The 63,992-nt window shown below is 35.5% G+C and overlaps 6 protein-coding genes across 11 annotated transcripts; all 6 read left to right on the top strand.

Annotated features, from left to right (window-relative positions):
• The first annotated feature begins 266 nt into the window (after positions 1–266).
• LOC115982776 (probable root meristem growth factor 8) lies at positions 267–2,624 on the top strand. The gene is made up of 4 exons (XM_031105488.1): positions 267–547; positions 630–697; positions 800–854; positions 2,040–2,624. The coding sequence occupies exons 1-4, from the start codon at positions 448–450 to the stop codon at positions 2,216–2,218; spliced, it is 402 nt and encodes a 133-aa protein (XP_030961348.1). The 5' UTR covers positions 267–447; the 3' UTR covers positions 2,219–2,624.
• Positions 2,625–9,699: 7,075 nt separating this feature from the next.
• Positions 9,700–13,728, top strand: LOC115979040. Its single transcript, XM_031100989.1, has 6 exons — positions 9,700–10,346; positions 10,429–10,532; positions 11,336–11,433; positions 11,673–11,875; positions 13,041–13,090; positions 13,322–13,728. The coding sequence occupies exons 1-6, from the start codon at positions 9,965–9,967 to the stop codon at positions 13,370–13,372; spliced, it is 888 nt and encodes a 295-aa protein (XP_030956849.1). The 5' UTR covers positions 9,700–9,964; the 3' UTR covers positions 13,373–13,728.
• A 3,502-nt stretch (positions 13,729–17,230) lies between these two features.
• LOC115979039 (protease 2) lies at positions 17,231–25,420 on the top strand. Of its 4 annotated transcripts, none has more exons than XM_031100985.1 (12): positions 17,231–17,726; positions 18,363–18,526; positions 19,023–19,245; positions 19,325–19,469; positions 19,567–19,773; positions 20,252–20,386; positions 21,545–21,673; positions 22,553–22,953; positions 23,536–23,752; positions 24,074–24,267; positions 24,397–24,773; positions 25,050–25,420. In XM_031100985.1, exons 1-11 carry the CDS (start codon positions 17,347–17,349, stop codon positions 24,593–24,595), a joined length of 2,394 nt encoding a protein of 797 aa, XP_030956845.1. In that variant the 5' UTR covers positions 17,231–17,346; the 3' UTR covers positions 24,596–24,773; positions 25,050–25,420. The 4 variants fall into 4 exon arrangements, with proteins under 4 accessions (XP_030956845.1, XP_030956844.1, XP_030956846.1 ...); XM_031100984.1 differs by having other exon boundaries at positions 24,881–25,420; XM_031100986.1 differs by lacking the exon at positions 24,074–24,267 and having other exon boundaries at positions 24,881–25,420.
• Positions 25,421–28,112: 2,692 nt separating this feature from the next.
• LOC115979275 (rhamnogalacturonan I rhamnosyltransferase 1-like) lies at positions 28,113–32,464 on the top strand. The gene is made up of 8 exons (XM_031101258.1): positions 28,113–28,750; positions 29,674–29,741; positions 29,835–29,923; positions 30,061–30,226; positions 30,543–30,832; positions 30,944–31,148; positions 31,636–31,793; positions 31,961–32,464. The coding sequence occupies exons 1-8, from the start codon at positions 28,378–28,380 to the stop codon at positions 32,193–32,195; spliced, it is 1,584 nt and encodes a 527-aa protein (XP_030957118.1). The 5' UTR covers positions 28,113–28,377; the 3' UTR covers positions 32,196–32,464.
• Positions 32,465–42,619: 10,155 nt separating this feature from the next.
• On the top strand, positions 42,620–46,301 carry LOC115979421 (rhamnogalacturonan I rhamnosyltransferase 1-like). Of its 3 annotated transcripts, none has more exons than XM_031101452.1 (9): positions 42,620–42,847; positions 42,971–43,370; positions 43,817–43,884; positions 44,035–44,123; positions 44,435–44,600; positions 44,694–44,983; positions 45,103–45,307; positions 45,624–45,781; positions 45,910–46,301. In XM_031101452.1, exons 1-9 carry the CDS (start codon positions 42,824–42,826, stop codon positions 46,154–46,156), a joined length of 1,647 nt encoding a protein of 548 aa, XP_030957312.1. In that variant the 5' UTR covers positions 42,620–42,823; the 3' UTR covers positions 46,157–46,301. The 3 variants fall into 3 exon arrangements, with proteins under 3 accessions (XP_030957312.1, XP_030957314.1, XP_030957315.1); XM_031101454.1 differs by having other exon boundaries at positions 42,930–43,370; XM_031101455.1 differs by lacking the exon at positions 42,620–42,847 and having other exon boundaries at positions 43,267–43,370; positions 43,804–43,884.
• Positions 46,302–56,738: 10,437 nt separating this feature from the next.
• Positions 56,739–60,671, top strand: LOC115979034 (multiple organellar RNA editing factor 9, chloroplastic-like). Its single transcript, XM_031100981.1, has 5 exons — positions 56,739–57,254; positions 59,265–59,362; positions 59,457–59,522; positions 59,946–60,119; positions 60,340–60,671. Exons 1-4 carry the CDS (start codon positions 56,902–56,904, stop codon positions 60,116–60,118), a joined length of 690 nt encoding a protein of 229 aa, XP_030956841.1. The 5' UTR covers positions 56,739–56,901; the 3' UTR covers position 60,119; positions 60,340–60,671.
• The last annotated feature ends 3,321 nt before the right edge of the window (positions 60,672–63,992 follow it).

Genomic DNA, 63,992 nt, shown 5'->3' with positions numbered 1-63,992 from the left:
CATAAGTGACTATTAAAATAATTCAAGGACACATGAGGTGGCCTAGTCCCTTTTAGATAAGAAAAAGTAGAGGCCAGGAAGATTATTTTGAAGCACATCACCATGGAATTATCAAATATTTTCTTTCACCATTTGGGCAAAGAAAAATTGAGCTGTTGTTCGTCCTTCACATAAATTAGCATGATAGAAACTGAGGGCCCTACAAGATTAGGTGATAAAACCAACCCCAAAGGCGTGAAGCCTTCTAAAAAGGGATGAGATTTCCATGTACTTGTTTTGGAACTCTCTATTTTGTGTTTTGTGTATGCCCCCCCTCTCTGTCTCTCTCGTGGCTGTCCTCCCTTGATGAGTTGGTGGATATAAATCAAACCCATTTCCTCCCCTGTTTGATATAGAATCAATCCCATATAAGTTTTTCATGCAAGCCCCCTAGCTAGCTAGTAAGTAATGGAGCTGATAGTTATGACTACGCTGTGTTTTGTCCTCTTGGCTTTGCTAACACCATCTGCTTCTTTACAAATTCAGGTGCAACCATCACATGAAAGGGGTACAATCTCTCTCTCTCTCCACTAATACTCTTCCTCTCTTTTAAGGTTTACGATCTCATTACTTTGCATTACTGCTGGCAGCCAATGAACTCCAGCATTATTCTCTCCCTGCACTACCAAGAAAGCTCAGACTCTTTGAGGAAGTAACGGTAAGAACCCATTTGAGAGAATCGAAAAATCTTGTTATTTGATTATTAGACATCTCTATATGTTTCTTAACTTAATTCCTCTCTTACTTCGCTGAGAAACAGGTTAAAGAATATGGAGGTCAAGATTCCACATCATACAATGAGGAATATGTTGCAGGTGATCACCTACTTAATTTATATCACAAAATAAAATTCCCTATATATAAAAGTTACATAGCTTTGTCATCATAGAGGGAAAGCGTTGGAAAACAAAGCTATGGCAATATGGGATATATATATATATATATATATATGTAATGTAAGAAACAGTGACCCTAGGCTTCTATTTAATAGCATCCAAGTAGTAACCTTTTCTCAGGTGCACAAAAAATTTACAGTAAGATTTTTTCGTAGCCTTGACATGAATATTATTGCAATATTAGATTTGCAAATAGCATTTCTTGGCCTTTCTATTATGAGTATATAAGAGGGCCTTATTCTGATATGGTGCACCTTGTACAGGGCTCTGTAATTCACAAATGAAATTGTTGAATATTTCCTCCTACTCGAGCAACCTCTTTTATTTTCTCCCTTATTTTTTTCTCTATTGACCAAATGCTTCGTTCCCGAAGACATATATTATTAGCTAGTTATTTTAGAAGCAGAACAGATGCAGTTTTTGTAGCTAGCTTGCAAATTAGTTCTTCAGTATTAATTTGGAGGATTAGCAGTAGTATTACGTTTCTGGTTTCTTATTAATTAGTTATTTTAGAAGCAGAACAGATGCAGTTTTTGTAGCTAGCTTGCAACTTTTTTTTAGGCTATTTGATGAAAGAAAATAAAATTAACTTAAGCTAGTACTTTCGGTTTCAGCTTCTAAACAATACTTTTCAAATAACTAACTTCTTCCAAAAACTTAACACCTTTTTATGGGTTAGGTAAAAAGAAATTAATACACCAATAACAAAATGTTAAGAAGATAGTATAAAAGTTGGGTCACATTAACTATTCATTTTGAAAAAGTTTTTAATGAGAAATTGAAAAAATTGTTAAAACAATGAATTATTTTTTTGTTTTTCTATAAAATGTTTTCTAAAATGGATTACTAATATATGTTTTAAGGGTACACATTAATATATAGTGAGACTCTTACGCATATGTGACTAAACTATCACACTGGTTGATATACATTACTTCCATAATCTTACGCACACTGTCTACATTTTTTTATTGATATTGACGTTTAAGATGAGTAAAATGTAGAAAAGTGCCAATTCTCACGTAACAATATCTAATTAATTATGTGCTAAACATGGTTCAGCGACATGTTTTAATTACTAATTATTTGATGGGACATGTCCAGGTAAGCAGGCAAAGCATAATAACAAGGAGCAAGTTAATAATGTGGTGCATGGAAACAAAGGGACATGGAGAGAATGGGTGGAGAGAGGTGCAGATGAGTCAGATTTTTATACAATGGATTATTCCAGTGTTAGAAGAAGACCTCCCATACATAACAAGTCCATGCCGGTTACTCCATGAAACATGGGATCAAGCTGAGTCAAGGGTATCGGATTTCATTCCCAGAGTACAAGTACAGATCAACAAGCTACTTAAGTCACTTTTTGGATACAGTTTTGGCAAAAGTAATTAGGGAATTGAGGAATGTGTCTTCTTCTATTGTGTATTGTGGCCGACATTACGGAGCAAAATTCTAAGATTTTGTTTTAAAACCCCACAAAAGGACCCTACGTACCCCTACCGGTGCGTACAAGTTAATTCTATATTTGTCTTATCGATCAACTTTTTTTTTTCTAAATACTAGTCAAATATTGGGCTCACAAACCCGAACCCCACAGTCTCACGAGTTACAAACACGTTTGTATTAGTTGGAAACCAACAGTACGTGCTTGATTATAGTAAACAAGTTTAATTTGTATTGTATTGATCGATGGGAAGTGGAAGTGGGAGACGTTCAAGTTTCAACCTCGGTATTAAACCCTACGTTACGTTGTCACGCCATACATTTTGGCACATGTGATGTACTTTTGGACTTTGTTGTTACCATCGAGAGGGAACACCTTTCTATGGCATGATAGTAGTACGAATGTTTGACCCTCTAATAGATTTGAGCATTCCAATTATTTAATCATGGACTCCTGCTCACCCATTCTAATTACCAGACAATCGTGTATGCATGTTCTCTAGCTAGTTTAATTTGCATATTTTATTGTGTGAATATGGGGCATGAGACTTAGGATTACCCATTCCTATGAGCATTAGCATCAATCTTTTTAAAAGTTTTTGTCTATTTTATATTAAGAATTCAATTTTTTTTTTCTATTTTACACAACCACTTCGAAAAAATATTCACATCAATTTACCTATTATACACTTTTATCTTATTTATATAATCGGTATTGTTCTCTTTTTATTAGTATTTTCATTTAATATATCTCTCCCTCCTCTCACATCTAAAAGTAAAAACACAGTAACTTTCAGATCTAATCTCTCTCACACGGTCTCACCTCTCACCCCTCTTTTATACAAACCCACAATCTATTTCTTCTCTCTTCGCCGCCGCCACCATTTCTTCTTCTTCTTTGCTCAGATCACCTCTCCCTCACGGTTAGATTGCCTCTCCCTTTGTTCAAATCCCAAGCCGCCACAAGCATCCATCTCCATAAGCAGTGTCAAGCACAGAAACTCATTCCAGTCGACCCATAAACTCCAACCTCCTTCACAAGCACCGAGACATGTTCCAATTGACCCCCAAGCACTGACCCACAACCACAAGTTCACGACAGTGCTCTCTCTCTCTCTCTCTCTCTCTCTCTCTCTCTCTCTCTCTCTCTATATATATATATATATATATATATATTTGTGTGTTTGTGTGTGGGTGTGTTTGATTTTTTGTTGATTTTGAGGTCGGATTATTATGTATTGTAATGTTGTGGTGGTGGTGGTTGTTGGGTGGTGTTGGGTTGTGTAAGTGAGTGGATGGATTGATCGGTTGTAGAGAGAGAGTGAGATGGAAAAGAAGAGATGTAGTAGAAGAGTGAAGAGAAAGAGCGTGGAGGTATAATGGTGAGAGAAAAAACTAATAAAATATTAAAATACAAAGTCATAGTAACCATGTAAATATACATGTAACATTTTTGTTTATGAATAGTATTATAGATCTGTAAGTAGTTTTTTTAACAAAAATGTATAAAACTCACAACTTTTTTTATTTTACATTGACTAATGGGATTGCTCTAACCCAATTTATAAGTCCACCTCACTCACTATTCACTAACACTAATACTATAAGAATCACTTGAAGAATATTGGGACTGAAATCTTTCACCCAGCTATATGACTCATGCTGCAACTATATAGGTGACTTGTTTATTTCATAAACTTAAATCCATTCATAACTTTAAGATTCACTAAATTTGCTAGTGCAACCCCAATAAAGATTACGAATCAAAGCTATAAGAGTTCTCGAAGAAAATTTCAGGTTATAATTTTCTATGTTTGACATAAAGTATCGATGACTCACAATGTGAATTTAGATTGATTAGCCTAAAAAAAAGAAATCAAGTAGTATCTCTTTTTCTTAAACATGAATAAGGCATTGGGTTCAAATATTTGAAAGGAAAGAAACTAATTCTTTGCATATATGATATTGTTAGAATATAGATTCCACTTATAAATTTCCCACCCATGAGGTATTCAAAACTTTAAGAGAAGCTTCTCCCTATTAACCTACCCGTATCTCCTATATACACTATAAATATATACATACAACACTCAGCAGATTATGTGAGTGACAAATTTATCAAATCTAGTGCAGTTGAATTTGGTATTAGAGCCTATCATTCTTATGGCTTCCCAACTCTTCTTCTCCTTCATCTTCTTCCACTTTTCACCTAACTGACACGTCTCAACAAATTTCCTATGTTCCTTACCTGTTTGGACAAATAATTAATTTATAAATTGAACATATGGCATGATAAGAAAGAGCTAGCCCTGTGGAAAAGAAATGCCAACAAGACTGTCATGTCATTGGTAAATTAACATTAGACTGAAGCCCAAAGAAGATAGAGATGACATTAATCTATTGGATACTAAAGTATAGCAGTTACTTCGAGCGGTTTTCCTTAAGTGAGAACAGTGAGAAGCATGTGAAAGATCGATAGTAGATACCTCAAGACAGTTATTACAAGTTACAAGAAGATTTCTAGCCAAAGTTAATGAAAAAGGCGCAGTAAGAACTTGACGCGTGCTATCCTAAATTATCATCTATTAAGTGTAGCAGTGGTTCCATCTCTCTCTCTCTTTTTTATATATATATATATATATATATATATCCCTAAATAGTATTATCTTTTCAAAAAATGTAGTAATTTTATAAGAAAATCTAAAACATACACATAATTTTAACAATTATCTCACAAAAAAATGAGACAAAAAAGAAAAAAATTTACAAAAAAGGAGACAAAAAAGGGTTTCAAATTTCCCTCTTCCTCAATCAAAAATAACTTCTCTGGCTTACTTTTGCTTTAATCATGAAAGTAGATTGTATTGCTGTGCACACTTCCTCTTGATCCTCAAAAAACTGCACCATAATTGCTGTGTTTTTTCTTTCTTCTTTAGTTCTTTGCTTCAGTTTGTTTGTTTTGTTTGGCTCGTTTTTAGTGCTAAGTGGTAAAGGCTTTTACTCTCCAATTTCAAGAGGAACACGTGTGTGGTTAACAAACTCTTTTTTATTTTATTCTTTATTCTTATTCTTTTATTAAATTATAGGGTAAATTTCACTAATTTCCCTTGAGATTTAAGTTCATGCCAACTAGGTCCAAAACAATTCAAAACTAACCATTTTAGTCCTTTAAGTCCAAACGGACTATAACACTATTAACTCACCTCTCATCCCTCTCTCTAACTCTCTCTCTCTCTTTTGTTTCTCTGACTTGGATTAAAAAAAATCTCTATATGAAGAACAAGAGTTTTCTCAATAAACAAACAAGAAAAAAAAATGCTTGAATAAAACCAACAATCAAAACTCACTTTCATTGAATGAGGAGGAAAACACAACAAATTTAAACCCAAACCACAGAACATGCAATCAAGAATCAAGAATCGTGACAAAAAATCAGCCTCTCAACTCAAAATCCTAATCTAAAACCAAAACCCAATCAATCAAAACATCCTCTTAACCGAGCCCCCAAATTCACAGATCTCAGCAAGAAAAAACATTTGCTCCTTTTTATGGCTTTGTGACTATCCACCACCAACCACCCCCACAACAAACCCACCATCACCGATCGAAACCTAACCACCCCTAACCCACACCACAACATTGCCACAAACACCACGGGAGAGAAAACCTAACCCCTCAAAAGCCTCTAAACTCAAAATCCTAATCCTAATCCAAAACCAAAACTCAATCAATCAAGACATCCTCTTAAGAAAACCCCCAAATTGATAGGCTTCAGCAAGAAAAAAATTTTGCTCCTCTATATGGCTTTGTGACCTTCCACCACCAACCACCCCCACAGAAAACCCACCACCACTAATCAAAACCTAACCATCCCTAATCTACACCATTGCACCGCCATAAACACCACGAGAGAGAAAACCCAAACCATCTAATGCTGATCCACACCAAAACCCATGAATCACCACTTACCCACACCATGGCGTCGCCACAAAGACCACGAGAGAGAGAAGGGAGAGACTCCAACACTAATCCACACCAAAACCCACAAACCACCACTTACCCACACCAAAATCCAGGAATCACCACTTACTAGGGGTGTTAAATAGATGGGTTTGGGGTGGGCATAATTGGGTTGGTTATATAAAACTCATTTACCCATTAAAATCCATTTAACTAATTGCTTTTAACCCAAATCCAACCCAACCCAATTATTATGGGTAAATCCCAACTCACCCAATTACTCAATTATCAAAATTACCAAAATGCAATTAAAGTGAAAACCTCAACACTTTCTTGGATTCCCTTTTTCACTTTCTCTAAAAAAATTCCACATAAGGACATCCACATCAGCATTTATATTAAAAATCTAAATAAAAAAAATTTTCTTTTCTTTTCTATTTTCTCTCACTTTCTTGGCAACCAAACAGTGTAACAAATACCCATACTGAGCTCACCAACTACGGCTTCCCAGTCGGACTCTTACCCTCCTCAGTCCATGGCTACTCCATAAACAAGACCAAAGTTCAATGCAATCTTCTGAAGCTTTTTCTTCCACCAGCGCGCTCAGTCTCTCAATGTTCCTCACCAAAACCACCACTTGGATCCTGACTACGATGATGAGCTACACGACCGGAGAGATGTCAGACCGGAGGATGGTGGTGAGGCACAAGGACTTGAAGGAGATCGTGGAGGTGATCAAGGAGTATTTCGATAAAGAAGTCGTTGCCGGAGACTAGGTCTCCAAGATGCTCGAGGTCGACCGAGCTCAACTCGATTGGAGTTCCAGACAGCTCAAAAGTGAGTCACTAAGTTCCTTCATTTTTTGCTTTCCACTTGAAAAAACTTGTTTGGTTATTGAGAAAATGTTGGAAAATGTTTTTAAATTAAAATTTTTAAATAATTATTTTTATTGCAAAGACTGTGTATCATTCAAATAGTGTGTTGAGTAACTTAAGCTTAAGTGATCGGAAACGTCTGAGGGCTAGGTTTCTTTTCTTTTTTTCTTTTTTTTTTTGGAAGGGCTTGGTTGAATTTGGGTATACTTCTTTTAGGTTAAATGAGGTTTAATGGGTTTTTAGTTAAAACTCAATAATTATTGGGTTTAATTAGGTTGATGCCCATTTAACCCAACTAATAATTGGGTGGGTTTGAGTTTAATTAGAGTGGGTGGGTTTGGGTGAGCAAATGGGTTTGGGCTTACTTTGCCACCCCTACCACTTACCCACACCACCTTGCAGCCATAAAGACCACTAGAGAGAGAAGAAAGGGACGAGAGAGTAAGAGAGAAGAGAGTGGGATGAGAGAGGAAGAGAGGTTTGAGAGTGAGAGGGATTAGAGAGTCAAAGAGTGAAGATTGAAAATTGAGGAACAAGAGAGAAGAAAGGTATGAGAGAGAGAGAGAGACTAAAATAAATAATGGCATTAACACGGTTTAAGTTTAAGGACTGAAATGGTTAGTTTTGAATCGTTTTGGATTTGGTTGACATTAGCCCAAAATCCCAAAACTTAGGAGTAGTTAGTAAAATTTACCCTAAATTATATATATATATATATATATATATATATATCTAATGTGGGGTCATGGGCCTAGATCATACAATTGAGTTTTGGACTTAAGGCCCAAGCCGAGGATAAGGGGCTGTCCAAGGATGGGTAAGTATAGCCAAGGAAACCCATGCTAGTGGATAAGGAAGACAATATTGAACATAATGGCCTAGGAGTTTGTGCCGAGGATGAATTTGTCCTCGGCTAGCCAAGGCCGAGGTCCGTAAAGGATCCCTGCCATCTAGAGGTGCGATCCATGAAGTTCTGAAAATATGGATAAACATTGCAGGAACAAAAGACAGAGAAGAATCCCAAAATATCTTGGGAAAAGCTGCTATCACCGCATTGAATGCACCCCAGCTAACTCCCTAGCCACATTGATGAGGAAGTGATCTCTGCACAGTATTATTGTAGCCTTACAACCACCCAAAAGACTTCTAGAGGGGGCTGATGGGACAAGTATCAGCATAAACCATCAACTATCCATGTGTAGGGTAGAGATGAAGGAAGATATGTAGTATAAATAAGGGTCGAGACCCCAGAGATCGGGGAGAAAGGGAGAAGAGAAAGCGTTGTAGCAATTTCAACAACTCTTGTAACCATTATCATCCAATATATACTGGAACAGAGCTCCTCGGATTGTGCCGAGGACAAACTCTCTTGTACAAACTTGGTTGGTTTCTGTTTGATTGTCTTGGAAACTCATTATAACTGTTATCTCATTCACTAAAGCGTAGTTCTTCTACTCACTCTCTACAAATTTATTGTACTGGGTTCACTGGGCCAGTATCCCATACATTTTGGGCCTGGGTTGAAAATCGTGTCCCTACATCTAACATATAAATCATTTATTGCTATTTCCTTCATAAAGATAAGTAACATATCAATGTAATATCTTATTTGTTATTTGATTTTTTTATGCTTTCGTTGATTGTTATTTTAATTTTTGAAAATTTTTAACATTATAGTAATTTTTAATCTTAATTTTTATATTTAATGGTTTATAATTCAATCTTGAAATCAAGGTTTTTGGACAAGGTAAACTTTATTGAGTTATAAGTTATAACTTATAAAGTACTTAACATTAACCTTAACTAATGCATTAAGGCATTATTAATTGAACCCTATAACATATACTGAGAAAAAAATATTAATCATTTTCTTTTTTATTCGGCCCCCAAATACAAATTCCAAATACAAATTCTTGACTCTGCCACTGCTACGAGCATGGATTGATCTCTCTTGATAAAGGACTACATTGTTAGCTAATGTTGAAGTGAGTTCTTGTAAAATCCAATCTTCCACTTCTAGGCAATAGGTGGTAGTTATTTTCAGCCAAAAAAATCAAGGTATGAGTAGTTATTTGTAGTAAATAACTACCATTACAAGTGTCATCATTTGCCAAATGTATCGTACATGGAATAAATGACTTTTAATTATTTAAATTCTTAATCATTTAATTCCAACCATAAGAATACTCTCTTCATTTTCATCATTAAGGATGAAATTGAAAAGAGGTTTAACTACAATGATAGCAAAGTGAAAACAAAGGTTTTAATGGTATATTCAATTTTGAAAAATAAATAATTGAAAAGAGTGTCAATTGCCATTTTAATGACTCAAGTCATTCACTCAACTCAATCCTATCGGATTGAATTGAATTGGGTTGAGTTAGAGAATTAGGATTTTGGATTGGGTTTAGAAAGAACAAAACTCTCCAAACCCCATAAGGCCCAAAGCTGGAGCCCGCTAGTTCCGTTAGAGTTGACTTAATTTAGAGACTGGGGGGTGAGACGAGACTCCAGAGCTAAAACGGCGCGTTTTTGCGTGATGAAGTGAAACAGAAACACCGAAGCAGAAACAGAAACAGAAAGCGAAACAAACACAAACAAACAACAAAGACCCCTATTATCATCAACGTCTTTCTACTAATCAATCTTCACTGCCTAATATATATCTCTAACAAAAAACAAAGTAACACACACAAAGAAGAATTTCAGATTTGAGATTTTGAGATTCAGAAAAATCAACAAACAACAATGGAGGACATTTGGAAGAGAGCGAAAGGGTTGGCAGAAGAAGCGGCGAGGAGATCTCAGACTCTCACGAGTTCCGTTAACATTTCCGATTTGGTCACCGAAACCACCAAGAAATCCATGGAGCTTGCTGCCGAGGCTTCCAAGAAGGCCGATCAGATCAAATCCGCCGCGCTCGATCAGATTCAGATTCAGCAGATCAAGTCTCTCTCCCTCTCCGACATTATCCCCGCTCAGCTCTCTTCGCTCGGCAATTCTTCCGCCTCCTCGTCCGCCTCCGCTTCCTACTCCGAATCGGAGCTCCGCGCTTTCGGTGTCACTGACGATCTGAGAGACTTCGTCAAGGGCCTCACTTCTACTACATTCCAGAACTTCCCTATCCAAGGTAAATACTGATTCAACTCAATTGCCGTTTTCTGAATTTTGTGATTTGATGGAAAAAAAGGAACGCTTTTTGATATTTGCAGAGGAAGCAGAGGCGTCTGACGTGACGACCACGGTGTCGAATGTGCGTAAAGATCTGACGGAGTGGCAGGAGAAGCACGCTACAATTGTTCTCACTACTGTTAAAGTTGGTTCATTTTATTTCTCTTCTATGCTTTTCTTTTTCCATGCGCAATCTCAATTTTGCATAAAATTCAATTCTTATATCTTAGTTTTACTTTTACTTTTTTGTCTCATGACCGATTTCAGTTCCTGAAGCTTAAAGTAGTCAGTTTTTTAGTCCTTAACAACTTAAAATTGATTGCTTTTAGTTTCTGGCAAACTTAAAATGATTGCTTTTAGTCTTAATGTGTTTAGCATAGTGATAACAGATTGGTTTTTAGTTTAAAAGCGATCACTTTCAAATTGAGGGACCAATATCTAAAATATATTTATCTTCTAATGTTATGGGATTATGTGATTTCATGGTTAGTGGTGTTGGTATCATGAATTTTGTTGTTCTGCGTTAAAACTTTATGCCTATATTTGGAAGGAGAGAAATCCACTAACTTGTCTTTTTTCGAACTGTTGCTTGTTTTGATCAGGCTAATAAGCTGAGAAAATTCAGATTTTGTGACTGGAAGTTTTATATTATAGCAGTGGTTAGGGAAAAAACTTGATTTCACAAAAATGTTTCTCAAAGTAGAAGTTAAAATTGTTGATTTGTTGATACTTCATTACTTCTGTTCTTTTTGTTTTCATTGCACTTTAAGTTTTATTCTTCTCCAAGTAAATGCAAAATGATATTGAGATAAATTTTGTGTTTTTTTTTAATGGGTTTTAACGAATAAATTTGTATTGTCCTGGAATTTACTGGATTATAGGTGTTAATAAGGTGATGCTATTTACTACAGAAGCAGAACATTCAATAATTTTTTATTTTTTTTGCAGGAAATTTCAAGATTAAGATATGAATTATGCCCACGTGTTATGAAAGAAAGAAGATTCTGGAAAATATATTTCACACTTGTGAACAGCCATGTGGCTCCGTAAGTAGCAGTTTATTTGAGAGAAACATTTTTGCTTTATTGATGGATTCCCACAAGATTTTAAATTTATTTTTGATGCATTATTGGAAGTAGATACTAATTTATTGTTTCTCAAAATCTCCATTTTCCGAAGTGGTGAATCAAAGGAGGCATGGATTGTTCTCTCTTTGTATTTTGGTTTAACTTGGACTATTTAGAACTAATATCTTTTCTTACAATGGTTATAAACTTACTCTTAGGTTTGAGAAGCAATACATGGAGGAGCTTAAGCTCAAAGCGGCAGAGGACATAAAAGATGATAAAGTGAAACAAGCTTCTGAAGAAAATGAGAAAGCAGAAGGGGTGGAGAAGAGCTTGAAGGGTCAAACTTCCAACGCTTCAGCTGAGCAGGACTTGGATAAATTTCTTTTGGGAGATCTTGAAGACAGTGATGGGGGTGGAGGTATACTTCCTTGTTGACATGTGGTCATGTTCAACAGCCTCAATTGCAATTTAGAATTTCCCTGCATCTGTTTATGACATGTTTTATGGCCTGTTTGGATGGAGGGGGAAAGGAGGGGGAGTGGAGGGGAGTAGAGTAATGTTGGCTAAAAATAAGCTAATTTTGTGCTAAATCCACTCTACTCTACTCTTCTCCACCTTCCTCCCCCTCAATCCAAATGGACCATTAGTGTTGCATTAATTACATTTTAGTCTTAGTATAAACTACAGCATAATTTTGCATGGAATCTAGATGTGCACTCTAGCAGGTTTAGCATGCATTCCCATAGAGTTTACTAATATCAAAATATTTATGGTCTCCCATTTGATCAATTGCCCTTATTTTTTTATGGAAGTGATCTTTTGAAAGTGGTGGTCATTGTCCAATACAGAATTAGAATTGTGGAATATGAATGTCTTTCAGTCCATTGTTTTGCATATGTCATTTAGAGAAACAATGTGGCAGCATAATAAAAGGACAAATACCCTTAAATTTTCAAATACTTAATAAAATAGATGGATACATTTAAAATTTAATAAAAAATAATAAGCTTATTCAATTATTCTATTTTTATGGACTCTAGGCACTTACATATTTACATATTGCTTACAATTCTAAGGTGTTTGGCTTCCCAATGAGGTCTGATTCAAATGGCACTTCTTTCACCTATAAGAATTGGGTGGAGGGTGGGGTTATGCTTAAAGACCAATTGGGTGTATGCATAATTGATCAATAGAAAAAAGGGGGTACTATTGCACAGTGCTCCTGCTTTTGTGGGGTCTAGGAGAGCCTAATTCCTGGACTCAAACCTGTGACACATTGCTTGGACAGAGGGCACTTGCCATCGCACCAATGTCTGACCTCTATGTAATTTATCAAATTAATGTGGGAAAAAAGTACTAAGGTGTTAATGTATGGCTGGCTCTTTGGATCGATAGTCAATATTTTCTCAGTGAAGTTATGTACAATTTGTGTACAAGATTTGCAACATAGTGTCATTTAACTTTTGAATAATTTGGAGCATGTCAAGTAAAACATCTCTGATGAAATAAAAATGTGGTGAATAGAGTTATGAGTCTTATGATTTTTCTGTTCAGTTGGCTGATTATCTTACATGGTCTTTCAGATGATGGTGAGGAAAGCTTTGATGATGATTTTGACAAGATTGGCAATTCAGTAAGCTTTACTTATTTCTTGATTTACTTGTCTTTCATCACATTTTTAAAATCATTGACTTATGCTTCACCTTGATTTCACTTCTTTTGCATATTGAGGAAAATGCATCCATCTTAATTTGACCAACAATCTTATAGATAAATGACTTTTAACTAATAACCATGGAACTAGAAGCCTGCATCAAATGATTGTTACCTTGAAAATTCTTTGAAATCTTATTGGCAATTACAGGATGTTGAAGATGAAGCACAAATGAAGAAAGCAGCAGCTGCAAGAGGTTAGAAGACTGCCAATTCGAGGGAAATATGAAGTAAAGGCAAAGACTTGCATCTGTAACTAATAGTAATGACCACTGAACGGAAAACAGGATCAGTAGATTCTACATATCAAACTTAATATTGTGATTTTCTTAGGAGGTGCAGTTACTTTGGTTGGCAAAACTGAATTAGATATCATCTGTGTTCTTTTATTTGTTTTAGTGCTATAAATAGTGGCAAGCTATGATGCCTGTTTTAGGTTGTTAGTGAACAAATTTGGGGAAGCTAGACCTTTACATGCCTTGTATAGATGACTTTATTGTGTTTATTCTTATATTACATGGTTCTTTTAATGCTAGAAAACCTACAAGTTTATACTGATTTATGCTAGCTTGACATATGGATTGCATAAAGATTTGCGAGAATATGCATAACAAAAAATGAAGCTTTAGGAGTATACTCATGTGCGGTAGAGGTTAGTATATGATATTGTAGGGGAGTCAAAGCCCACTTATACAAGCCTAAAGTGGTGTTCGTTTGTGCTGCTTGAAGCTAAAATGAATTTCTATATACGCGAATGAAGGGACAGAAGAGTAAAAAGCCCCTTTCTATCTTTCACTGTCTCATTCATCGGGGTAGACAGAAGCTTTCTGTTTTGTGCTATGTGTCTGTGGGGGAGAGAGAGAGAGAGAGAGAGGTGACCTAAGTGATTGAGTCTCACACGAAGAAGGTGACATAAGTGATTGAATATCAACAATCATATCTCACTAGAGGTGACCTAGGCCATTTGTGCGGTAGGTACGCTTTAGCTGTTATTAATACATACTTTTAACCCTTGATCATTTTGTAAAATAGGACTAAAAAACTTGAAAAGCACCAATGAAAGATCAAGACAAAATCTCGAAATTCACTGAGTGGATTGACAAGTCACCTGGAACTTGATCTAGATGAAAGCATTTACATTAGGTTAGGCATTTGTAATTTTATCCGTGTGCAAAAACATCGTACATAACGCAAACCGTAAGTTAGCCAAAATTTTCAAATTCTACCGTACCTCTCCAAATTGTAGCTCACAATTTTGTATTTTTAATTTGTTTTTACAGTAATGACATCCTTTATGAGTCCTATATTTCTTGTTCAAAGTTCAAATTCCATCTTCCCCTTCCCCATTACCTATTTATAAAATAAAATAAATCATTTTTCACTCCAATCTCTCTCCACCATGCGTTGCTGTAAGTGAAAGCCCAAACTCATTGATTCAATTGATATTCAAGCAGATTGGGGATTTGTTGACCAAGATTAAAGATCGTATGTCAAACAATTGTATCAACCTAATAAAACTAAGGAATGAAACGCTATTGTTGCCAAGTGCTTCACCCACCCCACCCCACAAAGATCTAAGTTTGATCGAATACACAATTATTGGTCAAGAGCCTTGTATCTTAGTGATTTGGTCTCCCTTATGAGGACAATTAAGGTTTGAATCTCTCCTCCACCACTTTTTGTAACAATAATAATAATAATAATAATAATAATAATAATAATAATAATAATAATAATAATAATAATAATAATAATACTCAATCACCATAAATGTTAAATCACATATTGGGTTGTTGTAAGGGATTGTTGTGATTTGGATGATTGATAAGCTAAGTTATTGAGACTGTGGCAATGCAACAATTAGATGAACCATAAGAAATGCTTTTGGTTGTCCATTAATTATGGATAAGTTACTGTAATGCAGATGATGTGCAATGATGTTCAATATTGGCTCATGTTACCTTAATGACACATGTAACAAATCAAACTCCTATTAAGAAAATGGCAAAATTTAGGTATGATTCTTTAAGTTTTCTACTCAAATCTAAACATATGGTTACATTGACCAATGCAATACAAACAGTGTTATCTTTTTTAATAACAATTGTCATCCAATAAAAAAAAAATTCAATAATGTATTTTGTGGGGATCATTCGGTCGATAGGCCCATAGGATTCAGAATTGGTTGAGGATTGTTGGGCCAGTGGCCCATCCGAGGTCGTGCACCCGTCCGAGGACGCCATCCTCCTCGGCAGTATGCGTCCGAGGACGATCGCGTCCGAAGACGATCAGGACGTGGTATCACCACGATCAAACCTCAGAAGTAGGTCATCTCAAGGGGTAGAGTAGCCGACTAAAGATGAAAGAGATAAGGCCAACAAATATCTGAAACTATAGCTGCCTCCGCATTAATGACCTCTCAACCAACTCTCTGGCCGCATTAATGTGGAGGTGATACCTGAGCAGCAGGAAAGCAGCCTTACAGCTGCCCATAGGAAGTTCCAGGAGGCGCCAGATGGGACAGAAAGAAATCCCCCGGGCACAATCTACACGTGTTCGGTGAAGATGGATCGCGAAGGGGAGTATATAAACTAAAAGAGGAACATGAAGAAGGGGATCGAGAAAAAAAGGAGAACACACACAAAACTGAAGAGAAAGAAGGAAGAAGAGAGGGAGAGAGAGTAACACTAGGGATTTAAGAAAAGACGTTGATTATACCAACAAAAGAGAAGGAAAACATGGTATGGGCTTGAAAGAAAATTTTGGAGGTAGATACCACCGTTAATCTAGCTCTTTACACCCACGCTCTACAAATCATATTATCTGGGCCTTTTACGTACGAACCCAATACTGTTTAGGTTCGTCACCAAATCGTGTCCTTACATATTTAAATTTAATTGAGAAACCTAAAGTATAACATTAAATTTTTTTTGGGTATGAAAATCCTCCACAAGTTATGAGATGGCCACCTAAACAATTCTATGGGTCTTAAATCAAAATTCATTTTTCAAAACATTGCATCAAAATAAATTAGTAGTGAGACACCCCCAAAAACCCCAATGGGCTAATGAAATTGGATTGAAATTCGGTGCCTTACCTTGGTTGTAGGGATAGCAGTTTAAAAAAAATATTCTTATAAGATTTTTTATAAGACATACATATGTGTTTTTAGCATTCTAACTTTAAATTTATGATATATATTTTTTATATTGTATTATTGAATTTATACTTTTATGTTTTAATATTTACATTGTTTATATTTTTAATTGTTGTATTGCTATGTTTGAGTTGTTTTTGTACTTCTTATTACTTGAATTATTATTTTGTTATGCTTTGAGAAGGTTTTGTAATGTTAGAATTTGTTTTTATTTTATTTTATTTTATTTTTAATGTTTTATGAGTTTTGATTTAATGCATTCAAAATAAACTCTTAATAAATTATATATATAAACTTTGGGTGTGGCGGGATGGGTACCCATGGGACCCGTTAGAACGGGTCGGGAACAAAATCCACCTTGAAAAGGAAGTGGGTAGGGGCGGGAAATAGGAAACCCACCTCATACCCGCTCTGTTGCGATTCCTACTTGGTTGCAATACTATTCTAAATAGACTTTAAAAAAAAAAATTTGACTTTTAATCTTAGTAATTGAATAAAAAATTAAAAAGATAAAAAAGTAAAAAAAGTTTACAAGGTTGCAAGATTTTGTAAGAGATTTCCAATAGGGAAGATAGGGTACTATAACCGGTCTCCTCTCTCTTGATTAAGAGATTATTTGGTAATGTTGTTTTAGTAACGTTGTTTATATTTTTTAAAAATTCGTGTGAATAAAAAAATATATGAAAATATATGTAATATTATTTAAAAATTGAAAAGTGTTGTTTAATCTACTATACCAAACTGCCCTAAACTTTCTCATATTAATTTTTTAATATTACCTTTTCTTTTAGAACCTCTCAATGTTATTATTTATTTCTTTTTCAACAGAACACTCCTATTTTTGGAACACAATAAAACACTTTTTCCTTCTCAAAAAAAAAAAAAAAAAAAAAAAAAAAAAAACACTTTTAGTTCTTGAGCCTCTAGTGAAGTCAGAAGCGAAGCACACTGGCTCTTGCCTAGTTCCTAGTCCCTCCAGTCGATACTCCATACTCCATAATCTCCAACCTCCAAGCTCTATGGCTCTTGCCTCCCTCCTAAATCCCAAGTGCTCAATCAAACAGCTCTCTGTTTTCATAATACCCCACATATCTTCCTCCCTATTCTCCTCCCTCTGCAGAGGTAGAGAGCATCCATCCTTCTCGCCACCCCAACAAACCCCTCCAATCCCAAAGAAAGTCCCATTCACTGTCTCCGCTCATGGAAGGACGTGGCAAGATCCTTACCATTGGATGTCCAACACCAACGACCCTGATCTCTCTCACTACCTCACCCAAGAGAACTCATACGCTGAAGCTTTCATGGCTGACACCCACCCCCTCCAACGCACACTCTTTTCAGAGATGAAAAGCCGAATGCCCACTTCCATTTCCACTCCTCCTGAGCGCTGGGGACCCTGGTTTGTTCATTTCTCACCAACCCCATTTCCTCTTTTCACCAAAGTTTTCACCTTTTATGAATTTTTAATTGGTCAAAATACATTCTTGCTCCCTAAACTTTAAACTTTTTCCCGTAATCGCATTTAGTCCCTTAACAAACTTAAAAAGTGATTTCTTTTAATCTTGACTCTTGAGTTTTTAGTCCCTAAACGAATTTAAATTGAACCCTTTAGTCTCTAATGTTTCTGACATAGTAATGACCTGTCAGTTCTGTAGTTTGGCCACATCTTAGGTACCAACAATGTATTTAAGCCATTTTAATAGCTTGCATTGGTTTTTATTATAAAGTTTGGTTCCCATTGATGGTTATATACAAGTATTCTTGTGATTGGTAGGGATGCTATTTGATATTTCTGTGCTATGGTGTGAATTTGATTATTTTGTATTAGTGCTTCTAGGTGTAAAAAATGAGAGCATTGTCTAATATGTTTGGACTTGGATTCCATGTAAGTGCCACAAGGTGAATGCAGTGAGTGATGAGGATGTTAATGTCTTAGACTCATATCATCTTTGATATTGTGCTTGTTCATTTATTGGTTCTGCTTTAATCGAGTGCCAATTCTTTTAAATTTATAATTTTGTTTTATAACGAGCAGGTTGTATTACCAATACATTCCAGAGGGGAAGGAATACCCTGTTCTGTGTAGGAGGTTAGATACTGAGAAGAGTGGTTGGCTGAATGCTTTCCTTCATTATGCAAGAGGAGGATTTGGAGGGGAGGAACCTTTGCTAGACTGGAATAAAATTGCAGAACAATATGGCAAGTTTTTTTTTTCTCTGTTCTAAGATTAATATTTTTTTTCTCATAAATATTTGGCAAAGTGGCTTCCTTTTCACGTATACTTATTTTTTGTAGCCTGACTAGGAAGCTATTCTAAAACTTAGATACATCTTTCCATTGGTTAATGCTACACAGCCTAGTTCATTTTATCTATTTAGTATTCATGCTGAGCTAGAAGATGTAATTGATTTTTGTTTCCAAATTCTTAGACTTTAAAGCAAAGAATGAAGAAAAATGCATCTTTAAATTTTAATACATCCATTACTCCATGTTAATATACCTCATGGAATTCAATCGTGAAAGCCATACCTTGGACCATTAGCTATGCTTTTATGGCACATATGTTTTTTCAATATTGATTCAAGTATATACCTTAAAAGAAAAAAAAGAAGATTCAAGTATACATTGTGTTTGGTTTTTCCTTTCCTTTTTCTTTTGTTAGCTAACATTGTTATATTGGTTCTCAATATTGCAGGTTATGTGCATGTGGGTACATGTCGAATTTCACCAGACCACAAGTTTCTTGCATACACGCTTGATATTACTGGCAGTGAACGATTCATGCTTCAAATTAAGGACCTTAGAAGTGGATGTGTTGTTTCAAATATACAAGTTGATGGGGTTGTTAGCTTGGCATGGGCTCAAGATGGCAATACTCTGTTTTATACAATAGCAGATGATAATCAACGACCTTACAGGCAAGGTGACTATTCTGAATATTTTTTTCCTGGGGGTCAATACACTTTCTCACCTATGTTTTATATATTTTTTTGGCAGGGTTCTCTGTACAAAATTAGGATGTCCCAATATGGATGATGTCCCAGTGTTTACTGAAAGTGATTCCAGCTTTTGTGTGGACATAACAAGCACAAAAGATGGCAAGTTCATAACTGTGAATTCAAATTCAAGGACTTCATCCGAGGAAGGAACTTACATATATAAATGTTTTCCCCTTTCGAGCATTTATATTGAGTCTATTCTCATACAGTGAGACTTATCTTTCGTTGCGTTTATGACAGGTTTATGTAATTGATGCTACCAATCCATTAGGTGGCTTGCTCCAAATTCATGAGCGTGTTTGTGGCATACAGTATTTTTTGGAACATCACTATGGTTTCTTCTATATTCTTACAAATGCCCCTTTGAGTGAGAATAATGAGTGTTCTGGTGGAAACTATTACCTGGCTAAATGCTCAGTTGAAGATATACAGTCAGCTAATTGGCAGGTGAAGTTTTGGTGACCATCCTATGTATATTTTCTAATGGCTAAATTAAATTTCAAACCTCATAGTTACTTGTAGGGGCAAAAAAAAAAAAAAAAAACCACAGTTTCAAAGTGGTTTTAAATTAAACTGTACACTTTCAAAAGTTTTAAATTGAACTACACTTTTAAAAGGATTTCAATTCAAACACATTACATGTGAAGCCATTAAAGGAAAATGCTTAAACAAAATGACCCCATGTGGCTTAGAGTAAAATAATATTCATATATAATAGGGGAATGTTTTGAAATAACTACATGACATTCCTTTGTTTAAGCATTTTCCATTAACACCATTGTAAATAAGTTTATGGTTTGAATTGAAACATTTTGAAAGTTTTAAGGTTTATATGAAAGTTCTAAAAGTGTGGGGTTTAATTTGAATGTTTATTTATTATCTAACCATTTTTGTCATCTTTCACATACATCCATTTTCCTTTTAGAATGTCATCCTTCCAGGTGGAGATATGAGCTTACAAGATATGGACATTTATAACGGACATCTGGTGCTTTCTGTCAATAAGAAGGGGTTTCCTATGCTGTGTTCTGTCAATTTGCCTATCAACTTTAATTATAAGGTATTACTATTTGTTGTGAATATAGAAATAAAAGATAAGTGTAGTCAGTTTGAGATGACTAATCTCCTGAACTTGAGAGAGGATATAGACATTTTTTGATTAATATACTGCTTGCTTCATTCATAATTCCTACGTATGTAAATACTAGTAAGGAGATAAGCTTCATCACAACCAAGTCCTAAAACCTAGGATCCAACTCCTACTTAAATGTAAATACAAATTGAAATTAAATCCTAATCCTCATCCTAATCTACTGCATAATTTTATTAGAATTCTATTCAAATTCAAACTTCTTCAACTCCTTCAGAATTATTTGCCATTTGGCCTTGGGACACAACACTATTTCTGCTTCATTACTCTGTTCTTCTCATATTTTCATTGGTAAAGCATAACGTTTTATTTGTTTAATTTACTTATCAAAAAAAGTTACGCTTTACTAATAAAAATATGAAAAGAACAGAGTAATAATATTCTATGTTTTGCCTTTTATACTTTATAATGTTGAAGTTTATCATGTTACAATGAACGTCTCCCAGTATAAGAGAGAAAGAAATGATAAATTTGAAAGTTGAAAAATATAAAGAATAGATTTCTGGATTTGCTCATCCATAGACATTGAGGAATCTATATCATGTTCCTAATTTTATGAAAAGTACTGTAACAAGCCATGTGATAAAATGGTTTAGCCTATTCTTCTATAAACTGCAGATTTGTGGAGCAGAACTGCACATGCAAATGATGGATTTTACGTTCATGTAGATACATAAAAAGGAGACCATCAAAGAATATGCATTGAATGAAAACAAATGCAAAATATGGATGTATATATGTGCTTTTGACCACTCTTTCTACTTATAAAAAAAGTGTGTTTATATGCAAATATGGTCAGATATAATTTATTTAGTCATTTTTCTTTGGATAAGTCAATTTATTTAGTCATATAAGGGACCCTGGATCATTAAACATCAGATTTACAAATGTTTAACTTTCGTCTTTTTGAGATATTTTTAAGTCCAGTTCAGATTATGTTATGGTTGATTATATTTATACATATGATCTACTCACATAAGAGAATATATATATATATATCTATAATGCTCCTTACGTGTGCAAATGTATTTTTAATTAATGTTCTATTCATCTTGAGTTGTTTTGCAGCATCAAATGGAGGTTGATGATCTTAATCCATGGTATTTTCCTCTGCCTTCAAATCTATGTACTGTTGTTCCAGGTTCAAACCATGACTTCATGAGCTCAGTATACCGTGTGGTGCTTTCATCACCAGTGGTATGACTTCTAATCAGCATAATACATTATGTTTCTCTCTCTCTCTCTCTCTCTCTTTCTCTCGCTTACGCGCTTGCTTTTTCTTGCTCTCTCTCTTTCTAGTAATCTATCATATGGAAACTTAAAAGAATTTCTGTGGCTCTTTGATGTGGTGTCTTGCCATTAAGATGACATATTTAACAATTCCCTGCACAACTTCTCTAAACTTGTGTTTTATCTGGATTTAGTTATGCTTATTCATCTAGCTCTGTACTACATTTTCTAGCTGTCTAATTGTCTATCTAGTCACATTTTTCTATTTTCTAGATTTGAATACTAGCAATTGAAGATCTTTTTGTTATCACCACTATCCTGGTCTCACTAGTCGACATAGTCATCTCCTTCAGTTTTCTTTTCTTATCTGTTCTTAGCCTGTTTAAAGTATTTGTTTTGGCAATCAGGAAAATATCTCTGATACATTGGGACTTCTGTGTTCAATAGACTTAAACCAAACTTATTCCAGTCTAGGTTTTAATCTTGATCAACATTCTCATGTAAAAATACTCTTTCGAGTTATATTTTGAAAAATTTGACAGAAAGAGAGCTAAAAATAATCTTCCGCTGTTTTGGAATGGTTAGAAATCCCCCTATAGTATTTATAATTGCATTTAAATTGCAGTTTAAATTTTTGAAAAATAAAAGCAGTGGATTTTGATTGGTGAAACTATCAAAGTTCGATAGTCCTGACATATTCTCATGTTAACTTAAAATGAATTTTTTCGACTTTGTAGGAATCCAATTGAATTTGTTATGTTAATTCTACTATTCTCAGATACTTTTGAATTAGGTACGCTCCTTGATTTTGATCTAAAATTCTTATCCTTATTTTCGAATGCACAGATGCCTGATGTGATTGTTGACTATGACATGTCGAGACAGAAATACTCGATTGTGCAGCAAGAGGAAGTGAAGGGTGTTTCCGGTAATAGAACACGCTTACCAGCATATGAGGCAGATACATTTTGCTTGCAAAATGAGAAAGAAAATGTCCTGGATTTTGAATCAGAGAGATGGAAGGACTTTTCGAGTGCGTATTGTTGTGAAAGGAAGGAAGTTGTTTCCTATGATGGTGTCAGGATTCCCTTGACCATCTTGTATGCCCAAAAATCCTGGCAGAAAGGTCAGTCTCATGGAGTTTTACATGGCTATGGGGCATATGGTGAAGTTTTAGAAAAAAGCTGGTGTTCAAACCGCCTGAGTTTACTTGATCGTGGTTGGGTGGTTGCATTTGCTGATGTGAGGTTGGTTCCCCACATTACGTTGATTTCTATTTTCTTTGATCACTGTGGCACTGATTTTTAAGTGTGCATTAACCAACATTAACTCTATGCATGCATTGTTTCTCAAAAAAAAAAACTCTATGCATGAAATCAAAACAATCAGATTGCTAGTGTTTTGAAAGTTGCTCATAACTACTTTTGGAATTTGTTATGAATTCTCAATCTCAAAGGCTAGAAGAGGGCTGGTTGATATTTTTGAATTTGCATATTGAAGAAGTTTTTGCCTGCTTGCATCTGATATTATGTAAACTTATCTTGTATATATGTACAAAAAAAATGTATTGATATGATATAAGTTATTACAAGCTCTAGTTGATCTGATATGTTGAGTTGTCTTCACCATTGTTTTTTTTTTATTGTTTGTATTTTTGAGAATAAGCACATATATATATATTCACTACCAATACTGAGCTCAAGTGTATACTTGAAATTGTACTTAAGATGCCACTTGATAGCTACCTTCTTGGCTGAAGTAAGATGTCTGTTGCATTGCTGCTGATGCTTTAGATGTTTTATATGACACACGAAGTTATGTGTGGGCAGGGGTGGCGGTGGCGGTGATTCTTTGTGGCATAAGTCTGGCAGTGGGCTGTACAAACAGAATTCTGTCTATGACTTTGTAGCATGTGCGGACTACCTGGTTAATGAGGGCTATGTTCATAGAGATCGAGTTGGTGCGATTGGATTTAGTGCTGGATGTCTAGTTGTGGGGGCAGCTATCAATATGTACCCAGATCTATTTCGTGCTGCCATTTTGAAGGTTTGCCCTTAAAGCAAAATGTTTTACCATCCAGTTGTCCATGTTTTGATCCAGTGAAGTAGATTGTTGTTATATGTAGATTTTACTATCAAGATTCTCATGCTCTAGATTGATAAGGAGATGGAAACAAAGATAGAATTCCAAAGTTTAGAAATAATTTGTGTTTGATAAACCATGTTTTAGTTGAACTAGTATATATACATACTTTGAAGTTTATAATGATATACTTTGTGCTTTTTTATTATTTAATGTGAATGTAAATTATTAATTTTTATTATTGTTAATTTTTTGGCACTGATGTTTGTGTAATTTTTGTATTAGGTTCCATTTCTGGATGTATGCAACACATTGTTGGATCCTAGTTTGCCTCTTACCATACTAGATTATGAAGAATTTGGGAATCCTCAGATACACTCCCAATTCGAGTCTATTTTGAGTTATTCTCCTTATGATAACGTTACTTGTGATGCCTGTTATCCATCAATGCTTGTTACAGCATCTTTTAATGACTCAAGGCAAATTTATATCTTCTGCTTTTCATTTTCATATTTACATACATTGAATTTTGTTGTTTTAGTATGTAGACATACATATATAGGTTATAGTCATAAACTTATATGGGTAGCCTTAATTTTCATTGTCAGGGTTGGAGTTTGGGAAGCTGCAAAATGGGTGGCAAAAGTGCGAGATAGTACATGTTTTGAATGTTCTCGTGCGGTCATTCTGAAGGCAAATATGACTGGAGGACATTTTGGTGAAGGTGGCCGCTATGGTCAATGTGAGGAAATGGCTTATGATTATGCTTTTCTGATGAAAGTTTTAGGGATGTGGAACAACAAATAAATAAAATAAGCTTGCTGTGGAAAAGCTATCTCAAATCAATGGAAGAATTTTTTTGAGTCCAAGTAAAGACCGACTTTTCTTGGCTCAATAATTGCTAGGATCTACTCTTTCTCGTTTTGCAAAGGCTTCCTATAAGCATGCTGAACCACAGAGCCCGCAGGCAAAATGAAAGACAAAGGTAAATGTTTTTTTTGGCATAATTCTTAATTTGCATCTTTGATTTAAAGGCTGTCTCCTGAAATGTCTCTTTTTGTATTATGCATGGATTTACTTTTCTCTGTACAGAATGGGAAGTAGTCAAGTAGGCGAGAGATCCACATACTCTTTGTTTGCAATAACAGAGTTCTATGAATTTAGGAACTTCTGGTTTGAGAGATTCACAAGCTTCTCCTAATAAAGATATAATAGTCTTTTTAACCAACTGTGGCCAATCATTTCTTCTTTTATGGTTCAGATGGCTTCAAACTCGCAATTTCAAGGACAACAGAGAGATTCCTAAGTGGTAGATTTCTTATTTCCAGTTTCTTCTCATAAACAGAATGGTGATAAATACTAATCGTCATGCTAATACTCAGTTAATTTAGTTACTAGGATATTGCTAGCCTGTAAGTGATTCAATTGTGGCGCTTTCTGGCCTGTGATGTATGTAAGGTTATGTTCGGTTTGACATCTTGACTAACACATGTTTGAGCCCATTCTCGCTCTTTTCCCTGCCATAAACATTGTTTGGATTTTGAGTTCTGTTATTTTTCCATATTTATTACAATAAAGTCGGTGTTGTTGGTGGCAGTTGCAGTAGTTATGATAGGCATAATTTTCCTTGTTCTCTTGGCAGTAATGTATACTTTATTTTCTGAATTTTCATAGTACCTATAAATAAAAGATGCATCATGTAACCTTGCATTCCCTTCAAAATTACTGGGACTGTAATTGCTCCTTGAAATATGATGAGAGTTGTAATGCATAACCTCATGGCATAAACCATGGGAGGATTTGAAAATAAGAAGAAAAGATTCATAGAGTAGTTTGAACGAAGTAGTTTAAAATGCAATCACAGCGCTCTTACTAGCAAACATAATAATTGGATTCGAGACATGATTTGACTGCAACCAATTAAAATACAATGCCCGTGTGCCTTCATCCAACCTAATACTGCGATTATGGAATAATTTGATTGGAACTGGTCACTCTTGCAACACAGATAGATGAGGAATGGTTAGGGAACAACTTATCTAGTTTTTTTTGTTAAAAGTACTGTAGATAAAAAATAAAAGTTAAATAAAATATGTAAGTGGCTCATGTGAAATCTGCAAATAATAAGAAAAATAAGCAGAAGTTAAACAAAATAAGTAGGTAATTCATGTAGGATTCACAAATAGTAGGAAAAAAAAGTAATTAGTTGGTTTATAAGTAAGTGAGTTTCAATTAGCTCAACTTATGAAGTTTGATAAAGAGCTATTATTAAAAATAGACGTCATAGGATGAAATTCTTAAAAAAAAAAAAAGTTGGTTTATAAGTACATCTCAAACGAGTACTCAATGTCCTTCATGTAAACATTATTGTTGTCAAAAGAAGACTTTGCCACCAAGGAACCAGCGGCAGCCACACAAAAATGTGAATGGGACCAACTCTCTTGTTCTCTCACGTGAAGGGTGCCATGGAAGAAATTGATTATGATCTTTGGACTTCGCCAAGTGCTCCTTTTACATGCCTATTGCATGAAGTTCACAAACAAAAACTATGCAAAGACGATAACATGTAATTAAAAATTCAACCCGGCTCTTTAAGGGTAGGGATTTTGAATTTATTGAAAAACAACGAGTGTTACCACAACAATAAGATCATAATCTCATATTGAATACTTTATCAGACTATTTGACTCTTTATTTTACCTTTTGGTGATGAACAATGCACTTATATAAAAAAGATGCATTGAGTCATGGACCTTATTGTTTGGATTTTCACCATGCAACAATGTGAGAGAGAGACTTTGATTTAAAGAGCATCCATCACATGCAGTGTACTTCACGTAATCAATGTTTAATTTCAAACATGCGGTACCGGTCGCAATTTTTGTTCAATGCACTATAACAACCTTATTAATGTTTACTACTATATTGATTTCAATCTTAAATTGTGGTACATAAATATGGATAGTTACACGACTTCAAGTAATGATTGAGTCAACCCATCTATTTGCTGTTACTATAAACTAAAAAAGCAGTTTTTATTAGTCGGTTGAGACAAATCGTAATCGTTGATGAAATTGCTAGCCAGTTAATAATAATTTTTTGACAATCATATCGAAAATTTGAATTGATGATCTTGACCATTATTTTATACATTTATTTATTTATTTATTAATTGGTGTAAGCAATTTCAAAAGTTACAACAAAGAACATATTTTCTTGGTGCAGTTTCGTGCTTCATTCAGTATTATAGACTAATTGGACCAAACCCGAGGGTAAAAACCAAGGATAAAAGAAAGTGATTGGACTTGGACCATATTTAATTCCCTTTTCTCTGTTACATTCAAACATAGTGTACACAATCCCCATTTTATAGATCAAACAAAATATTCAACTTATTTTATTTGGCAAAATTTCTTATCATATAATATAAGGGACTTGAGAATTCCGGCTTAAAAAATAAAAGTCATTAGTGCTATAAGTTCAAATCCTATAATACTTAATTAATTGTCATGAAGGTTCCAGGGATGGTGCTTGGGCACTGAGGTTCGAAAACCACCAACCTCCTCGATCTATTTGTCTCGGAAAAAAAATAGTATATGCATATTGTAGGCTTGATTCCAATTAATAGTTAAGGTTAATTTTTCTTTTAAAGGTAATCTAGAAGACAATATTTCAATTAAATTTAACTAAGCTGATGGCCAACTTTCATATACTAGTATTTTTTGAGTAAATTCCTATATAGTTATTTATAAGCATATATTATTTTAATGACACTCAGGTAGTAGGTTCAAAGAACTTAAAAGATTTGGTATAAACTTTGAAGTTCCAAATTTTATCTACTATACTAATGGTCAAGAGTGGAACTATAGCCAAGAGTGAGGGCCATGGCCCCCATTTAAAAAAAAAAAAATTTATATTAACTATAACTATTAAACATTTTTAAAGACAACCTATAAAAATAGGGGTCAGCCTCATAAGCAAAAATTTTTAGTTTTGCGCTATTAGTTTATAGGATTTTCGATATGTCATGAGCAAAGAGTGGAATGGTAGGACTAAAAGATTGAGAGAGCCTGAGACATTGGTACCTTATATGAAGAAAAAAAAAAAAAAACTTTCCATAAGCATATACAACCCTCTAAAAAATAGAAAATAAAGAAGAAAAGAGAGGAGGTCTCAATCATTTAAATAAGAAAATAATTATTAATGAAGCATGCATATTAAATATTAATTCCACAAGAAAAAGAAACCAAAACAACGTGGCTAACAAGTGGATGAATAGAATCCCACTTTCCTTCTTTAAAACCCAAACATTCTCGCATTCTTCTTGCATGCACTTGTAGCCCTAAAAACCAGCTTTCCTCCTATATCCCGGAAACCTGGTCAGACAGTCCACCTTAACACCTTTTTATTTATTTATTTATTTATTTTTTATATCTCAAAATTATTGAAACCAATATTATTGCACTTCTTTAAATAATTTTTAGAAGGCTTTAGTACTTCATATAGGATTTTCGATTAGCTTTATATATATATATATATATATATATATAATAGAGAAGAAAAGAAGGAACCAAGTATATTAATTAGAGATGGATTACAACAAGAACGGTTTTGAGGATTCCGAGAAGGAGAAGGAGAAGGAGAAGGAGAAGCCATATGGTAAAATAAAGTTGAGGTATATGGGTGTGGTCAAAGCTGAAATACTGAAGGGTATGATCATTGGAGGGATCAAAGCTGAAAAGTTGAAGAGTTTGATCAAAGCGGGTATGACAGCTGAAAAGTTGAAGGGTACTATGATGGTTGCTAGGTCTAGATTGGCATGGTTGAAGCTGTGGGCAGTTCGAGCCATGACCATGATGTTGCTGTGGGCTATTGCAATGCAGTTGAGAGCTATAGCTGGAAAGTTGAGCCCAAGGATGTTCAACGTTAACGCTCGGCTTGCATACTCTCTTCCACCAGAAAGTAATTTCTCTGCTTTATTTGACCTGTGATTAATTTGCAATTACCAAAATTAGGGACCTAACTATCATTATCAAGTAGTTTTGGACGTTCTTTTTTCAACTTTAAGCCCTTTATTTTTATTTTTATTAAAGTTTCCATCTATTTGAATATCTAGTCTATATATATATATACCCACAGTCATATTCAGAAAACATTGCAAAAAAATTATGAGTGATTGCTATAATTTTTCTTTAAATGTGATCAATTTCTAGATTTTAAAGGTTCTAAAATAAGAATAATATAAAAATATTTTTAAAATACTAGGGTTTTTTTTACCATGGGAGTTTCTACGCAAGAATTTCATATAGGGACAGTCTAAAATACTGAAGAGTCAATCAGTACTTTTACCTAGTTTTTAGTTTTGACATGGTTTTATTTCACCTAAGCATGAGTGGTGTTTCAACTACTCAAGTGGATTAATTAAAAAAAAAAAAAAAAACTACTCAAATGGAACCCATTCTAACATAAAATAATCCTACCTCTCAATTTCATTTGATATTTCACGATTAGCACTTTATTTCGTATATCTAATAATTTATGTAATATTAGATTATTTTAAATGACATGAAATTAAATTAATATTTTGATTTAAATTATGAAATGAAAATTTTTTTCCCTGCATATATACAACTGACTATTTTTATGGGTAGGATGTCATACGGTTTTTGCATGCATGGAAAGCACAATTAGCTACATGTTTTTCAGATTGAATTATATATATACATCATCTTTTTTTGGACATCTTATATATGTTGTTATAGGTGAATCATGCTCATGTTTAGATACTACACACCTCTAGCTAGGCCCATTAATTTGTAGTTACATCCTTTCATTTTATTGTTACGTAGCGGCAATACATCTTAAACGGTGTCATCTGTTGTCAGGAGTTTATGATAACAATGGGTATCTGATGGTTTCATGCAATGGAGGATTGAATCAGATGCGAGCTGGAGTAAGTAAATATTATTAATTCCTTTTGGCACTGATCCATCTATTACATGTTGCCCCATATAAAGCTTCTGATGCTTACTACTGTTCTTCACAGATTTGTGACATGGTCGCCATTGCAAGATACATGAATGTCACGCTTATAGTTCCAGAATTGGATAACACCTCCTTTTGGAATGACTACAGGTAAGTGAAACACATTTTAGTCTCTTATCAAGCTTTGAATTTTGGATCCATGAAAAATAATGGAGTTAATTCTTTCCATTAGTTTAGTTCTTAACTAAATTTCTTAACTAAATTTGATTACTTGATATGGCATGCAGTCAATTCCCAGATATATTTGATGTGGATTATTTCATCACATCTTTGAGAGATGAGGTTCGGATATTGAGAGAGCTGCCTCCTGCCCAAAAGAAGAAAGTGGAAGAAGAATCCCTCTTTTCCATGCCACCCATTAGTTGGTCTAACATGACATATTATTATACTACGGTTGGTTTCTTATTTGTCACATCACGTCTTATGATTGAACACCTTCTCATCAAGGAAATTGCCAAAATTACTATCAATCCTTTTAAATAACATGAAAATAAAATCGATTTGTGACACATCAATAAAATAATAAATAAATTCCTTATTATTATTATTTTTTTTTATGTTGTATTTAAAAGTTAACACGTTTGTTTATAAATCTTATATAATAAAATTTGTAATTAATTTCTTAACGTCACTCTTACATCCAAGGCTGGGACTGATCATATATGCTGTAAAGACTAATTTTATTATATATGTGTATGTTTGCATACAGATCCTTCAACGCATAAAAACGTACGAAGTGGTGCATTTCCAAAAAACTGATGCTAGGCTTGCTAATAATGGAATTCCTGAAGAGGTTCAAAAACTACGCTGTCGAGTAAATTATGAGGCTTTAAAGTTTGCTCCCAAAATTGAGGAAGTGGCCAAGAAGATTGTTAGTATTCTGAGGGAAAGAGGGCCTTTCTTAGTTCTTCATCTCAGATATGAAATGGATATGGTAGCCTTCTCAGGTTGTATAGAAGGTTGCAATGAAGAAGAGATTGAAGAGACCACCAAAATGAGGTGAGACCAATCTATCTTCAATCTTCTAGCTGGCCTATATGATAGCACTTTTTGATATCTATATATGTCTCATTCATTTACTAAAGGGATAAATTTTTTGTGTGTAAATAGATATGCTTACCCTTGGTGGAAAGAAAAAGAAATTGATTCTGTAAAGAAAAGGCAAGCTGGTCTATGCCCTCTGACTCCTGAGGAAACTACACTGGCATTGCGGGCATTGGATATTGATCGTAATATTCAAGTGTACATAGCTGCTGGACAAATATACAAGGGAGAAAGGAGATTGGCAACTCTCAGAGAAGCTTTTCCAAATATTGTTAGTATCTTGAACCTTGAAAAACAACTTATAGTGTGTATTGTTTAGGGTTGTGAACAACTTTAAGCCAAAAATTAGTGTGTTTAACAACCCATTAAAAAAGCATTTTAAAGTTGTCATTTGGAGATTAAAAAAAACGCCTTAGAGTTCACTATTTATACTAATTAATAAGTTTAGAACTAAAAATATATTATTCACTATAATTTATTAAACACTTAAAAAACTATAAAAAGCTTTTTAATTTTATAGCAAAAGCTTTTTCACTAAAGTTATACTTTCTACAACAATGCCAAACGAATGCGAATTTTAGATTTTTTCCTTTCCTTTCCTTTTCCTTAAAGTTTATTTTTCCTATTAGATTACGTATGGTCTTTTAAAACTTTTTATCCATTTTCAACAAATAAACCAATTCCAATGCACAATTTGTTCTCCAAATTTTAGGTTTACACGCGCTTTTTTTTTTTTTTTTTTTCTTCATGTGAAACAGGGGAGGAAGGAGACGTTACTGGACCCATCGGACCTTAGGCCCTTCCAAGACCATTCAAACCAGATGGCAGCAATAGATTACTATGTTGCAAAAGAAAGTGACATATTTGTCCCAACATATGGAGGAAACATGGCAAAAGTTGTTGAAGGCCACAGAAGGTATATATATCCACCTGTTATTTACTCATCCCAATACATCATTTCTTCGTTTCCCATTAGAATCAAATAAATCTACGTTATTTCAACTATATATATTTTGACATTATTCATCTCATTCTACACATTTATATATGCTAATATTCTTTTTCTTTTTTTCTTTTCTTCAGATACTTAGGATTCAAGAAAACAATCCTTCTAGATAGAGAGGTTCTTGTGGAACTGATAGATCAGTACAACAATGGAACACTGAGCTGGGATGAATTCTCTGTATCAGTGAAGGCAGCTCATGCAGATCGCATGGGGAATCCAATTAGAAGATCCGAGGTTCCGGGTAAACCCAAGGAAGAGGATTACTTCTATACAAATCCACAGGAATGTTTGTCAACAATTGATGAACCATGAAGTGTGCATGATGATACTCCTGGCGATTTGTGGATCATTATCAATTATCATGGTCTACATCCGGTTCTTCTTTCAAGTTTAATAAAGAGCTCTCTCTGACATTTAGCCCAAAAAAAGTGCTCTTTCTTACAAGATTGGAAAAGAAAATGTTTCTTTTTGTTTTTCATTGTGTTGGCTGGTGAGATTTGAAAATACGGTTGTCAAATCTAATTTGTGTAGAGTACCCTGCAAATGCTTATACATAAATTATGCAAGAACATTCAATTTAATTGAACAAGTTATTGTTGAATATTGATCCTTATTCCTTCTATTGTTGAATTCTATTGTGGTGAAGTATTTAAAAATGGTTTAAGCACAAGATCATGAATGTGGATGTTGCAAGAAACCGGAAAAGGTTCATTGGCCAGTCCAAGATCCAATTCTGTCATCCTTTTTAATAAACTTTTTTGCAATCATCCCAAGACAACCTAGTAGAAATTAATGGCTATCTTATGGCTCTAGCATTACTTGTATGGAATACCTGCTTTTCAACTTTGGAATCAAAATTCAATACCCTGCACGAGAGAAGGAAGATGTATCTTTTTTAACAGGGGTCTCAAGTCATGCATATAACAATCCAATGAATGGATGCTCTATATATATGTGAGTCATTGTATTCTTCTGTCAAAGTTGGGGCCACCAGTATACTGTATGGAATATTATACGAGTGACTTGATATGATTGGGGAAGAAAGCATTCTTATGCCCATAAATTTTTTTATATTATTAATTAAGCCTTCTTCAGGCCTTAATTATAACCCCAAGAGTATAAATTTTTGGTGTTGGTTTGGTGCAACCTAACGATTATGAAACATTACATAGATACATAAGCTTCTGCCTCGGTTTTGTAAATTTTTAGTAGATATTTGAAAATAGAAAAAAAGAAAAATTATATTAAAATAATATTGATATAATGGAAAAGTTATTTCATATCAATATTATTGTAATATGATTTTTCTTTTTCATTATATAATGAATCATATTCATGTATACCGGATATATGCATCTTCTTTCTCATATTGTGTGAGTTTTAAATAACTATAAAATTGACATATTATAAAAGAGATGATGCATTCATCTGGTGCAATAGATTATTATTGGTAATAATGAGCAAGCCAACAAAAATCTAATTTTGATGATGTCTTTATGGATAATTAAAGTTTCATAGTGTGTGAGTTTCACATGGTTATGGAATCCACATGTTGTAAGGGTGTATATGTCTAATGCATTGAGATAATTATTGCAAATATGGGTTTGGCCATGGTTAGATTGATTTGCATATGGTTTTAGCGGGTCTTAACGCGCTTATTACTTATGATTTTCGTCCTCTGTGCCTCAGTGGCCAAATAGGGCGTTAGAGAAACAAGATATGGCCTAAAGGGGTTGGGTCTTGTTCATCCATTGAATTGGCCTCAAGGCTCAATGTATAATTAGCCAAAAGAGAGCTCTCTCGCTCTAGAAAAAATAAGAGCTGTGATCTAATTAATTAGGGGCTTGATCTTGTTCGTCCGCTAACTTGGGCTTCAAGGTCTGATGTGTAATGAGACAAAGAAGAGTTATTTCGACTATAAAGAAGAAAAATGAGACGTCCAGTGGCCCAAGTGGTCTAGTCTTACTCATCAACTAGCACAGATTTTAACGTGTAATCAGCCAGAGAAGAGAAGAGAAGAGTCCCTCCATCCATAAAGAAGAAAAATGAGACCTATGGCTTGGTCTTGCTTGTCCACTTACTAATGTCTGATGTGTAATCACTAATCAGCTAAACAAGAGCCTTGAACATTTAGTTTTTTGAATGAGCAATGTTCAATCTTAGGAAAAAGATAATTTGGAGATTGAAATGAATGACCTTTATTTCATAAGACATGATTTTATCAACTCATTGAATTTATCTTTGTTGTGTGGTTGCTGCTAATGGCAGAACTCATTGAATTTATCTAATTCTTATTTATAAATAAATTGGTTTCACAAACTCATAAATCCGAGGTAAGCTTATGCAATGCGCGGGTCGCAGGGTTTGACCCCGTCCAGAACGCCGACCTGATGATGGAGCGTTTGGACTGGCTAGAAGAATGCAGGGAGGCCGCGACCATACGGCTCGCCGAGTATCAGCAGAAACTAGCCCAAAGATACAACCGAAATGTAAAGGGGAGGGAATTCAGTGCTGGAAAACTGGTGCTAAGAAAAGTCGTGGGAAACATGCGAGACATAGCTGCAGGGAAGCTTACTCAAACTTGGGAGGGACCGTACAGAGTTACAGCCATCACTGGTGCAATGGCCTACTACTTGGAAGACCTTGACGAGCGGCCGCTTCCCCGGCCGTGGAACGCCAACAACTTAAAGAAGTTCTACGCATGACCAATTGTGTAAGCCCGAACTTGTATTTTGCTAAAATCAAGATTACGATGAAGTTATTTGTATATGCTGTTTTCGGTTCCGTAACTGCACCAAGAGAATTGCAAATGAAATCTCTAAGGACAGAAACCTGACCCTCGGCTCGATTAAAATCGCCGAGCAGGTGGAAACCTTATAACTAAAATCTCTAAGGACAGAAACCTGACCCTCGGCTCGATTAAAATCGCCGACCAGGTGGAAACCTTATGACTAAAATCTCTAAGGACAGAAACCTGACCCTCGGCTCGATTAAAATTGCCGAGTAGGTGGAAACCTTATAACTAAAATCTCTAAGGACAGAAACCTGACCCTCGGCTCGATTAAAATTACCAAGCAGGTGGAAACCTTACAACTAAAATCTCTAAGGACAGAAACTTGGCTCTCGGTTAAGCTAAATTCGCCGAGCGGGTGGAAGCTGTATCGTCACCAAGGAATAAAAGGGTAAAAGACAAAAACATCACCCTTGGTAGGATCAAAATCACCGAACATACGGGAACCCTAACCCTTTACAAACTTTAAGTCCATTGGCACTCTCAGATTCTCCAAAGCACCGCGCAATAGGTTTTGGGGGTATCATTCCATTAAACAGACAAAACACTAGCATGATCCAAGCAAAACATACAAACATATGGAAATTCATTCAACAGATTAAAATTAAAGTTAGAAAAGGAAAGCGGTTTACCAATCAAACAAGTAAAAGTAATCGTTCGTTCACCACATCTCGGTGACATAGGCAAATAAACCAATAAATTGAAAATGCGATAAAAATAAGTAAGAGCATAAATAAAGTAAGAGGACTGCAGAAAATCAGCTGGAGGGTCGGGTCGGGTCCGTCACTTTTGGCTGGTCGGTTAGGGGGAAATGCGAGTCTTCGCCGAGAAGTTCCTGCACAGTCGGGATGCTGGTGGCTTCCATGTCCTCTGGCTCGGCATGAGCGTCAATTTGTTCAACCAGCTGCCTCATGCTTGCCGTTTCCTCCTCATCAATAGCAGCCGGGGGATTCTGCACGGTAGTAACAGGGCTCGGAAAAGGAATTTGGTCGGGGTCCCTCAGGTGTGAATCCTTTGGAACTCCCAGTGCTTGGAGAGCGGCGAACCACCCGGCCTCAAAACCCAGGTTCCAAGCCTGGGCCACTACTGGCTTTGCAGATCTCTCGGCATCAGTGAAGCCTTCGTTATACCACTTTTGCTCGGCAGCCGCCAGGGTTGCCCTAAGGTCGGCTAGCTCCTCGGCATTGGCAGTATTGAGGCTGATGGCTTCAACTAGCTTGACCTCCGTCTCATTCTGCTTAGTCAAGAGCTCCGCACACCTCTTTTCAGCCAATGCCCTGTTCTTCTCCGTGGTACAGCCTTCTTCTCGGCGGACTCAGCTGCCGTTAGCTTTTCCTTCGTCGTTTTGGCCGCTGACTCCCGCGCCCCCTTTTCGCGCTCAACTTCCTCAGCGAGATCCCGTGTCCGGCTAGCTACTATGTGAGCCAGTTAGGCAGCCTAGCAAGCACAAAAGTTAATAAAGAGGCAGACTTTTGTATGGGAAGAAATAAATAAGCTAAATAATTACCGTAATGGCGTGCCACTCTAACCGGCGCCCCACAGACTCCTCAGATCCCTCCTCGAAGGCGTGCACGTCCTCAGGAAGAAGAAGACCTTCGGCCAAAGTTTGAGCAATACGGCCACCCTCGCCTTTCTCCCACATTCGAACACAGGCGGTTGAAGGCAATGGCTTGCTGTCCAATAAGAACTTGGGCTTCCATGCGGAGCCACTTGGGAGGAGGACGCAACCCCCATACCAGCCTGGGTCTGCGGCTCACGGATAACGATTCCCCCTGTTGGCTGGGGAGGAGTCTGGACGGCAGCATCTCCCGGGCCCATGGAAGGTTAATCGGTTACCTTTTGTTTCTTACGGGCCCGTCCAGCCTGAGAAGAGGGTGGAGGCTGAGGCCCCTGGCCCCGGCCCTGAGAAGGTGGGGGCTGGTTGGGCTGCCGTGCACCGGGCACGAAGCGGTCAATGGTCATGACCCTCCTTGACACCATCCTTCCGCTGGGTTGGATAGCTTCAACTGACAAGGCAGCTGCTTCAACCACTGGTTGCTGAGGCTCGGCAGGGGGATTCTCGGGCTGCGGCTGCTCTTGAACAGGGCCCTCTTGTTGGATAGCTTCGTGGGCTAACTCTCTAAGGCGCCGAGACACCCGTTCCGCAGACTCGTCTCGCAAAGGGGCTAGCTCGTCCGAGCAGGTGAAGCGCCGTCCAAAATCCCTCGCCTCCCCGGTTGTAAGCTTCGGCGGCAAGAAGTTTGCGTATCGGACGTCTATGTATGACAGCAGGGGATTGTCAACTAGAAGTGCCTGCTTAAAGTTTTGCCAGGTGGAGTAAACTGGCTCTATTCCGAGGATCAGGTGCGAAGCCCGGAGTTGTCCGTCCCAATGCACGTATATCTCGGAACGAAGGATGAAGTTCAAATCCTTGGCGTGGACGGTTCTGATGTTCGGAACAAACACTTTGCCGTCTGCAAAAGAACAAGTGTCATATCAGTATCTGATTATAAAGATTTACTTCAATAAAAAGTAAAGGAAAAGTGGAGGAAAACAATTAGATCAAGGGATTGGTACAAACCCACTTCACGCCGTGAAAGGGGGCAAGGGATGTCCCCGGCAAACCAATTGTCGCGCATCCGAACGAACTCCCCGGCGGAGTTCCTGTTCGAATCAGGCAAGCATGATATCAGTCGTACCCGATTATCTTGTGTCTTTAGGTAATAATTGGTAGCTTTGTTCCCACAGAGGCTATACATATGGTTAATGTCATGGTAATTTAACTGTAAATCAAAGGTATGGTTTAACCTACTGACGCAGCTAACTACCCGGTAAAAGTTGGGGGGAAGCTGGTCGGGACACAGCCCGTAGTACCTAAGTGTATCGGTTAAAAGGGGATCCACGGGGAACCTAACCCCGCCTTCTAAAATTGCCATCAGAGGAAAGAAGGTTGTACCAAATCCTCGGTGGAGAGTAATATCACTCTCGTGGCAGTAAGCCACATCCATGTCATTGGGAATACTAAAGGTGCTCCTAAAGGTGGCTAAGGCATTCGAGGACTCTAGAAGATAAGAGTAACCCATTTATAACACCTAATGCTATGAAAGGGAACTTGAAGAAATAAGCTGAAGGAATAGAAAGGGGAAGAAAAACTTACTTTGGGTTCTAAGGAGGAAGGGAACACTGGGCAGGAGAGTAAGCGCACAGAGAGTTGGTCGGCAAAGAGTAAGCGCGAAATATCAGAGATGGAGGAAGAATGAGAGAATGTTCTGTGGGGAACTATTTATAGAGTCAGAAAGAGGGGGGGGGCAAAGAAATGTTTAATCAAGCAATAAATGGGCACGATTTACGAACGGCCCTGCGAATACCAAACGTAACTGATACGCGCGTCGCTTCGGTTCACGAAGCGTCAGGCAATAATGACAACTGTACCTGGCGCCGCAAAACGGCGCATCTTTTGAGATGAGCATTAATGAGAAACCGTAACCACGTCTCCCAGGCCATGAAAATCTCCGAGGTCAAAAGGCTCGGCCAGCTCTTTGATTCTCCCCGGCAACCGGGTATGAATCAAGGGGGGGCTAATGTACGATACCGAGATCCCAAGACCCACATAGGCCCTTGGGCCCAGGCCCAACGGGAACAGCCCCATTGCCCTAAGCCCTTCTTGGAACTGCCTTAGCGTAAAAACTAGTTTTGGGCCTTGAATTCTGATAAGTGCTCGGCATATACTTTCCCGACCAAGCGTATGAACCGTGTCCGGGAAAACCATGATATGCTCGGTAAACTACATTACCGAGCACTATCGACTAAGCTGGAACCAAGTTCCAAGGCCATAATCGTTACACCCCACTCTCACCTAAATACCCACTTAAATCAGATAATATTGGACCTCCAATTGCACTAGCAATGGCAGTAATTATGATCTCCCCACTAACTTGAGGCTATAAATAGAGGAAGTTGGGGAAGAAAAAAGGGTTCAGAAAACAGTTAAGGGAGAAGAAGATACTGAGTGTTGTTTTGAGTCTCTCTGCCGAGAACGATCTAGAGTAGGAAATCCTTAAGCCCACTACAAATAAATTGTGAGCCCAAGTGAGTTAAGGCCCAACAGTCTCATCCTTGGTTCCCATAATTACATAGATACATAAGCTTCTGCCTCGGTTTTGTAAATTTTTAGTAGATATTTGAAAAAAGAAAAAAAGAAAAATCATATTAAAATAATATTGATATAATGGAAAAGTTATTTCATATCAATATTATTGTAATATGATTTTTCTTTTTCATTATATAATGAATCATATTCATGTATACCGGATATATGCATCTTCTTTCTCATATTGTGTGAGTTTTAAATAACTATAAAATTGACATATTATAAAAGAGATGATGCATTCATCTGGTGCAATAGATTATTATTGGTAATAATGAGCAAGCCAACAAAAATCTAATTTTGATGATGTCTTTATGGATAATTAAGAGCCTGTTTGGCCAACAAAATTTGGCCACTCAATTTCCGTCACTCAATTTCTATTACTCATCACTCATCACTCAATTTTTCACATCCGTTTGCCTTCATCACTCAGTTTCCATCACTCACTATTTTTCACACTATTTGGAGGGCCCACGCCTGTCATAGTGCATTTTTTTTTTTCCACTAGCAACTTTTTTTTTTTTTTTTTTTTCCTCCTGGGTTGGCTGTTCGGTCTGGTTTTTTTTTTTTTTTTTTTTTTTTTTTTTTGCACTAAGTTTGGTGAGTCTAGGTACTAAAGAAAAAAAAAAGAATAGAACAGAACAGACTGAACCAGTAAAAAAAAAAAAAAAAAGAAGAGAGGAACGAACAGCCAACGCCAACCCCAAAAAAAAAAAAAAGGAACGAACAGCCAACGCCAACCCAGAGGAAAAAAAAAAAAAAAAAAAAAAAAAACCAGAAGTGAAGACCGAATAAGTGAAAAAAAAAAAAAAAAAGTCAATAGGTGGTCAAAAGTTGCGGCTGTGGGTCCCTCATGTGTGTTTATTTACGGAAATGCCATTTAGTTATGAGTTATGGAAACTGAAACTCAAAAATCAGAGAATTGAGTGATGGAAACAGAGTTATGGAAACAGAGTTATCGTTTGGCCAAACAACCTTTTTGTTATGGGTCCTACCATTTTTGAGTTATGAGTTATAGAAACTAAGAATTGAGTTACGGAAACAGTTAAACCAAAAAGGCTCTAAAGTTTCATAGTGTGTGAGTTCCACATGGTTATGGAATCCACATGTTGTAAGGGTGTATATGTCTAATGCATTGAGATAATTATTGCAAATATGGGTTTGGCCATGGTTAGATTGATTTGCATATGGTTTTAGCGGGTCTTAACGCGCTTATTACTTATGATTTTCGTCCTCTGTGCCTCAGTGGCCAAATAGGGCGTTAGAGAAACAAGATATGGCCTAAAGGGGTTGGGTCTTGTTCATCCATTGAATTGGCCTCAAGGCTCAATGTATAATTAGCCGAAAGAGAGCTCTCTCGCTCTAGAAAAAATAAGAGCTGTGATCTAATTAATTAGGGGCTTGATCTTGTTCGTCCGCTAACTTGGGCTTCAAGGTCTGATGTGTAATGAGACAAAGAAGAGTTATTTCGACTATAAAGAAGAAAAATGAGACGTCCAGTGGCCCAAGTGGTCTAGTCTTACTCATCCACTAGCACAGATTTTAACGTGTAATCAGCCAGAGAAGAGAAGAGAAGAGTCCCTTCATCCATAAAGAAGAAAAATGAGACCTATGGCTTGGTCTTGCTTGTCCACTTACTAATGTCTGATGTGTAATCACTAATCAGCTAAACAAGAGCCTTGAACATTTAGTTTTTTGAATGAGCAATGTTCAATCTTAGGAAAAAGATAATTTGGAGATTGAAATGAATGACCTTTATTTCATAAGACATGATTTTATCAACTCATTGAATTTATCTTTGTTGTGTGGTTGCTGCTAATGGCAGAACTCATTGAATTTATCTAATTCTTATTTATAAATAAATTGGTTTCACAAACTCATAAATCCGATTTGAAGTGAGCCATAATCTTAATTTTGATGTCTGCATATTCATATTTTATGATCTATATGATTCAACTGTTCAAATATAAGCATATAAATGCAGGACATCTACTGCTAAGGCTAATAAACTGAATGTTTGTGGAGATCCAAAAGAGATTATCATAGAATACTAGCTAGCTATAGCTAGACATCATTAAGTTCTTCGTTACTTTAAAATGTAGAATAATGAATTGATGAGAATAAATAGCCTTTTCTTTTATTTATTTATGGTGTGAAAGTGGTAGGAATTACACTTGAATCCAAATAATATGAGGACAGTCACAGTATCACGTGATAAGAGCAAGGATGTTAATTTCGTACCGTACCGGTCAGTACGGTCGGTATATATCGTACCGGTCAGCAAACCGATACCGATACCTCCTTTATTTCGTACTGGAAAAAATACCGGTCGTACCGGCCGTGTACCGGCGAAATCCGGCTGTTTCGGCCGATAAATGCATACCGGACTGAAACAAGAAAAAGAAGAAGAAGAAGAAGAAAAAAAAAAAAAAACGTTCTCACTCTCTCATCTCTCCACTCACTGGCGTTCGCTGTTTGTCAAACTCATAGCGCACGATCTTTCCTCCCTCAAATTCCAGATCGATCTTCTTAGCCGGCGTTCTCCTACTCTCTTTCAAATTTACTTTCTCTTCCCTCTTTCTTGGTTGCGTCCAATGTATGCCAAATAGCCTGAATTTCAAACTCTTTAAACACCCAATAAAGTTGATAGCCTGCAAAAGTGATGAGTAAAGTCAAAAGTAGCTTTCATATGTCAGTTTTTTTCATTTTTTTAATTATTTCTTAACTCCTAAAACGGTCAAAAGTCCTCTCACATCATCACATGTCAGTTGTTCTATTTTTTTTTGTTTTTTTCTTTAAGCCCTTAGGTAGTTCACGTGTGAAAGTATTGGTAGTTCACGTGTGAAAGTATTGAGAGATAAGCTTGGTATTTTAAATTTAACTTAATTCTTAATTCATTTTTATAGATACAAATGTATAGTCTTGGGCTTTGGCTTGGGTTTGTATGGGGTTTAAGATTACAAATTAGTCTAATCTATGAATTTATATATATATATATATATATATATATGGGCTTTAAATATTATATATATATATAGCGGTAAACCCGAAACGGTATGTCGGTATTGACCGGTATCCGAAATATATCGTACTGCTGGTCAAACCGGTACAGTCTCCGGTACGGTATTGACACCCTTGGATAAGAGTCGCAATTTTGTTTAAAATTTTGATAACAACTCACAATTTTGTTAAATGCATTAAAGCAACCTTTATTAATTACTATTATTTTCTTGTAATCAATTTTGAAATTATTGAAGCAAATAAATATTGATGGTTACGTGGTCCCATATCTCTGTATCCATTGATATATAGGTCAGGCCGTGCATTTACTCTATTACTATTAAATGTAATCAATTGGCTTCTTAACTTCAATCTCTCTCGGCTGATATCTTTCTATTCTTTTTTGGTTTTTGTTTTTTTATTATTTATTATTAGTTTATATCATTCTATTCTAATCGCGCAATGTTAATTAGCTTTTAAGTAAGAGGATTGAGACTTGAGACACATCATTCATCAAAGTCCACATTTCATACGTAGCTGATGAAATTTTATGTCTCCTAAAAATCATATTAAATTAATGATTTTGACATTTTTTTATACATAATATCTCATTACATATACATTGCTATTCTATCATAAATATATTACATCTGCTTTAAAAAACTGGACATATCAAGTAGTAATCAACTTTATTCCCAAAATGACCATCTTCACTACTATTGTCCATCTCCTAATTTATTCCATTCAAATGATTCATAACTATAATTTTCTGAAATTTTACGTAGGGTAATGAAATAAACTCAATTGTATGCATTCGGTCACTCTCAACCTAATGAAAAGCAGAAACGTGGCTAAAAACTAGCTAAATTTGTGTGTATCAGTATGATGAATGACACTTTTTGAATTGAGAGATACAAAGACCTTATGGAACGACTATAAGGATTTCCAAAACTGCATAGAAGTCTTTGCATTGCATGCTTGCTTGCCAAACCTATAAGGATTTCCACACCTACCATTGATTGCATGTTTTTCCTTCTCTTTATTGTTGTAAGATTTCTCTTTTGATATGTCATTCATCTCTATAAATATATGCATGGTCTAATATAGCATACATACCTTATTACTGCAGGTTTTACGTGACATTCTTATTATGTGTTTTGTTACATATAGTACCAATCTGTAATAAAGAGAAGATTAGAAGTAGCAAGAAAGAAAGGACTTGAGGAGATGGATTACAACAAAGTTGAATTTGGAGAATCCAAAGTCGGAGAGGTGAAGGAAAAACCCCGTAATATGGAGGTGCGGCGCATTGTAGAACTCAAAGCTGAGAATTTGAAGGGTTTGATTACGGGAGAGAAGCTGAAGAGCTTGATTATGGAAAGGATCAAAGCTGAAAAGCTTAAGAGCTGGACTGTAGCTCTGTCTATGGCTCGATCAAACTTGTGGATAATTGGCGTTGCAACGTTGCTGTTGGGCACCTGTGTAGTGCAGCTGAGAACACTCAGCAAGACTATGACGCCGAGGCTGTTCACGTCCCTTTCTTCTCATCAAGTTGATGTTCCACCGGAAAGTGAGTGCAATTCTTGTTTCACATATTATGATTAATTGTTCAAAATCAGATAATAGAGAAACACGTAATATGTTAGTCATGTTACATAGATTAAACTAGGTATTCTGTTATAAATATACTAATATATATGTAATAGAATGATATTGTAGAGAACATCATTTTATTTTCTTCTTCCTGTTTCAACACGATAGCAAAGCTATGTTTCAACAATTTTAACTTAAAAAGAAGATCTTATGGCTTATGGTATTACCTCTCATTCATAGAAAATATACTATATATATCTGGACGCCTGCATGGTGCATGTAGTAACAACATATATAAATAATTAAATATATGGCACAATTTAAGCACAATCTGCTATTGCTTTTTAATAATTGAATGACTATTTTTAAGAACATTTTATCTTTGTTCTTATTAATCTGAAATCTTTCAGCCATTATCTTCAGGAGTTTATGAGAGCAATGGATATCTGATAGTTTCGACTAATGGAGGATTGAATCAAATGCGAGCTGGTGTAAGTACTTTGCTCTGCGTTTGCAGCCTATTCTTCTTGCATTCGAAGTTCACTTTCCTTGGGGGTGAACTAGCTAGCTAGGTATCTTAAATATTCCCACAAATGTATCTGATGATGAATTGCCATGATTCTTTTTATGTACATATACAGATTTGTGACATGGTTGCCATTGCAAGATATCTGAATGTCACTCTTATAGTTCCTGAGTTGGATAAAACCTCCTTTTGGAATGATAGCAGGTAGGTCAATTCATATTAACTAGTTTCTTTGATTTAATTTAATTAATCCCTTAGCTAATTTTGAATTGGAAAATGTTAAAAGTATGAATTTTACTATAAAATGTCTACAAATTAACGTGATAACAAATATGATTAGTGCTACATCAACAATATAATAAATTAACTTCTTAATTACAATTTTATTCTAGTGATTTAAATGTTAACACATCAAAATAATTATGGATTATATCCACATGCCTAAGTTTTTGACCTTATGTTATATCATTAGAAAAAATAAAAATAAAATTAAATCCCTTTATTCAATATGGCAGTAAATTCCAAGATTTATTTGATGTGGATTACTTCATTACATCTTTGAGAGACGAAGTTCAGATATTGAAAGATCTGCCTAAAGAGCTGAAGATAATGGAATACTTACCTTGCTTCTTTTCCATGCCACCCGCTAGTTGGTCCAATATGTCCTATTACTATCAAACGGTTGGTTCCCAACTTCAAATATATCATTGCTAGCTGGGTAACTTCTTTTTTTTTCTCTGCAAGTTCTTAGGTATTTCTATTATTTTCAAGCAGATTCTTCCAATGATAAAAAGGCATGGAATCATGCATTTCACCAAGTCTGATTCTAGGCTTGCAAATAATGGGATTGCTGAGGAGGTCCAAAAGTTGCGCTGCCGAGTGAACTATGAAGCTCTGAGATTCACTACACCAATAGAAGAAATGGGCAAGAAGATTGTCAAGCTTCTGAGGCAAAAAGGCCCTTTCTTAGCTCTTCATCTCAGATATGAAATGGACATGTTAGCGTTCTCTGGCTGTACTGAAGGTTGCAATGACACAGAAATTAATGAATTGACAAAAATGAGGTGAGTGATTTTCATTTCTTAATGGCCCCAATAGTAAATTTTTTATTTTTTGGAAGAATCCATTTAGCAACATTGTTTTCCGAATTTTCCAATGAAAAAAATTGTGTACGTGTTATCAGATATGCCTACCCATGGTGGAAAGAAAAAGAAATAGACTCGGAGAAGAAAAGAAAATTTGGTGGTTGTCCTTTAACCCCCGAGGAAACTGCACTCACATTGAGGGCATTGGATATTGACCCTAGTATCCAGGTTTATATTGCTGCTGGAAATATATATGGGGGAGAGAGGAGAATGGCAGCTGTGAGATCAATTTTTCCAAATTTGGTAAGTTGATTGAACCTAGTTTGAGGAGTAGAGTAAGGCTAGAAACACAATTTTTCATAATTTTTTTTTCACAACTATTAATTTAATAAATTATGATCAGAGTAACATTATTTTTACATGAGTCAGTATTGATATTATTTCTATTTATTAATATTAATCACAATATGTCACCTTAATAATTATTTTTTTTTAAAAAAAATTATGTACCTAAATTTATGGATGGTTGTAAATTGTTAGGGTAAGGTTTGCATGCATGCAGTTGCAGTATGGTAGGCTTTGGTTACAGTTATATCAATTGTGTTTTGACGTGAAACAGATCAAAAAGGAAACTTTGCTGCCACCCTCAGACCTTAAACCCTTTCGGAAACATTCAAACATGATGGCAGCGTTGGATTATATAGTAGCAATAGAAAGTGACATTTTTGTGCCAACATATGGAGGAAACATGGCAAGAGTTGTTGAAGGCCATCGACGGTAATTTACGTACAGATGATTTAGCTAGCCATTAGCACTTAATTGTTAGAGATATATATTATGGCCAAGAGTGACATCAATCCATCTAGTTAACTCAAAATTTGTGTGATTCAATAATTCTTTTGCAGATACTTGGGGTTCAAGACGACAATTATTTTAGACAGAGGGCTTATAGTAAATTTGATAGATGAGTACAAGAATGGAACAGTGAGCTGGGACGAATTCTCCCAAGCAGTCAAGACAGGTCATGCTGATCGCATGGGTGGCCCAACAAGAAGAATGGAGATTCTTGGGAAGCCCAAGGAAGAAGATTATTTCTATACTAATCCACAGGAATGTTTGCCACCATTTGTTAAAAAATCAAAGAGTGCATGATAGTGAATAGTGATACTCTTTTGGATTAAACTAGCAGGGTCTAGTCCCCCACATGCAGCTCATGTTCCAGGACTCCAAAAATGTACATCCTGTAACAAAATTGAACTAATTTATTTTTCTTTTCATATGCGGTTTTGTTATCTAATCAATGTGCAATACCTTGGAAATGTGATGAGCATACATTCAAGGTAGGCCCAATCCCAAAAAAAAAAAAATAATAATAAAAAAATAATAAAATTAAGAAATTAATATAACATAATTGAGCTTAAATCTATTTATTTAAAATTTTAATTTAAATAATGTCTCTATATGATATATAAAATTTAAATTTAATTATCAAGAGTCATAGTAGCTCAATTAGTACTTTTTGACATTTTCGATCAAAAAAGACATTCAATGTTTGAGTTTGAATTTCATTTTTTCAACTATCGAATTATTATTTTTTCTTAAAAAAAAACCTTAATTTGAATAATGATGATGGCAAGATCTTTAAGGTGGTGATTGTGATCCCTTTCACGTTAGGCAATAGGATGAGATGCGTGCTCTTTGAGTTATGGACAATGTGCATCACAAACACAAATGACGCACTTGGAGCCATGGAAGTTCCACATACACAAATAATAATAATAATAATAATAATAATAATAATAATAATAATAATAATAATACGGAATTTTAAATTTTAATATAATATAATTAGACTCAAACTCAAAAGTGTTATGTCTCCAATGAAATTAAATGCGATGCACTCATTAATGTATTCAATTTTCCTATTCATTTTCATGATTGATATAGGTTTTGCAATTGAAATATTTAATACTGATAATGGAAAAATTCAACATGACGTCCAACAAAAAACCACACATTCCATGTGAGATGATGAAAGATTCCTTTTATGGGAGCGAATAATTTCTCCTTGACCATGCATGTTTTTTACCAATTTGAATTGGATAATCTTGGTGCAAGTTGGCCTGACCTTGAGTATTCTTTTTACCTCTCATTAAAAAGAGGTTAGTCCTCTAATTCATGGGTCAGAAAGTTATCATCATAGTCTAATCCTTCTATAGAATATACATTTTTGTAACCAAATGTTATGGATACATCATCTTTGCATTTGAGTTTGAAAACTCATAAGCAACTAACAAATATTCATCAATGGTGTCGTTGGGACAAGGGACCATATTGGTTATGGAGAAGAGTGTCATATTTTTAGTTAGGTTTTAGATTGGCAAACCCCATGACTTGTAATAGTCAAATGTGTATGTAATGTGTTCAACCATGTTCAAAATGTGTATGTAATGTGTTCTACCATTGGGTTCACAACCCCTAAAACAACAACAACAACCCACTGCCCTCAACCCCAAAAACAACATCATCTCACTCAAACCTTATGTCGGGGGCGAAAAAGTTTCCTTCACAACAAATAAGATTTAAGTTGGGTTGGAGGTCTAAACCAAAACTCGACGATGGGCTTTGACACACGACCCAAAGGCTATCGGTGAAGGTCCAAGAAATCCATTATATTTTATGCCTTGGGCTTAGGTGGGAACTGACAAGAGTAGCCCATAAACAATCCCTACAGCAGACACGTCAGCATGATTAAAAAGAATACTGTAAGAAATAACCCAGCAGTAAAGCGTTTCTGCAGAAAATAGTCTAGCGGTAAGATGTTTCTGGGGAAAATAACCCAGCAGTGAAAGTGTTTCTGCAGGAAAATAACACAGCAGTGAAATGTTTCTGCAGAAAACAGCCCAATGGTAAAGTGTTCCTGTAGAAAATAACCCAGCAGTAAAACAAAACAAGATAGGTCTCCAGCCATTAGTTACTTTACAGACTAAGGGAAATATCTACGTTTTCAAACTCATCATCCGTTAACTCTGGAAAGGAGTCTTCTAGTACAACAATATGAGGGAAAAACTCTATAGACAGTTACATCATAACCATTGATAGTAAATGATTAAGTAAATATCATGGGTTTCATAATGACAAATAATGGAGAAGACTTAGTGTGAGATGAAGGGAGAGAGAGAGATCCCAGCTAGCGCAGTAAGATCATTATGGTGCTATAGCATGCTTATGAATATAGTGTATGTAGTGAGTAGAGAGAATCATTTGTGAATGGTATGAGTAATGAGTGAAAGTGTATAGTAGTACTGCTTGAATGTTTTTCTAGGGCAAGTAAGTGTTTAAGAGTAGAGCTAGAAGAAAGTATTTGTGAGCTAAGAGCTGGGGAACTTAGTTTCTAGGCTTGAAACTAAGAGCTCAGAGATTTTTTTTAGGGCTGAGAGAAAGCTTAAGCAGAGAGGAAAAACCTTTTCTGGTGTGTGTCTTAGTGTCTTGTTTGTTGGTTGAAGCATTAATGGAGAGTTCCATTTATATTAGGGTTTTCAGGGGGTAATTAGCAAATAATCTTTGCTAAATCTTTCCTCAATCTCCAGAAAATCCTTAGAGAATCGTTTTTAAGATTTTTAGCTAAGAGTAGTAAGCTCAACTTTAGAAGGTTCTTACTATTTTGGGTAATAACAGTTGGGTTTCTGGCTTTAGCATTAAATGCGGATTAGCCTTGGCTAATGGGATTAGAGCATGCTTTAGGCTAATGATCTTAGTTATGCTGCAATTAGAATCAAAGTTCCTTAGGGTAGATTCGACCACCCCAAGCCAGGTGTCAACCTTGGAGCCCTTACTCAGAACTTTGCTGGGATCCCTTTGATGCCCTCCAAACCACATTTCCCTAAGTTTCCCCATTTGGGGTTCATGTGCTTGGTTCATGAACTAGAGAATACATATTTTTAGTATGAAAATGAGCTGATTTTGTGTTGTTTCAGGAGCTTCACTGGTCTGGTCATGGTAGCTTTGGGTTCTTGACTGAATGAGCTGAAGGAGAGAGAAGTAACAGCTAGCTGAAACTTTCCCAACTTTCTGTCACATTGCCAGCTTTATGTCACTTGAGAAATGATGGGATTTCGGCTTGTGGAGAAAGGATTCATCCCTTGGTGGACACGTGTCTGTTTTCTAATCTGATTAGACAAGTTAGGACCTGATGGGAAGGGGCTCTAGCTGTTTAATTGTTGCTGAAATTTGGCTGATCAATTCACGTGTTTTCCAATTGCTAAGATTTGTGTGTGGGCTGGCCTGTCCCAATTGGGCTTTGTTGATAAGCTTGCTTGGGCTTGGTTAACCCTACAAGATAAGTAGTTTTGCCATGGGTGATATTCATGGGCTTTATAGTTAGTTGATTATGGAAATAATAAACATAGTTCCCATAAAATTTTGTGAAAGAGATATTCTTTTGAGAGATGAGTAATTTGTATTTCCCATGAGTTAGGGATTTAACAAATGTTAAAATAATATTTGAATTTAGTGAATATGTGCCAAATTAGCATTTGGGCTTCATGAAATAGTTGCCAAAAGATTATTCAAGCTTTGCAAAATAAGTGTCAAATTAACATTTGGGCTTTGAGTATAAAGTAATTGTTTTTGCCAAAATGTTATTTTGGGCTTTGTAAAATGGATGTCAAATTAGCATTTGGGCTTTTATAGAAATAGTGTAAAGATAATTGCCAAATTAGTACTTGGGCTTTATGAAAGAGTTTCCAAAATAATATTTGGGTTTTATAAAATAGTGTCAAATTAGTATTTGGGTTTTGTAAAAATAGTGCCAAATTAGGGTTTTGTAAAATTTTAGTATTTGGGCTTTGTAAAAATAGTGCCAAATTAACATTTGGGTTTTGTAAAATGATTTTGAGATTTTGTAAAATAGTGTCGTGTAGCAACGGGCTTTGTAAATAGTGCCGCATCGTAGCAGGCTTTGAATTTGCCACATCATAGTGGGACTTTGGAATTAGCCACGTCGTAGTGGAATTTTAAGGAATTTGGGCTTTCTTTGGGTTTTGCCCACAAGCTAAATGATGTTGGGCTTTGTGTGGGGATAGTGTAATTTTGCGGCCCAATTTTGGTAGTAATATGATGAGTATTATTTGTGGAGAATTTAAGTTGGATGATATGTGGGATATAATGGGTAATATTTGTGAGAGGACCCATGACAATTTATGGGCTTGTGTACGGAGTATTTGTGAAGGCCCAATAGCGTAGAGAATGTTTGAGTAATGTGTGGGAAATATTTATGTGGGCTTAGAATAATTTATGGGGTTGTGTGGGTATCTTTTGGGAGTGGGCTAATGAAATTAAGGCCCGAAAATTTGTACCTCAACACCCTACAAAATAAAAATCTCCTCCCCAACTCTTCCTTCTCCCCGTAACTACAAAATTCTCATCTTGTGGGGTCTAAAGGAAGGTATGGTAGACGGTCTTATTCTAAATTTTGTTTATTCATTTATTTTTTTGAGAAGTCTAAGTTCGAAGCTCTTAAACTTGAACCATAAAACTTCACCTCTAGCAAGAGAAAAAATTAAGGGTATTAAAATGCTTGCATTATAAATGATTATTAGGTATTGGTTTGTGATTCCACACAATTTTTTTAGGGGTGGGGAAGTGGAAGATTAGACCCAAAAAAAAAAAAAAAGGAATTACTATATAGAATTCACATAGACTTGGTCAAAAAAGATGTCTAATTTGTGGAGGTCTTGATTGTGTCTTTAAGTACCCAAAAAAAAAAAAAAATTGTAGTAATTCAATAACACTGTCCAATTTTCCTTATAGATAGAATTTCGATTTGAATCCCTTTTTCACCCTTGTAGTAAATACTAAATTAAAAAAAAAAAAAGCCATTAACATATGTTTACTTTCACATCATGAAGAAGAAGAACTACACTGTTGGACAAAGAAAGAATACAAATGAAAATTTGAAAAAAAAAAATTGTATATATCATGAATCTCTAAACCAGGGACGGACCTAGGATTTTCAGTTAGGGGGGGGGGGGGCAGTGTTAAGTGAAAAAAAAATTTCAAATAATCATCTATATAGTAATAACAAACTATCAACCAAGATATAAATACACAAAATTATTGTTTCTTAATATATTCTAGTAAGATGCAATCATCTACCAACAAAAACAAAAAACACTACTTTCATAGCTAAAAATACTTGAGAAGTAATAAATATGAGGTAGTGATGTGTTGGTGACTTAGGGGAAGGAAAGTGATTTTTTTTTTTTTTTTTTTGAGAAGATGGTGGAAAGAAAGTGATTGGTAAAAATATTTGAACAATTCAAAAACTATAATGGGTAAATCTGTAAATGAAAGAATCAAAAAGCAATTAATTGCCCACCTGTACCCCTTTTTTTACGCCTCACATAGTCCCATCTGCCCTTTTTTTTTTCTCCACATGTTTCTAACAATCTTTCACAACTTCCTAGGAAAAAAATCTATACACTTTCAAAGTTCAAATGTTTAGCTCTTTCTCTTTGGCTAAAATGGCCAAATACCACTATTTAGCAAAATATGTAAGGATATATGGAAATACCACTATTTTGGAACTCAAGTTCCTCAAACTTGAGTTTGCCATGTAACTCGAGTTCCATTAAAATCTGCCATTGTGGCACCCATTGAGAAAACTCGAGTTCATTGTAAAATAAAACCCAAGTTCTATAACAGTGAGTTTTGCTTAAGTGATAAACTTAGGGGATATTTGCCATCTAGCATAATTTTCAGAGACTATTTTGTTAGTAAGCACAGATTTGAAACCATTTAGGAAACTAGTATCTCAAGTCCATGAAACTCAAGTTCGGTGACAAACTCAAGCCCTAAAGACTCGAGTTCAGACTGCTGAGGTGGAACAATTTATCCACGTGGAACTCGAGTTTCTTGGACTCGAGTTCCATAAAACCAGAAGCAAGAGAACCATATACAAAGAAGAACAGAGGAAGAAGACGATCTGTAGATCTGAAGAAGAATAGATGTTGAGGGGAAAATTTCTGATGTCCCCAAATAGAATATGGGGTAGCCAAGTCGAAACTCAACGATGGGCCATTGAAATAAAGCCCAAAGGCTATCGGTGTGGTGTAAGTCTGCCCAAGCAAGAGATAGAGGCTGCACCCTAACAAGAAGACAACAATAAAGCCCAATAAACATGTTAGTATTGTTAGCTTGTTATATTATTAGTCTTTTTACTACGTCATAGTTCAAATCAGTCCTCTAGTGGTACGGTATTATCTCCAGCGGTAGGGGTGAAATTATACTTAGAGTCCAGCAGTCAATGATTAAATAAATTTAGGAAAATGTTCACTCCTGAGGGTCCTTGTGTGTCTTGGTCAAGGGAATTTATAGTACTTTCAGCCATCATTACATCAATTGTGAGGGAAAAATTCAATTGTTACAAATACATTATATTCTTCATCATAATAATAAACAATGATTAAAGGCTCCATAGTTACAAATAAAAGATGAAAAATAGGATGGAATGAAGGGAGAGAAAGATCCCCAGCTCAGTGCAGCAAGTATTAAACTAAGATTTTGGTGAGTGTATAATCATAAGGCATGAATGAGGTGAATGTAGGCTATTTTGAGTGAGTGAGATGGGATTAACACTGAGATTGAAGCTTTTTATGAGTAATGGGCTGTTTGTGTCTAGTTGGAGGACATTTTTGAGCTGTGGTTGTGTAGAGGGGTGGGAAGAATATCTGGGATTAAATGAGTGTAGGCTGAAGATGATGAGTGACGAGTTTAAGGAAAGCTAAACCACGAGCAAAGTAGTAAATAAACCAAGCGTTTCAGAGGGAGTGGTTGTCCTGGTCAGTTATGGGACGTTTATGGAGTAGGAAGGTGTAAGCAAGGTGGTGAATGTTGGTGTTATGGTGACTATAGGCTGAGAAAAGTTGTGAGTGAGCTCAAGAGAGCTTGGGGAGCTTAAAGAAAGCTTAATAGGGGTTGAATTTCTACAGAATGTAGTCAATGACAGAAGTTCTTAGAGAGGCTTCCTCCTCCTCTAGTGGGCTGAGGTGTGTATGTTTTTATAATGAAGCTTTAGAGAAGCATTGATTAACAAGAATCCAAAAATGCATGACTCATTAGGGGTGACGAAATCAAGGTTTAACTTTCCTAAGATTTTTTATCAGAAGTAGGAAAATCCACTTTGAGGGGTTGTCTTACTTTTTTGGGTAATGATGGGATTTTAGAGCTTGTTGCATTAAATGCCAGGATTTTCTGGGCTGAGCTTAATTATTGTGTTTCAAGAATGAATCCTAATGCTGTAAACTGAGATTTGGTCCCCCAAGAAGTAAGATTTCAACACCCCAAGCCAGGTGTCAAGTTCTAGTCTACTTCAGGGGGTTTTGATGGAGATCCCTTTATGCCCTCCAAACCACATGTTCCCAAATTTTCCCCTTTAGGATTCATGGCCTTGGTACATGAATCATGTCTTGATTGTTTTTAACATTTATAGCATCAATTTGTTGAAATTTGGATAATTTGGTTTCAACTCCCCTTCCGCTGGAGGTGCAGTTTTAAGGAAGATCATGGAGTCTTTTCATCATTTTGACTTCAGTTGATATGACAGCCCTTGGGCATTGTTCACGTCAGGCAAAGGGTGGCAGAAAATTGATGGGACAGCCCTTAGTCCATTCTCAAAGGCTTGGTTCCCTTGTATGAGTCTCTAGTTGCCTTTTGGTTAGTTGGTTGTGTTTTTTGCTTGGGCTTGCTCACACGGGCTGGGTTGTGTGCACATGTTGCCATGGGCTTTCATTCCTCATGGATTTTATTAGTAAATATTTTTGGGTTTTTCATAAATACTTGCAATGGGCCTTTGAGCAATTAGTTGTAATGTTTGAAACAATAGGACAAGTTTCAAAATACTTTTGTAAATACTATTTACTTTGATGAATTCCATGTTGCAATAATGTTCATGGTTTCTAATAATTGCATCATAACTTAAATGATGAGCTTGTGGGTTTGAATGTTTACCATTAGTGTCGAAGGCGTATATTATGGATGTCACGATGCAAATGATGTCCATGTATTTCATGGGTTTATAACAATAAATATATGTCATGGGTCTAACAATCATAACTTTCCATGGGCTTTTACAAGATGATTGTCATGGGTTTTGAGAATAGATAATTCATAAATTCCATGAGTTTGTAATATTGTAATAATATGTTTAAGGATAATTATGATATAGTATTTTGCGAGTATTTAATAACCTTGGGCTTTTGATAGAATAGTGCCAAGTAGTTAACTTGAGTTTTTAATAGTGCCAACGCAAGTTAGGCTTTTGATATTGCCAATGAGAATTGGGTTTTAAATAGTGCCAACGTAAGTTGGGCTTTTGATGTTGCCAATGAAAATTGGGTTTTGATATTGCCAATGAAAATTGGGTTTTAAATAGTGCCAACGTAAGTTGGGCTTTTGATATTACCAATGAGAATTGGGCTTTGATGTTGCCAATGAAAATTGGGTTTTGATATTGCCAATGAGAATTGGGATTTGATGTTGCTAATGAAAATTGGGTTTTGATGTTGCCCATGAGAATTGGGCTTTGGATAAATAAATTGTCATGTGTTTAAATCATGGGCTTTGATCATGGATTTGAATTCCATTGATAAAATTGTTTTGCCATGGACTTGAATCATGAGCTTCTTAAATATTGCCAAGCATAAGTATTCTTGGACTTTAAATAGAATATGATAATAAAATTGGATAAAATATGAGTTTTTGGACTTTTTGTGATAGTTTATATCATAACCCAATTTAGATAATGAGATATGAAACATTTGTTATTAACATAATAATAGAGCAAAAAATATTTGGGAAAACCCAATAACTTATTAGTAGTGTTTGAAAATAAATAGGTGGTACCCAAATAAAATTAGGGGTAAAAAAAAAAGTACCCTAACAACAGAGGAAGAGGAAGACAATCTGGTTGGAGAAGAACAAATGCTGGGTGGACAATTTGGCTGGAGAAGAACAGACACTGGGTGGAGAAAAGGAAGAAGAAGAAGAAGAAGAAGAAGAAAAGATGGTGGGAAATAAAATGGTGGAACTCGAGTCCTAAAAACTCAAGTTTCACGTGAATTTTTTTCCACATCAGATGCCACCACTTGCAACTCGAGTTTTAAACACTCAAGATGCTAGCTTGCTGAATGGTTTTGTATGCTAGACAAATAACTAAAATATTATAAAAATAATCCTCAAACGCGAATTTGCCATGTAACTCGAGTTCCATTAAAATCTGCCATTGTGGCATCCGTTGAGAAAACTCGAGTTCATTGTAAAATAAAACCCGAGTTCTATAACAATGAGTTTTGCTTAAGTGATAAACTCATCTTGTTCTCTGTCTCATTCTCCCTCTTCTCTATCAATCTCCAAAAACCCCAAATTTGCTACTTCACCACCATGGCCACCATGCCAAACTCAAGCAAAGCTAACTCAACCACAAATCCCACTCTTATCGAAAAGAGTCTGGGTCACACCCCTAGGATTTAATTTTTGGGTTCATGTCTTTCCTCCTCCTTTCGCAAATACCCATTTGCATCTGTAGTTGCTCCTTTTGGGTTCATGTCTTTTTTATTCAATTTTTAATTTCCCAATTATCCATCTGCGTTTGATCCCACTAGAACTGTCCAACTCCAATTTCTTACTCAACAACGTTAGCTTTCCTTTCCTTCCTTTTGTTTTTCTTGCTACTCTAGTTCTCATAGTATATACCACAAGATTTTAGTACTGGGTCTTTGTTTTTTTATGTTACTTCTCTTGTTTTTAACGTTTTGGTCATAATTATGTGGTTAGGTGGATATGGGTTTCCACTTCATTTGTCATTGTTTTTGAGTTCCAATGTGTTATTTTGTTCCCAAAGATGCATTTATGTGTTCTAATGCATCTCTGTGTTCTAATTTATTTTTATAGTACTTGAGCTTGAAGAGCTCAAGTTATATTAACATAAAACTCGAGCTCCTTGAGCTAAGTTCCTAATCCACCTCAGCATGTCATGGTGGCAATTTTTAATGGAACTCGAGTTCCACCTCAAACTTGAGTTTAAGGAACTCGAGTTCCAAAATAGTGGCATATCTCTACACAGTTCACAAACAGTGGTAGATCTCTACATTTTTTTTTTTTTTTTCAAATAGTGGTATTTGGCCATTTTGGCCCTCTCTCAAACAGTTTCAGTCATTTCAGCCTATGAAGTTTCAGAACCACTTCCCATTCATATTGTTGTTCATGTCTCTCGGAATTTCAGTTGTTAATACTTAATATGGCTAAATTTTTGTTTAGGTTGGGTTTTTTTTTTTAGAGTATATGATTGTTTTTGTTTGGACTGGACTGTTTGGATTGTGGTGTTGTTTAGGCTAAGTTTTAATTTTATTTTGTGGAGGGGGCCAAGTTTTTGAAAGCAAAGGGGCCGAATTCTATTTTTTTTCTTGGGCCCAAGTTGAATATGGGTATATATATATATATATACTATATTTTTTTGGGTGGAGTCAGGGGGGCCCAGGCCCCCTACTGGTTCCATCCCTGCTCTAAACCCAATTGAGCCAACTCGAGTTGGCCCACTTAAATTCTCTTCCAATATGTTACACAAACTCAAAATTTGCCTACTAACTTAACCCAAAATCCATGCTACAAAACTTGGGCTTCTGTCCGAACTTAACACACACATACACACACTTCCCCATTGGGCTAACAACCCCGAAAACAAAAGCAAATCCCCTCTCTGCTCAACTCCAAAACGCCACCGTCTCATTCAAACCCCACAAAACAAAACTCTCCTCCCCAGCTCTTCCTTATCAGTTATCCCCATAGCGACAAATCCTTTTTTCCCATTTTTCTGCCAAAGAAAACAAAGTAGTTTTCCAATGGCAACATTTACACTCTCTTCCAGTCTTCTCCCTAAACCCTTAACCCCACTTTCTCACTCCAAACCCTTCACTCCCACACCTAGCCTCCACATCCAGTGCTGCAGTCTCCCTCACTGGAACCCAACTCTTGCCACCAAATCTCGGCCCTCCATCAGAGTAGCAGCCGTGGATGGAGATTTCTCAGCTAGAAGAAGCAGTAGCAATAGCAATGAGCCCAGAGAGACCATTATGCTGCCTGGGTGTGACTATAACCACTGGCTCATAGTCATGGAGTTCCCTAAAGACCCTGCCCCAACTAGGGAGCAAATGATTGACACTTACCTTAATACCCTCGCCACTGTCTTGGGCAGGTTCGGTTTTTCTTTTTCTTTTTTCTTTTCTTCTTTTACTATGATATTTCTAGTGTGCCCATGTTTGCGTGTATGTGTATGTGTGTGAAAAAAAAATATGCATTATTATGAAAGTTTGAATTTTTTTTTCATTTCCCAAGAGATGATACTGAATTGATATATAATTGGGTAAATGAGAAAAGGGTATTTTCAAGTTATGATTTTGAATGTAGTTCAATGAGAAATTTGGGTTTTTTTTGTTCACCCATTTTCTTGTTAAGAAAGATGTTACTAAAATGATAAGCAATTGGGTAAATGATAAAATGTTACTTAGGTGACTTAGAGAATGTATATGACAGGGTCCTAGAGAGGTTATGTGGTGAGTTTTGGAAAAGAAATGAGTTCCTGCAAAGTATATCAAATTGATTGAGGACATGTATGACAGAGTTGCAACTAGTGTGAGAACATGTGGAGGCGACGAGGTGTCATAAGTGAGTTTCCTATCATTATAGGTTTGCATCAAGGATTGCAATTAAGTCCACATCTCTTTGCATTAGCAATGGAAGAGCTCAATAAATTGATTTAAGAGGAACTCCCTAGGTGTACGGCCTTTTTAGATGATCTAACTTTAGTGGATGAAACTAGGCATGGAGTTAAACTCAATTTAAAATTTTGCCAAGAGGCTTTAGACTATAAGGCTTTCCGTTAACTAGGAAAGTTTAGTAAAAGTAGAAATAGAGATAGAGTTGGAAGACTTGATACTCAAGAAATACCAAATGAGAATGTTAAGATGAATAAGTGGAAATGCACGGAAAGATAGGATTCAAATTGAGGAAACTTACTTAAACATTGGTGTGCCCCCTAATGATGAGAAGACGAGGGAGAGTCGCTTGCGATGATTTAGTCATGTTTAGAGGTGAGTGATTAATGCACCATTGAGAAAGAGTGATTTGATTCAAGTTAATGGAAAAAAAAAAGATATAAGAAGACCAAAAGTAGCATTAATGGAAATAATAAAAAAATGAAATGTCAATTAAGGAAGTGGTCTGTTGAGGATCCATAGCCAATTAGCCAACCATAAAAATTTTGGGGCTAAGGCTTGGGTGTTGTTATTTTATGAAGGAATATGTTATACCGATCAAAAAAAAAATATATGAAGGAATATGTTACTAAAAACGATAGGTAATTATTTAAATGGCAAAGTTATTTGCAACTGATTATTTTGAAGGTAGCCCAATGAGCTTTGGCTCAAATGGGACACCCTATTATCATAAGAATAGGGTGGAGGGTAAGCTTGTGAGTTCAAATCCCAATGGGTGTGTGTAACTTAACAATAAAAAAGAAAGTGATGATTTTGAAGAAAATTATGAGTTGAAACTTGATTTTGTGGCTGTGTGATTGCCTTTTCATTTTCATTGTTCTCCATTGCTATAAATTGTTTGAGGAATTTGTTTGTTTACCAACTACATCTGTTGATGGATACTAGGTCTTTGGGTTCCACAGATTTGGAATTTCATATGTAATCTCTTGGGATTATGCCTCTGATTTCTTTTGCTTCATTTGGGGTATTGCCACCTTTCTCAAGATAGGGCTGCTTATGTGCAATCTGACACATGGTTGAATTTTTTTGTTAGCATTTTTTCCCCCAAGTATTTTAGTTTCTTTCCTGCACCTAAATTGAAACAATTTTGGTTTCCAAAGGATGTAAGATTTCATAATTTTGAATCATTAAATACCTCAGAAAAACACTCCACTCATCACTGGTAATGGCATCCTATGTGGTGCCCCATATCTATGGTTCGAACCCCACCTCCTCTCCCTCACTATCTACCTATCTCAGAATAATGTTATTATTTTCCTTCTATTTAAAGATCTTCCTGGTCACAGAATTAAGATGCATATTCTAAATGGGCAGTGATAAAAAAGATATTCTTCTATTATTGATATTAATACTGTAATTGTAGCTGTAGTAGGTGGCATTTTTTCCATTACTGTTATTTCATAAATATGGAACCTGTGTTTGTGTGTCAGCATGGAAGAAGCAAAGAAGAATATGTATGCTTTCAGCACCACCACGTACACTGGATTTCAATGCACTGTTGATGAAGAGACATCTGAGAAATTCAAGGGTAAATACCTATGTCAAGCACTTGTCTTTTGACCATTATATGGGTTTTGTTGATTTTGCTTCTTTCTAATGTATTTTCAACCTCATCATTGTAGGATTGCCTGGTGTTCTCTGGGTATTGCCAGACTCATACATAGACGTAAAAAATAAAGACTATGGAGGTGATTCCCATGCTTTATTTCTAAATTGACACATAGGCAATGTTTGGATACTGCGTTTGCTCCGTTTCTGCGTTTTCTGTTTTTTTTTTTTTTTTTTTCCACGCGTTTTCCCCCCTCACAAGCGGCTACTGTTCATGTGGCAGCCGCAATATTTGACCAGTTTTTCATGAACAGTGCATCTGTGCACTGTTCACGGACCCACAAATTTCATTTTTTATCAATTTTTCATTAAAAAGGGTCCCACGGTACTATTCACACATTTAAAAATTATTTTGCTACAGTGTTTTCAGTTTTCAGTAAAATAAGTTCTATCCAAACAGACCCTATAGTTTTTGTTATGTCTATATATTGTAATGATGCTATGATGATGTTTCTAATCTTTTTTTTTGTTTTTTTGTTTTTACATTATATCTTTTGTTGTAGGGGATAAGTATATCAATGGGGAGATCATTCCTTGCAAATACCCTACTTATCAACCTAAACGCAGTAATTCAAAATATGAGAGTAGAAGGTATGAAAGACGGAGAGATGGCCCCCCTCCTGAGAAGAAAAAACCCAGACAAGAGGCAACCACTACAGACTCCGCCTCTGGCTGAGGTAGTGGAACTTTAGTGTCACGCTATCTTTTCTTTTGATTCAGTTTTTCTTTCTTTATTTCACATTTCTTTGCTGGATGAGGTTTCCGATTTTACTTGCCCATGAAAAATTATCCTTTGTATTTCAAACAGTGATTGAAAGGTACCAGTTTATCTTCCACTGTTAAATTTAGACCTATCATGATTGTAATCCGTTTTGTTTTGTGCTGTTATGATTGCAGGTTGTTAAGGCTTGTTTTTGAAATTCTAGCCTGATAGCAGTTGCAATTTATCATTCTTCAGTGTCTGCAAACTATAGTGCGTGGATAGTTTAAAATGAGGTCAGAAAACCTGCTTATAAAGTGAATTTGGTCAGATGCAGTGTTCTTGTATGTTTTGCAAGATCAACCTAAGTAGCATCATCTGGAGGAATATGTAGCCTTGCTGTATGAGTATGTTATGCAAAGGGGATTTTGAGTTACATGAATCTATGTTTAATTCTGAGTTACTTATGCAGCAACTATTTGTAGTTGGATTCATTGATATGTGATATCAATTTTCTTTTGTTATTCCATCTTTTTGGCAGCATAAAGCAATGCTCCTTGAAATTCATAAAAAATAAAATTATTTTGTGTTGTGCTTTTCTAACAATGTCAAGCATGTCATATCACCCTTTGCTAGTTTGGTGATAGTCACATGCGTATGTTTGACATCTCTTGAAAGTTTGAATCTTAGCTTTATCACCTTAGCACCTTTGCAAGGCAGCCAAGTGAACTATGTTGCAAACTTAATGCACATCTAATAGTGCATTTTTGTACCACCACATACCTTTGGTGCAATGGTCACTCCACAAGTATAAGTGCTTGTGGGGTGTGGGGGGCAAAGGTTGGGGTTCAAGTCTCTAGGAGAAAGTTTTACACGCATATATACTTAGATTAGATTATAGCAGAATTTTTATTTTGTATCAAAAAAAAAAAAAAAAAAATAGTGCATTCTTGCAGTGGCATATCATTTCAAACCTTCTGTCCATTTTCAGACATCTAATAGAGATTGAAGTCATTCTACATTCTTTCCATGCTAATAGAGATTGAAGACATACTAGTTGGATTAAACTAGTAGGGTCTAGTCCCCCACATCCAGCTGTGATGTTCCAGGACTCCAAAAATGTACATCCTGTAACAAAATTGAACTAATTTTTTATTTTTTTTTTCTTTAGGTTGTTCATTTACATATGCGATTTTTGTTATCTAAACAATGTGCAATACCTTGGAAATGTGATGTACATACCTTCACGGTAGACAAACCCCCCAACCCCAAAAAAAACAAAAAAAAAAAAATAATATAACATAATATAGCTTAAATCTATAGGTTTAAAATTTTAGGTTAAATAACGTCTCTATATGTTATATAAAATTCTATAAGTTATATAAAATTCAAATTCAAGTGTTAAGAGTCATAGTAGTTCAATTAGTACCTTTTTGACATTTTCAAAAGAGACATTCAATGTTTGAATTTCCTTCTTTCAACTAAAGAATTATTATTTTTCTAAAAAAAAAATCCTAATTTGAATAATGATGATGGCGAGATCTTTAAGGTGGTGATTGTGATCCCTTTCACGTTAGGCAAGGATGAGATGCATGCTCTTTGAGTTATGGACAATGTGCATCACAACAATGTGCATCACAAACGCACTTGGAGCCATGGAAGTTCCACATACACAAATAATAATAATAATATAATTAGACTCAAAACTCAAAAGTGTTGTGTCTCCAATGAGAATAAATGTGATGCACTCATTAATGTATTCAATTTTCCTATTCATTTTCATGATTGATATAGGTTTTGCAATTAAAATATTTAATAATGATAATGGAAAAATTCAACATGACGTCCAACAAAAAACCACACATTCCATGTGAGATGATGAAGGAAGAAAAAGAAGAAGAAGAAGTTTTAAATTTTAATATAATATAATTAGACTTAAACTCAAAAGTGCTAGGTCTCCAGCGATAATAAATGTGATGCACTCATTAATATATTCAATTTTCCTATTCATTTTCATGATTGATATAGGTTTTGCAATTGAAATATTTAATATTGATTATTCAATATGACGTCCAACAGAAAACCACACATTCCATGTGAGAGGATGGAGGATTCCTTTTATGGGAGTGAATAATTTCTCCTTAACCATGCATGTTTTTGACCAATTTGAATAGAATAATGTTGGTGCAAGTTGGCCCCACCTTGAGTATTCTTTTTACCTCTCATTAAAGAGAGGTTAGTCCTCTAATTCACGGGTTTGAAAATTATCATCATAGTCTAATCCTTCCGTAGATTATACCTTTGTGTAACTAAATATTATGGAGACATCATCTTTGCATTTGAAATTGAAAACTCATAAGCAACTAACAATATTCATCAATGGTGTCGTTGGGACAAGGGACCGTATTGGTTACAGAGAAGAGTGTCATATTTTTAGTTAGGTTTTAGATTGGCAAATCCCATAACTTGTAATAGTCAAATGTGTATATAGTGTGTTCAACCATGTTCAAGATAATTTGTTCAAGAAGTAGCACAATAAAATAAAATAAAAAGCAAGTTTCAAGCACCCATTGATCAACCTTTAATCAATCGAAGTTTGAAATCTCTAGATTGAGGCTTGGTCAATCGAGAATTAAGGTAGATGTATTTTAACTCTAGAACATCGGCTATGCCTAAGTTTTTTACCCTACTATCATTAAGTATAAAAGGTACATTTCAAAAACTAAAAATGATGTTGGTAGGCTATTTTGCCCTAAACCCTGTTGAGAGAAAATCAATACCTATTCTTCGCACACCGGATGAATATAGATTGCGAGATATACAACGATGATGGTATAATTGAATAGTTAAAGTTGAAAACATAAGAGCCCAATAAGTTACTATAGTAAAGAAAATCTTTAAGAGGCTTTTGGAGTATGTTGGAGGTTCCAACATGATGCACATTATCCTCTCCATTTTCTATTTCATGATTTAGATTATATGTTCCATACTTAACAATATATTAATGTTATTTAAAATTTTAAATAACACATTACTAAAATTTTAAATGAGACAGACCAACCCACCTAGATATGGTTGGACCCATGGGTTGGTCTTTTTTATTATTATTGAGCATTAGTAGAGCACCAACATATATAAGAACAAATTTATGCCCTAATAAACCTAAGCATTGCACTAATCTAACCCATACTATTTTATTAGTGCTCCAAAGTTTAAACCAATACAAATAATAGTAGATTTATATTGATAGTGCATCAAATCAACAAAAATAATCAAACCAAATGATATTTGATTTAGTTAGTAAGATATTAAATAGCTATATCTCAACTCAGTTGAGAAACAAAATAAAAATGAACTTGTTTTATTATTCTATAGTTAGTAGGATACTATATAATTTTATCCTAATTCAATTGATAAACAAAAGAGTAAATGATAAAATCATATAATATATTTTTTAGATACATATTAAATATAAGTGGGTTGAGTTAGGTTAGGCAGATTTGTGATTCTGCTGACCCACGCCCAACCTAACCCATCGAAAATATATATTTTGACGATCCAACCAAACCCACCAACCTCTAAAAACCGACCTAACTTGGCAGATTGAGTTGGATTAGGTCGGTTTTGGTCTTGGCAGAATATGGGGTTAGCTGCACACCCATAGGTGTAATATACTCTTTGCCACATGCATATATATAATTCAAGCCTATGAGTCCTAGGTAGGGAGAGTAATATGTTATATGGTCCCTCTCCATAAAAGGAAATGGAGCAACGTGGACAATTGGCTGCGACTGATGTGTGTCTGATGGATGACACTTTAATTTTTCTCCTTCTGTCAATTTGTTGTTGG

This window comes from Quercus lobata, chromosome 3 (genome assembly GCF_001633185.2).
Source record: "Quercus lobata isolate SW786 chromosome 3, ValleyOak3.0 Primary Assembly, whole genome shotgun sequence".
NCBI lineage: Eukaryota > Viridiplantae > Streptophyta > Magnoliopsida > Fagales > Fagaceae > Quercus > Quercus lobata.
Note: the sequence above shows the minus strand (reverse complement) of the source record. Positions and strands in the feature narration are given on the sequence as shown.

Bases quoted from the DNA above. Each gene is read 5' to 3' on its own strand.
- LOC115979039 (XM_031100985.1), top strand. From the start codon at position 17,347: ATGGCTCTTGCCTCCCTCCTAAATCCCAAGTGCTCAATCAAACAGCTC. The intron at 19,470-19,566 runs GAAGGAACTTAC...CGTTTATGACAG, and splicing joins ATTCAAGGACTTCATCCGAG to GTTTATGTAATTGATGCTAC. The intron at 20,387-21,544 runs GTATTACTATTT...GTTGTTTTGCAG, and splicing joins CTATCAACTTTAATTATAAG to CATCAAATGGAGGTTGATGA.
- LOC115979040 (XM_031100989.1), top strand. From the start codon at position 9,965: ATGGAGGACATTTGGAAGAGAGCGAAAGGGTTGGCAGAAGAAGCGGCG. The intron at 10,347-10,428 runs GTAAATACTGAT...TGATATTTGCAG, and splicing joins CCAGAACTTCCCTATCCAAG to AGGAAGCAGAGGCGTCTGAC. The intron at 11,876-13,040 runs GTATACTTCCTT...ATGGTCTTTCAG, and splicing joins AGACAGTGATGGGGGTGGAG to ATGATGGTGAGGAAAGCTTT.
- LOC115982776 (XM_031105488.1), top strand. From the start codon at position 448: ATGGAGCTGATAGTTATGACTACGCTGTGTTTTGTCCTCTTGGCTTTG. The intron at 698-799 runs GTAAGAACCCAT...GCTGAGAAACAG, and splicing joins GACTCTTTGAGGAAGTAACG to GTTAAAGAATATGGAGGTCA. The intron at 855-2,039 runs GTGATCACCTAC...GGACATGTCCAG, and splicing joins CAATGAGGAATATGTTGCAG to GTAAGCAGGCAAAGCATAAT.
- LOC115979034 (XM_031100981.1), top strand. From the start codon at position 56,902: ATGGCAACATTTACACTCTCTTCCAGTCTTCTCCCTAAACCCTTAACC. The intron at 57,255-59,264 runs GTTCGGTTTTTC...TTTGTGTGTCAG, and splicing joins CTCGCCACTGTCTTGGGCAG to CATGGAAGAAGCAAAGAAGA. The intron at 59,363-59,456 runs GTAAATACCTAT...TCATCATTGTAG, and splicing joins GACATCTGAGAAATTCAAGG to GATTGCCTGGTGTTCTCTGG.
- LOC115979421 (XM_031101452.1), top strand. From the start codon at position 42,824: ATGTTTTTCCTTCTCTTTATTGTT. The intron at 42,848-42,970 runs GTAAGATTTCTC...TGTTACATATAG, and splicing joins TTTTCCTTCTCTTTATTGTT to TACCAATCTGTAATAAAGAG. The intron at 44,124-44,434 runs GTAGGTCAATTC...TCAATATGGCAG, and splicing joins TCCTTTTGGAATGATAGCAG to TAAATTCCAAGATTTATTTG.
- LOC115979275 (XM_031101258.1), top strand. From the start codon at position 28,378: ATGGATTACAACAAGAACGGTTTTGAGGATTCCGAGAAGGAGAAGGAG. The intron at 28,751-29,673 runs GTAATTTCTCTG...ATCTGTTGTCAG, and splicing joins ATACTCTCTTCCACCAGAAA to GAGTTTATGATAACAATGGG. The intron at 30,833-30,943 runs GTGAGACCAATC...GTGTGTAAATAG, and splicing joins GAAGAGACCACCAAAATGAG to ATATGCTTACCCTTGGTGGA.